Source organism: Convolutriloba macropyga, chromosome 3 (genome assembly GCF_964194025.1).
Source record: "Convolutriloba macropyga chromosome 3, txConMacr16.3, whole genome shotgun sequence".
Lineage (NCBI taxonomy): Eukaryota > Metazoa > Xenacoelomorpha > Acoela > Convolutidae > Convolutriloba > Convolutriloba macropyga.
The window spans coordinates 36,791,371-36,863,459 of NC_134470.1; the positions used below are offsets into that span (position 1 = coordinate 36,791,371).

General features: G+C 34.9%; 1 protein-coding gene across 1 annotated transcript; it reads left to right on the top strand.

The window, feature by feature from the left end:
* Positions 1-12,993: 12,993 nt before the first annotated feature.
* On the top strand, positions 12,994-60,636 carry LOC142336625 (uncharacterized). The gene is made up of 5 exons (XM_075385535.1): positions 12,994-13,269; positions 13,582-13,894; positions 26,544-26,733; positions 27,779-27,945; positions 60,475-60,636. Exons 2-5 carry the CDS (start codon positions 13,610-13,612, stop codon positions 60,634-60,636), a joined length of 804 nt encoding a protein of 267 aa, XP_075241650.1. The 5' UTR covers positions 12,994-13,269; positions 13,582-13,609.
* Positions 60,637-72,089: the final 11,453 nt, after the last annotated feature.

Sequence of the window (72,089 nt, forward strand, 5' to 3'; positions counted from 1 at the left end):
TAAAATGTATTAGTTACTAGTTTTTGTTATACACTTTAGGCCGGGAAAGCTGTTGTTTATGTGAGAAAACCACGGTGTAATATATGCGCATACAAAATGCAATATACAGCAAAGAGCACTCTGAATTTTTTCATTTACAGAAGAAGTACCGGTGAATTCGACTACTTGTATTATCGAATTGGCAAAATTATTGCTGAAAAATAATAGTTGGGGGGACAAAAGTAGGGAAAACACTAAATGCTGTCTGGCCTGGTAATGATTTTGGACTGCTGTGTACCAACTGTACCAAACAGCCTTCAAAACTGAGTTCTGTGTTCGGCACTTTATTTTGAATTTATCCTTCCTGTTCTTCTATGATGTGTTCAATGCTGCATAACCAGCGCAAAAATAATTCTATTTGAGTTTGTAATAAAAATAGGACAGTTTTAACTAGATAAAAACAAATATAAATAGATAACAGCAAACAAAATGCCGTAGGGTTTTTGTTAAGAGGTTATTTTGTTGATTAAAAGAAGCTTCAAAGCCTTGAATGAAAACAGTGCTTCCACTATCAAAGAGTTTTTCCAAGTGTTCTAAAATGATAGAAGCCAATGCAACTTTACTTCAACGTGTACATTTACGTCAGCCAATTCAAAATTTCAATATATGTAATCCAGAATTAGCCCAAAAATTAACCAACCAACCGTGTAGTAAAGTTGAAAATATAGTGGGATTGAATACTGAATAAGGATTGAATATTTTTATGGCATTACTAATCAGACTCACATTCTGATTTATTTACCATTCTCTAAAGCAATAAACAACCAGATTTTATTTGCTTGCCCAAAATAGAAGAATACCTCAATTAAAATGATGCGATTGCTTGGATAAAAAGAGTCCAAGAATTTAAAAGACAAGAGAATACCTTGTTGAGAAAATGCGATGAAATCGACGGAAGAAGCGTCGTTTTCTGTCGATTTTAGTCGATTTTGTCGGATTTTTTTTGTAGGAACTGTCGATTAACGTCGTTTTGTCGGTATTGTCGGTATATGATGTAAGAAGTGTCAATTATCGTCATTTTTGTCGGTATCGTCAGTCTCAATTTGATTTTTGTTTACAAAAAAGAAGTGCAGGCAAACTAATTGAGAGGTGGAGCAGTGGGGTAGAAGATGGCTATTAATATTAGGACTGTAGGTTCGAATCCTGACAAGGACTCTCCTTTTGTAAGATTGTTAGAACGGTAAAAACCGACAGTTTTTTACCTTTAAATACCAACGAAAGCCGATCAAGACAACGAAAAAAACGAAAGAGCTTTGACCGATCGGTTTTGGCGAAGTAAAACTGCTGAAAAACCGACAATTCTTATGTTTGAATCGGACTAAATTGTCTATACGGAATGGAAGAGAAAAAAAAAGAAAAATAGGCATGACAAAACTTTTGATAAGACATATTCAAGATTGTATCACGGAAAAATCGAGTATCCTTAAATAGAGTCATCTCTTGGTGCTTTTTAGATATTTCAACAGTTTCAAATTTGCTACAATCACTGATAGTAGAAACTGTTCTATAACAATTTAAGCAAAACAACTAAACATACTATTTTCTCTAAGAGCGCATTTCAATCGTAACAAGAATATTTTACCAAGCAATTTTTAGCAATTGTCGCCAAAACAACTGTGTAATAACAAGGCGAATTTTGTCACGATCCTTATTCAAAATCTAATAAACAATCTTTGCTAATTTTAACCGTATTGTTCTGGATAAAAAACTAATCGGGCAAATCATTCAATGCTTTTCATTTTCTACTGATGAAAAACAGGGCACTTAGTCAAACAGATTTAAAAGTATAGTACGTTTGGTTTCACCGTAATGAGAATAAACAAGTATTATTTTCCAATAAGCACTTTTTTAAGAAAGCTGAATCACTTATCTGGTTTTAGCATTTTTTCTTTTTTTCTGCTCTGCTGTTTTTTTCCTTTAATATAAACAAACAATCAAAATGGCTATATTATTGTCTTATATTTCGTTAGTTTTAAGATCACCTGAACTGGATAGTAATAATTTAACATTTATTTAAATGTGCTGCTTGAGAGCCGAATAATTAGCATGTTTATTAAAAAAGTTTTCTGTTCTCTATTTCAAAGTTTTCGCTTATTCTGATGTTGTATAGTTGGACCACAAAAAATCTTTTCATTGTATAGTAAACATTTCTTGTCGCTCATCTCTACGTATTTAATTAGAAGATTTTGTATTTGCATTTCATGAGCATCACCAAGTTATTCGCAAATTTAATTTGTAAATGCCCATGAGTGTAATCAAACAGAAACAATTTGTTTTCTTTTGTAGAGATATTTTTTTCTTACAAAATGATTGAAATCTTATTGATTTGTTAAAAAATGCCAGCCTGTGAAATGTGATTAAAATTAAATTAAAGCAGGTTCTATTATTTTGAGTTTCTAATATTCCGTTGCTAACGGAAATGAAAGATTGCATTGCCAAATCTAGTGATGATAAAGATAGTTTTGCATTTAATCTTCTAGACATAGTTTACATTGCAGTTGTTACGACGATCTTGACAAAATGACACATACAATTGTGAAAATTGCACAATTATACGAGCTATGCAATTTTTTTTGAAAAACTGAATATTTAAAAGAATTTTTTGGAAAAAGAGAGGTGAAACAAATTTTGTCGGTTCAAATTTTAAATTTTAGGAGCTTTTTATAAAACCAACTGCCTTCACAATTTGGTTCTAAATTTTTGTACTTAAAACAAAGGGCACCTTTCTGTTTAATTGAAACCGGAATTCGCGATAAAAGAGCATTTAAAAAAGCCATCAAAAACATTCAAATTACTGTAAATGCAAAAACATCAGTTTATGCACTAACAGCTTTTCGTATTAATAAAGTTATTGAAGATATTTTTGCGAAACATGCGCGCTTTGATAAATAAAATTTCACTAACGGCTCATTATGAAATCAAATTTTTTAGAATTTTTCTTGCAGAGACGTTTCTATTAGAGATTTCCTCTGCTTACACTCAAATTAAATTCTCTCAAATAACAGCTGAATTTGGGGCTTTTGGAGGGTTCTATAGATAAGAGTTTGTATGTTACATCTGATTACTTTAAGTAAAAATCCAAACTCCACCATTCTCTCTCTCTCTCCATCTCTTACGTTCGAGCTTACGTTCGAATATCAATAAGCCAAGGAGGTGTCATATTTCCAACCTTTGATCAAAACTATTTTAACTATTTTACAATATCCAAAAATGTTATATTTTTAAATAGTGTGAAAAGTATATTTATATTTTCCCGAATATTATCTGCGTTTAAACAAATTTCTTTAACTCTATATCTCATAGAAATGATGACTTTTTGATAATCTCCAGAAAAAATCTGGCGTCATAGCCAAAAAATCATTTTTAAAGTCATTACGTTATCTTTGTTTATCAAGGAGAAACATATGATTTTATGATTCTGACAAATTCCAAATTTCATACTTCAATTTTTTAAAACTCATTAGTTTGCAATTTTACACTTTTGCACAGGTTAACTTCTGTCTACTTCAAAAAATTAGGTGTTTTTATGAAATTGACGCTGATATCTCATGATGATGCAAAAACATTCAAGCTTGTCCTACAAGCAGCAATTGTAAAATCGCTGACAAAAATGAATACATCGCGTAAATCGTTATTTTTTGACAAATTAGAAAAATTATGTGGCACAAATCGGCCGATTGATAAGTTTACAATTGATGAAAATGTATGGGTGACAATATATCAGTTCAAGCAGGACCATCATTTTGAGATGGTTAAGTACATTACACAATTAAGCTGAAATTATTTTCAAGATTTCCATCAGAAATTAAATATTATGCTTGCCCGAAAAGATTGTTCGAAATGGTTTTTTATGCACATTCAGAGTATTGACTGCGTATTATTTGCATTTTCACTGGCAGGTGCTGTATTTACATATAATAGTTTGGAGCATGAGGGCACGCTTTTTGTAACTGGGGATGCATAACAAGTCGGCGCCAGTAACGGAAAGATACTTTTCTTAAAAATAATTTACCCCTTCCCCTTATTTTTAGGTTTTCACTAAGTGAGAATTTTGTGATTCAAGAGGCCATTTTGAGATTTGATGTAACAGTCAATTTTTAAATAATTGAAATTAAGTGCCAAATTGATATATATCTATGTTCATAAGTTTGTTCTACTGCAGTCCCGCCTTCATCGATCGAACAACAAAACAGAAACTTCTCAATTCAAAACAGAGCAGACATTCTCTAAAACAATTGTTACTGAAAACACAAACAACAAATTGTTCTAAATCAGTCAATGATCACTGGCGGTCTTCTAAACTTTAATCTGCTATACAATATTTAGGTTTTTACTAACTTCTAGGTTTATCTTAAGTTCTTATTAAACCCGAACAAGGAGCTTGAGTATATTACATTTGAACTCCTCAACTACTTTAAATTACCTTTTTTGTTGTTCATCTCCCCATACACTTTCTGTCATAATAATGTAATGTTGGTTACATTTTTCTGGTACTTTTACCTGTATGATAGTAATTCAAGTGTCTTTTCTCTCTCTCTCTCTCTCTCTCATAAAATGGATAGTCTAAACAAGTGTATTCAAAATATGTACATCGTATTTTTACGTCATCCAACAGGTCTTTTTAACTTTGAGTTAATAAAATTGATGGAATAAAAAGAATAAAAGCCGGTGTTAATTGGAGTCGAAATATTTTATCAAGAATTAAAGAGAAAGTTTGTTCTGTCTATCGCGAATAACTTATCCTCAAGGACAGTTATAACTACAGTTTTCTACTGGGGCAAACAGAGCTTTACAAATATTTTGTCTACGTCAATTCATCTTAATCATGTTAAATAATCAGCGAGCCTTAGCTGCAGCTTACGATGTTTGCCGCAGCCCGACTTGTTTGCTCATCGTTTTAGAATATTTAATTAAAGAATCTCCAAATTATGAGATAAGAATCACCAAGGTTCACGTCATCCCATATTTTGTCAAGGTATATTTTTGTACTTGCAACTGTACTGGCATGACACACAGAAAATGGTTGATTTCAATAGATGGAGAATTTGTCCAAGTAGAAGCAAAAACTCAGTTTTCAACATGTCGGTATCCAAATCAATTTAACAATGTTTGTATGCACAGTTTAACTGCTTCTAATTCTTGAATTTTGCGTTTACCACTCTGCCTAGGGAAAGCTTACACTGGTTGAGGTCCCAAATCGAAGCTACCAATGAGCAGCAAACACCTGCGCAGCGAGCTATCCAATTACATACTCTGGAAAAGTCTTCGAGCGTACAAAAGTCTTGCCAGAGGTCAGGAAGTTGTCTGATTAGACGTCATTTCGGGCTGCGACATCAACCTTGTTAGAGATACTCTATTGGCCAAAAAATTTCCTATTTGGATCTGCATTTTAAAAAACTCGGTTTTTTCGATAGGAATCATGCGATTGGTTTGTTGAATTTTCCAGAAAAACTTTCAAAAGTATTCATCTCAAATTCTGCTGTAATTTCAGGAGAAAAAAATCTGAGGGCCAGCCTTAAGTGTTTTTAAGATGAAATTATCTTTATAATTGAAAAAATGGAAAATAGTTCTTCAGTAATTGAGTGGTTTGCTAAAAAGTGTTTTTTAGTTCTCAAAAATTCCAGTCTCTCTACCAAAATGGTGGGAAGAGTAAGATTCTTGACAGTCAATTGAGGTCTTCAGTTTTTTTCAACTCGTTTGTACAATTTTGACGTCTGATTTTAAGGCAGAATACAATTATTGAGGCAAAGTATGATGTTGCAATACGCAAACCAATATTTTTGGTTCTCGCAAAATTTAAGAAGAGAAAAACGGCACATTACAAAAGCATGCGATAGAAAAGTAATATTTCCATAACTTTGTCAAACGTACAATTTAATCGAGTAAACTTACTCGAAAATGTAAGCCTTAGTTGCAAAAATGTTTTAAGATTACGTTTATAAGCGTCTGTAGTCAAGAGTGACAGTGGGAAAAACTAGCTCAAATTCGCTCAAAATTGAAAAAATCGGTCACATTTATCCACGTTTCTGAAATTTTGGAAACTGTGAGTAAATTTGACGGAATTTTATCACTATTATCCAATCTGTGTATATCTTTTGTGACTGCATAGTTACAAATCATACCCATATGGATGGACAGTGTTTGAGGGAAATCAAATTCAAGCCCCGTTAGGGACTTACTGAGCTTGGTGAAAACAAGTTTAGTGAAATTATTATTATTATTATTATTATTATTATTATTATTATTATTATTATTATTATTATTATTATTATTATTATTATTATTATTATTTTTATTATTATTATTATTATTATTATTATTATTATTATTATTATTTTTATTATTATTATTATTATTATTATTATTATCATTATTATTATTATTATTATTATTATTATTATTATTATTATTATTATTATTATTATTATTATTATTATTATTATTATTATTATTGTCTACAATTTTACTTTCACATTTATTCACAATTCAAGTTTTGAAAATGTCAATGAAAATGACATTGGAACGTCACATATGTCCATAACAGGCCAAAATTTCTAAAAATGTACGTTTGGCGGCGTAATGTCCTCCTATGAAAGATTTCTGAAAAGAAAAATAAAAAAAAATATTCGAAACATCAGAAAAAATGAACAAATTATTCAACTAAGCATATAGGTAGAGAATTCAGTCGGAGTATGATAGGGAAATTTGGTATAATAGGGATAATAGAGAGTTACGAAGAATCCTATTGCGTTTTAAATGTCAACGGAAAATCTTTGTTCATTTATAAAACTGGTTAATCCGCTAAAGCAATAAAAGTTTCGTCAAATTGGCAATCCGGGACCACGCTTTGTCAACAGCTTGCGTTGTGTCCATCATATTTAGGAGCTCACTTTTATCGCTAATTTTAATTATTTTGACGCGCTCTCTAATGCTCTTAACACTTCTTCACTAAACAACTTTTAAATGCTTGAATGATCTAATTTGTACATAAACCAAAAATTCATATTTTCTTTTGAAAACTTCGAATCTATTATGCTTTTTGCATGGACTGTGAAATGAATCAGAACTGATTGTGTAAGCTAAATTCAGGAACGAAAACAGTTGTCAGAGCTAATTGTACGTGTTTGAGCAGCACTACTGATATAGCTTCTTTATTAATGAAATATTATGACTCGGTACTGGTTTACTATGACACTAGAGTCAGGGTAGGCAATCACAACAGCAACAGTCGAAGTGACCGTGTTTGATGTCCAGTTCAACTTTTATTTTAGCTTATTTTGGTGCTGGCACCTCGACCCGGGACACTCTAGTTTCTGGAGACAGCCCTGACCGAGTTTTCACCCTGAATACACCCCTAATTGGCGGTGATTAGGGTGTAATGCTTATTCCACTCCTATTTATTGGGGAAAATAGGGTGATTTTTATAAATTACACTGTATATACACTCTTTTTTCACTCTTTGGAGAGTGTTATTTAAGGTGGACTGAAAAAACACACAATTATCATTATGATCAAATTGAAACGTAAAGTGCTAGTTTCAGTTGGCGCGAGGGTTAATGCACAAAGTGAGAGTAAACGGTTCGCCAGAGGGATGATGGGAAGATCAATCCTCACTACCTGCTTCCATTTTTATTTTTAAAATTACACTCTTCCACCATTAATTAAGCGGAGAAATAGTGGTGTAATTTTTTTTGTTTTTACTCTGTTTACACTCTTTTCCACGTTATTTTTGAGGAAAATCCTCGGCCCGGGAGATTGTAACAATAGGGGGGCGTAAATAGTACTATTTGCGGTTACGAATATCGACACGGCATGTGATACAAGACTGATGGAAACTTTGCGTGCAAATTCGCGTTACCGATCCTTTCTCATTAGAATAAATGAAAAACAAAATTTGGTAGCACCAAAACATCCCCCGCACCAAACTTAAAACCTACCAAATGATTAATAGATAAAAAAAGGAGGAGACAAATGTATCCGGTCAAAAACTGCGAACTTCTGTGGCAGTTGTTGTCATTGAGGCAAAATAACAACTCACAACAACAACAACATCATCACAGACTAATATATAATTTGGGGAATGCTTAGACAAAATAATCGCATTATGCTAACTTAATAGGGGTTGCCTATTGAATTTATGCGCATCGAGAGTAAACAAAACGAAGGATTATTTGTGTTTATTTTTTTAAAAGAGGGAGAGATAAGTTAGATATATATAAAGGAAATATATATTTTAGCAATCGCGTTCAATTTAGCGACACAGTTAGTATAGCTAAGGCGTGTTGGGGGAAGTTCGGAATTTATAAAGGCTATAAAACTCTACCAGATGGCATAAGAGACCCTCAAAAGCCACCAAAAATTCGTTAATTTATCTGGCTTAAGCGACGGCAAAATTTTACAGTTCATCTAAAGAGAGCCGCATTACCACATAATTCATGCGCAAGTTGTGTTAGTAGCACATGCGTTTTGAACTAGCGTGACCGCAAATTTGATCAGGAATGAAAAATAACCTTTATTGACAAATTTCAATTGCTCTCCAAAAATTCTTTTCCCTTTTAATCTTTGTAAAACATTTCAAAAAAGAATTGATTAATGGTTCGAGGACGAGCTGCTCCCTATTAAAAGACATAAGCGCAAAATTTTGCCTGCAATGTATTAAAAGCAAAAATACGTGTGTAAAACTACAGAGCCGCATTAACATTTTCCTTAAAATGTTAAGGTAATACCTATGGATAGCATTTGGGTGACATTTCGACATGTAACTATTCGATAGAGGTACCAGGACCTATCGCTCAGTGAAAATCAGTTCTGAACCTTGAAAAATCATTCTGGATTTTTAAGCTGGGCATGATTCTGATCATGTCACTTTTAAAAATTTACACAGAAAGGAGCAGACTAAGACCCGCGTTTAGAAAATGTGATGAAACCGACGAGAAAAGCGTCGCTGTTGGACGGGTTTTTTGGTTTAATCGGTTCTGCCAGAAAGAAGGGTCGGGTCAGTTAATATTGTTTTAGTGTCATTCAATGGGTATTTAATATAAGGGTCAAATATTATGAGATCTCGTGTTACCAATTTCGTCGGTCTTGTTTTAGGGAACGTCAATTATCAATGGTTTTTGTCGAAATCGTCGATCCTGTTAAAAATCCGCCGTTTACCGTGACATAGTTAAAACTTGAACTTCAAATCATAAAGATCTAACAACATGTTGACTTAAACGACCGGTAATCGTAACCCAAAAGGTTCCCCTTTTAAGTGAAGGTCCTATTAATATCTTCGTAACATATACACAAAAATGTGCCACAAAAAATAAGCAGTCTAATCTTTGTATCTGTGAGTGATTTAATACAAGAAGAAAGAATTAAACATCCCGGGGTCTAAACAGGTGAAAACAGTGTTAAAATGGACTCGTATGGATTCGAACCAGCATCTGTGAAAGATTTTTTATGCTAACCATTACACCAACTTGTTTTTTGCTCTCGAAATTGGATATCTCCAATAACCCTTCTCTTGTTCCTCGTTTTCATCCCTTTATCCAAGTATACGTTGAAGAAGCAGAGCTCCTTGTCAAGCTATGTCCACTTTATCTTATGCACGATCTTCAAAAGATTGTTCTCTCACATGCTTCTAACTTTAGTGGTCGATATATGAACGCCAAATTAAGATGACCATTAACTTGCCGGAAAAACTAAAAGTTCTTTACTGAAAACTGTTTGAAAATTCAAGAATAAAAAATTCTGCAGATCGCACTTCTCGAAAAGTTTTATTAAATTTCAATTGATTATTTAACAGTTCCTCGTCTGAAGATATTTTCAATATTTTCAGATTTGTAAGGCAAACTCAACTCTTCAAACAATGAAAACCAAGGAATGTTTACGCTGTAATCGTACAGTGGGACTGCAGGACAGTTAAGTTGTATAAACTTATAAGTTGAACGTCAAACTTGCACAATCTTGCCAGTTGAAAAGTGTATTTTTAAAAATATAAGAGTTTTCAGGACAAACGATTTATCAAATAAGGACTAGCAACTGGAGGGCTTGTTTGTAAAGTTCCTGTAAGTTTGTTCCAATCGGGCTTGCTTGGTTATTTTCAGGTGCACTTTCGTTGTTGAATGCAAAATGTTCACAAGTGAAGAAATTGTTGCGTTTTTAAAGTAATCTTTCAGGAAAAAACTGCCGATCTGAAGAAACCTTCTTTGTTTTCGTCAGCTAACTAAACACTTAATGTTAAGTAAGTTTTTTCCCCGTTAACTTTGATTAAACTTGTCCAAAGATGTTCAAGTGTTTCCTACAGAGTTAAATGATTTATTTCACTAGTTTTTTGAAACCATCTGGTTGAATCGTGCTGTACTTAAAAATATTTTGTGCTTTTTTGTTAATTCTTCAGCATTTTAGGTATAACGTCTTTTAGGTATAACGTATAGCATCTTTTCAAAAATTGAAGCGTTAACAAAAAAATTCGACAAAACATATTTTTCGAGATGATGGGATGGTTTGAATAAGTTATTTGATGGTTTTCCAATAATAATTTAAGAGTGTAATAAAAAAACATTAAAAATTTGCTCTCAAAGAGTTTTGAATGATTAATTGCTCTCAAATAACATTTGTAGCGACTATAATAGTCTGGTCTTTTTTGTTTTTCGGTTCTGAAAATTTTTCCAATTTTTTGTCCGATCGTTCTTGTCGTCTGGCCATTTGACATTTAGTTGTCAAAAACGGGATAAAGGGTAGAAGACCGGAGGACATTGAATTATCTTAGGGCTTTGCGGCTGACTAGTTTTTTTACATAGGTGATTCATATCTATGCCGACGTATAAGTGTGCCAATAATAAGCGTGCCAAAGATTTATTCAATTTCTCATCCGATGAAATTCTAAACTAATCACTTTAACTGAAATAACAAGAAAAATTGTGAAGTAATGAAAATGAAGTGATGAGATTTTGAATTTTTTTAAATCATCGGTACAGGTTGAATTGAGTGAGATAACTTTTCAGCCATCAATGATATATCCAGTTCATGGTCATGCATTTGTGGCCTGCGGGATTGGATATGAATCTATCAAAACTGAATTAGTGATCATGTGCCTTGGTCGCTTTGATAATCAAAGAGTTTCTGCACTCTTAAGCGTGGCGCTAGTATTACCTGGGCATAATTGTAGGTAATCCTAACAGTTAAGATAGTATCATTAGACCGAAACAAAATAAAAATTAACTGGTGAATAATTTCAGGAATGTTCTTAGCGATAATAATTATCGAGAGAGAAGACAATTTAAATTGTCGGTTTTCCAATTACCCATATAATCGGTCACACAAACAATTAATTTATTCAATTTGGTCAGTTAATTGAATTTCGATACCTAATTAATGCCAATAACTGATCGTTCAACTTTGCTGAAAAACAAAATATTTCGCTTGATTTATTCAAATAACTCAAATATATATAACAAAGACCAATTAATCGAAAAATTAAAGGCTTTAAAAAATCTCTCAAAACATAGGATCTATTTGAATAAAAACTCTCATTCCTAGGAACATTAAGTAGGCCCACAGTCTGGTGTACATATAAAAAAGCCAAAAATGTGTTTATGTGGCTACCTTTTTATTTTATACCCAATCTCAATATATCGGCCAAATCAGAAGCGCACGAGAATTTCAAAAGAAGCCTTCAGAATTGGACCACTTTAAAATCAAATCTGAGCTAAAATCAACAATTTATATATACTATACCTCAATATCAAAAATTTGAGATTTTCATAGTCAATTTTTTTTCAATCAGTCAAAGTTAATGTGAGCTGTACAAACACAAATTTGATCTACAGGAATAAGCCACAACACAAACCAATAAACTGTTCAAAGATTCTGCTGCAATACGCACTGTATGCCAAAAAAAATTAACGAGTTTCAACTGCTGATTTTTATGAGCTATCAAATTCCTTTTATGCTGCTAGTGGGTTTACATATCAAAATTGCCTTTTTGATTAGCAGTAGATAAGAATGTAGACTTAATGTGAACAGTTTGCCTCTTTGTCGATTTTTCAGTGTCATAGGAAGTTTACCATATGGTAGTTTTGTCAAATAATCTGTATCAATTTGAGTTTCATTCGCAAAACAATCATAAAGAATCTTATGCAATTATGTAATGATGTATTCAAGTCGTTTTTACTTCGCAGTACCGTTTTGCTGATTGTGAAGGTAGTTCAAGTTTGAATTCTGTTTTGACTTCATGTATGTTAATCACCTACTAAAATTAGTTACTGAATATTTACTTTGACAAAAGTGAACAAATCATTTTGGCTTCGATAGAGTGTAGCAACCTTAAAAATTAACCGATTAAAAATTGTGCAACCTTAAGATTGGTAGTCTGTTATTGGAGAATTAAAAGTGTTAAGTTGAATGCTCTCCAAAACGTATTCGACTGAAGGCAGTCATCGGTTGGCAAGTAAATTTGGCTTTAAATTGATAGGACAGTCTATTTCAGAAAATTTCTTAAGCTTGAAAACTGAACATACCGAAGAATTTGGCTCAAAACTGAACATGCCAAAACCTTCTAACAAAAATCTCAATATTTTCGCACGAATCAAACCGAAAAATAAAAATTTCTTACAATTTCTTTGTGTTTTTGTTTGTCGGCTTTTCTTCGTCTCTGCTTTTCTCAAAAAAAAATCTTTTTCCCGATTATTTAATGAAACGCGGACACCTGCATAAATTTCAGTGAAAGATTGATTGGCGGATGCTTTTACTTGCAGTATCCGACTCGGCTTACTGGATTTCAAAGTTAGGTATATGTACACAATTTAAATTCATCCAAAATTTTTCAGCCAATCGCTCAAATAAATAATTGAATGGTATAAACTTTGTTGGATGCTCGTTCTGCAATTTGAAATCATCTTGTCCCAAAGAAACGAGGCCGGCGCTTCGCCGGATGCCCCGTTCAAATCAGTTTCCGGATGCAATAAACTTCGCTGACATTTATCGTTCAAGTGAAAAACTTTGTGCTTTTTTTGTTGAAACTATCTGCCAAAAATAAGAGGCTACCATATTACAAAAATACATATCAGTCGGTTACAAATTAGGATAGCAAAACAACAGTAGTTATTTTTCAGCCTCAAATTAAATTTTAGTAATTCTTAGTTTTCATTCTGATTAATTATTATTAATTTTCCCCACTCTTTGTCGGTTTATGACATTTTATCATAATTAGAACTGCTCGGCTAACTACACTCGTTGACAAACGTAAACGCAGTAAATGCATATAATGTAATTATACATTGTAAACAGCCTGTTTCTGAAGTCTATTTTAGTTAATATAACTTTGTTCGGTTCTTATGACTCTATTTATATCAATTGACGCATAATCATCAGACGTTTAAAAATCCAATTGTGGATGAATTGACAAGCTTACATACAGAGAAAATCCAGCTAGAAGTTGGCCAGTTTTCCGAACAAAGTGATAATTGACTAAATGTGGCTTCAAAAAAAGGCAGTTTACCATGTACAATTTAATTTTATGCGTTTACTTTTGTCAACGAGTATGTATATTTCAAGAATCATTGAAATTAAAAAGGCCAATGATATGGAAAGATTTGTTCACGGAATAATATTGACAGAGCTCAGGACAAAACGAGGTCAAGAAAAGTTTCCACTAAGTTATTCTCCAGTTCACGTTTTTCTTGTCTTCACTGTTGCCCTTCATTTAACAAATTGCTCTTCATTCCAAATTGAGTGGTCGAGGCATTACCACGAGTGTCCCTGTTTGAGGAACGTGGATATGGCAATGAAGACCTTTGATGCTAAGACCCTGGACAGCTGTTTCACTGGCTGTATGGCAACTGACGGATGCCACGCATTCTCCTACTGCGTAAGCCAACATAGAATTGACAATGGTAATAAATCCAATATCCCATGATCAGTGTTCAAGCTCAGGTGTCCAAGATAATTCAGCGTTTAATTTTGCGGTAAGGGCGCTGAAGAGCAAGAATTCAGCGTTGATTCAGCGCATTTTGCCGTAATCTTTTTACAGCTGTTTTCAACGCTTCCCAAATTTTTTTTAACGCAATGTCAGCCATCTTGTAACGGCTGCTCTCCTATCAAAGCCAAGGAAAACTTTACACCGCTCAGTTCGTTTCAGCGGTTTCAAATCTGTCCGGATATTGTGTTTTTGCAGTTAAATTTTGTGAACTGTATTATCCGCTATACTGTTTATCAGCTTACCGTTGCATTACTTGTTGCTCAATTACTCTTGATAACTAATTGCTCAGCTTTGCTGAATAACAAACTTGTTTCTCTCAGAATTACAAAATAATTCAAATGAAACAATCAGTTTTGTCAATAACTCAAAATGCAAATCGAAATTTCAAATTATCTCGAAGTACAGTCCTTAGTAATAGACTTATTAACTATTTGAAACAATAATTAACTTGATTAATCAAGTGAGAAAAACGCACAAACGCAAACAAAATTGTTAACTGATTTTCCAATTATTCGTTTTAACAACTTATTTCTAGTCTTCAATTGGCCTCAATAACACCATTATTGAAACCATGCTAGGCTTTGATATCGCCAGTAAAAGCAACTGACTTTGCACTTAGTTTCTCTTACTTAAGAACTTTGTTCCTCAGAAAGAAAGTTTTGAGAATATCAAAGTTATTTCTCTTTTCAACAAGTCAAAGTTAAGTTATACTGTACAATCACTTATATGATCTACAGAAACAAGACACGATAACAAGTAAATTATCGCTCAAGAAAATGTGCTTCAATACGCACTGTATGTCAGTTTAGTGAGACTAAATTAACGAGTTTCAACTGGTTTTTGGTAGTTTTTCAAACTCAGCTCGATTTATACTGCCGTCCGTACATTTCAAAATTGCATCTCTGATTACTATGTCGTAAGATTCTCTGAATTCACTGAAGCTGGGGTTCGGTATACCGTATACGGTGCGCCGCACTCTCTGAATTGGTAGGAAAACCGCAAAATTCATCGATTCTGGCTTACCAAATTGGGTATCTCTTACTCCGTCCGAGCTAAATTTGCGTGATAGTGAACACTTGAATACATGGCAATAATAGTGTAGTTAGAATTAGAGGTTCAGTTTTACATCATGTGTGAAGATTACGTACTAATGATAGTTACGGAATATAAATATTGAACAAAATGAACAAATCCGTTTGACTTCAGTAGAATGTAGCATTAAATTTCGTTTGTCATGCTATTCTAAATTGGACTGCTTGAAATGACCTTGAAGCGCTATTCAATTTGGTTACTGTGTTAGTAAGCTCAGCCGCCACACCGCCGGCCCTGTTTTCCATAGCGAGATTCACTACTGGTCTCTTGTACACTCGGTTGTTCGTTCGAACTATCGCTGATCAGACGGTCTCCGTTACTCAACCTTGATTGTAATATCCACGCTTATCGCTCTCTTCGATCAACCAAACGAGATCGCCTTCTTTAAGGGTTTCGTTCGACGTAGATCGCCATTTTTGTCGATTATTCAGAGTTGGCAGATATTCTTTACGGAATCTGTCCCATCTGAGAATTGCATATTCTTGAGTTTGTGGAAAGAGCTTTCGATGATCAAAAAATTTCTCTGCGCATGGTAGGTTAGGTAAGCAAACGTTCCTGTTGCCAAGCAAGAAGTGATTTGGGGGTCAATGCTTCTAAGTCATTAACGTCTGAACTGACTGGAGTCAACGGTCTTGCATTCAATGTCTGCTCAACAATACACATCGTTGTTGAAAGAACGTCCTCTGTTACCCAACACTGCATACATTGTTTTCTTGCAACTTCTTGCCAACCGTTCCCATACTCCACCAAAGTGAGGTGCTGCGGGTGGGTTGAACTTCCATCTGATTCCTCGTTGAACTAGATGTTCTTCGATCCTTTCTTTGTTCCACGCCGCAACGTATTCTGCAAACTCTTTTTCAGCTCCAACAAAGTTTGTCCCGTTGTCGCTGATGACCGTACTTGGTCTGCCTTTTCGCGCAATAAATCTCATAATTGAATTGAGACAGCTATTTATGTCCAACTTGGATACCACTTCTATATGCACCGCTCTCATAGTTAGACATGTGAACAGACAACACCATCGGTTTTCGTTTCTTCGGCCAATCTTCACAATTAAAGGGCCAAAGTAGTCAAATCCAACATTTTTCAAGGCTGTTGAGGCATCGAACCGCTCTTCGGGTAGATCGGCCATTACTGGTGCTATCGTTTGTGCTCTGCTTTTTCTGCAGGTAACGCACTTGTTCTTGATCAATCTTAAGGCATTGCCTAGGAACCACATCTTCTGCTGAAGATGTTCCTTACCTGCTCACTGCCCCCGTGTCGATCGTCCTTGTGCTCGTTTCTCAAGAATAATTCAACCACATAATGATTCTAACGTAGCAATATTGGATGCTTTGCATTGAAATCCAATTGATTTTTGCCTATTCTGCCTTTGGCTCGAATAAGTCCTTCTTCATCTAGGAAGGGTGAGAACTGGAGGATTTTGCTGTTCTTGCTGGAGTAACATAAAGATGCTGACTACGAGTGTGGCTGGTTTGTATTTGCTCAAAGCTCGCTGTACATATGCCACTGTATTTACTAGTCTGTTAAAATTGCTGAATGATTCCTACTGAATGACAGCTTTCTTTTCTTCAGCTTGTATCGTGAAGACTGATGAGGGTATATTCTCTTCATTTGATGCAAAGATCAGGTTAACTTGCTCAGGCCACTCACTTTCTGGTCGCTTCAACCAGGCCGGCCCAGTGAGCCACCCATTTCTCTTGAGTTCCTCAATATTGATTGCTCTGGTGCCAATATCCGCTGGGTTGTTGATACTGCTGTCATGTTTCCACTGTGAAACATCAGTTGTACCTAGTATCTCAGCCACTCGATTGGCCACAAACAATTGTTGCTTGCGATGGGAACTGTGTATCCTCTGAAATTCCGTAGTTGAGTCCAACCAAAAACTGCAATTATTTATCTTCATTTCGTGTTCCTTGACTATCTGTTCCTTCAACCTCACTGCCATGACTGCCGCTTGCAATTCCAATTGTGGTACTGAAAGATGCGTCATCGATGCGTCTCTACATTTTCCAATGACAAATGCTAAGCCAGCTAAGTATCATTTCGATTGTGAACGCAGACAGGCGACTGCACACATCGTGTCTTCAGATGCGTCAGCAAACGCATGAAGTTCGGTTTTATCCCTCTCTCTGTTGAAGTATATTCTGTCGATGCTTGTTTCAGCTGCTATTGGAAGTTGTTCTTTCCATCTCATGAATTCTCCTTCTTCGCCAGGCTCCACTTCGTTGTCTCAATGTTGCTCATTCTTAGTCCACATGCCTTTCAGAATTTCTCTTATGTGAACAATGAACGGAGCAAACAATCCGATCGGGTCGAATACTGAACAGACTTGTGGCAGAACTTTCCTCTGGGTTATAGGTGTTTCAACTTCCTTCTTCGTACCTCTGCACACTTGGAGACTATAATCAGTAACAATTTATTGTAGTCCTAGCACTAAGGATCCCTCCGTATTGGGTTCCACTTCGACTTGCTTCGTGTTGCTGATTGATTTCAAGTTCTCCGGGATTGCTTTTGTAACTGCATCGTTGTTGCTTATCCACTTCTTCAGTTCCAATCCATGTTGTGAGAGAAGAGGTTGTAGTTGATTGAAGACCTCAAGTGCTTCTTCAGGGGTATCTACTGATTTAATTGGATAGTCTTTTTCGTTGTCGAGTCCCACTCGCTTTAGAGCATAACCTGCACAAGTTGGAGAACTCTTAGCTCCAAATACATGACGCTGATATTCGTACATCTGAACAGGTTCGTGGATCCTCTTTTTCGTTGTCGAGTCCCACTCGCTTGAGAGCATAGTCTGCACAAGTTGGACAACTTTTAGCTCCAAATACATGACGCTGATATTCGTACATCTGAACAGGTTCGTTAGTTCTTGGACGCCATAGAAACCTCAAGCAACTTTTATCCTGTTCCGGAACTTGCACTTGTAAAATCATCGATTCGATGTCAGCTGTCAGGGCTATTGGTTCTTCACGGAATCTGAATATTGTTCAAATCAAACCGAGTAGCAGATCAGGTTCGGCTAGTAGCTTGTCATTTAGGCATACTTCTTTGTATTTTGATGCAGCATTGCAAACAAGTCTTTTTTGCCAGACTTGTTCGGGTTTAGCACTGGATGGTGTGGCAAAAACCATTCTTTCCCGAAAATGCCTTTCATTTTGGACTCGTCCAATATCTTTACGAATCCCTTTTTTTACATCTGTATACATTGACTGTTGATACGAATTTTTCAGGGTTGGGTCCATTTGGAATCTTCGCACCATTGAGTAAAGCTGACCCAGGCCTAAGCTGTAGTTGTTCGGTAGTTTTGGCTCTAGTTCACTCCACAGCATTCCCATTTCGTAACGCTCGCCTGTGAACTTTGTTGTACTCTCTAGCATCTTTTGTGCCTGCAGTTCCTTCTTTGACTAACTGACGATGTTGATTTTGGAAGCATAGGTTTCTATGTCTCATCAAGTTTGGATATTCTCAGCCAGTTTCATAACTTCTGTGAAGGCGAAATGACAAACCTTTTGGTTTCTTTTGCCCATCATGGGTCCACTGACTACCCATCCTAGCTCTGTTAGAACGGCTGAAAATTCTCTTCGTGTTCCAATTTGGTAGTCCAATAGGCGTTGTAGCTCATAAGCATCTTGATCAAGGATGATGCCAACTTCCATCAAGTTGAAGCCTTTGTTGGTTAGAACACTCAAGTGATTGAGGCTTTGCTTCAGCTTGTTGTAGTTGTAGTTTGTGTTTCTCAAGGAGATTAACGGGTGTGCAAACGGAATGCACCCTTGAATGTAGTCCATTTATCTTGAGAGGAACCTTTTCTGTCTTCAGATCCTTTGTTACTTGTATGCCAGAAAAGTGCTATGTTGAGCGTCACATCGGTGCCTTGGGCTCTTAACTTCTCTTGCACACTTTTATCGATGAAAGAATCCGTTGATCCACTATCGAGGAAAGCATATGTGTTCAGCTTGTTAACACCGCTCTGTATTGAGACAGGAACTATCTGAAGAAAGCTTGTAACTTACTTTGGTTGATTGTTGCTGCGCTTAAGTTGACTGCATGACTGCCCTAGTCCACTTGGTTTTCTGAGTGTAGCAATTAGTTGTGCTTCTTGATGTATCTATTAATGCCGCATGCATTGACTTTACAATCTTTGATTGCATGTCCTTTGCCTAGACATCCGTAACGTAAGCGTTGCTTCCTCACTGCTGCGTACCGATCTTTCACACTCATGTTCCTGGATAGTGGACAATTCCAAATTTTATGAGCATGAGTGCCATCAACTAGCGGGCAATGATCGCTTGGCATTTGCTTGGTTTCTTTCACGTTCAAACTAGCACTGAAATTCGATGTTTTCGAGAACCGTTTGCCTCCATTTGTGCCTCTTCGGTCTTCTTCTTTTTGCTCTCTTTTGGAAGATGAAAACTTTTCATGCACGAAAGCTATCCTAGATAGCCATTTTTCAAACATAATCAGATCAGGGCAATCTTCATCTTTATCATCAACCTAGAGCCACCACTCCTCTTTGAGAACTTCAGGTAGTTTACCTACTGCCATATAGAGTGTCGAGCTTGATTGCAGATCACCAATCTGCTTGTATGCTTTAAGTACGTTCACAAAGTTCGAAACACAAACTGAGAAGCTGATCAGACCTTTCGAGTCGTGAGGTTTCACCTGACTAGCCTTGCGAAGACCCTCCAGTTGTGCATCAATTGTTACATGAGGCCGTCCAAACTTCCTCTCCAGAATGCTCCATGCAGCACCATAGAACTGTCCAGAATAGCCCATTCCAGAGATTGCTAATCTTGCCTTGCCTGTCAGTAGAGTCTTCAGGTGGTTCATTTTCTCTGAGTCCGGTACTGGGCGTTGATCCAAAGTAGCAATGAACATACTAGACCACTCTGGCCATTCGAGGGGGTTTCCATCGAAGTTGTTCAACTTCTGCTTTGATAGGTCACTGCTACCTGCATACCCACTGTAGTAGACCAGCTCTAGGGGAAACGTCCCGGTCTTCAAGACTTGGATCGGTCACGTGAACTGCGATATCGTGAGAAGCGACCAGACCTGTTCACTTCAGGTGTTACTTCGAAGCGAGCTGTTGATCGAGCTGGTGTTAGAAAGTTGACGATTCTACTGGCCCAGTCTGCGACATCTCTCTTCTTTGGGGGTCCAAATGAAGGGTGACTTGTCTCATCTGCATTTACAGCTCTAGCGTTCTTCGTTTGAATGTTGCCTGTTCCGGTCGCATCTTGGTTTCGAACTCGATATCGAATTTCTTCATCCTTTCCTTGCGCTTTTGCTTTGCTGAAGATGATTCCGAAACATTTTCCGTCTCCTGGCCGCTTTAATCCATTTTGTACTGTTTGAGCAACTGGGTTGTCCGTTGAGTAGTTGTTGTTGCCCTTTCTGTCGTTCACTGCTTGAGTTGTGTTGCTTTTCTCTGCATTCATTGATGTTTGTGTGCCTTTGCTTATATATGCAAGCCAATGATAGTCCAGACTTGCCTTGCACTTCCTTGCCTTTTTCAGATGTTCTTCAACGAAATTTGCTTGTTAGGGAACAAGCTTGTTTTGACGCTGCAGTTGCTTGGGTATTTCTTCTTCTAGAAGGTGAACAGTCTGTTGGTAGAGGAAGTTTAGTTTTTCGGGTCGATCCGAATCTTCAATTATTTTGTAGCCAATCCCTGTTTTAGTGTTATTTTTATCCACTAAATCCTGGAATTCTTGTCCTACAATTGAGATGTTGATTGAAGCTCCTCTCTGCGGGTTGTGATTGAATTACCTTGTTGCTGTTTGCTTTTGTTTTGTTTACTCCGTTTAAGCGAGGTTAGCTCTTCAACGCCATTTGTGAACTGCACTCGCACCTTTCTCTCTTCCTCACTGGAGTTCCGCTGTTGATTTGTTTGATTCTCTTTGGGGGGTGCCTTTGGCACTCTCTTAACCGGACTGGAAAGCAGTTTGCCTTCCACTACCTGGGTTGACGGACCAAATGTAATGGCTGCTCTCCTACCAAAGTCAAGGAAAACTTAACACCGCCCCGTTCGTTTCAGCGGTTTCAAATTTGTCGGGGTATTGTGTTTTTGCAGTTATTATTTGTGAACTGTATTATCCGCTATACTGTTTATCAACTTACCGTTGCATTGCTTGGTACTCTATTACTCTTGATAACTAATTGCTCAGCTTTACAGAATAACCAACTTTTTTGTATAACAAAATAATTCTCAGAATAACAAAATAATATAAATGAAACAATTAAATTTTTTGCTTGAGTTTGGTTAATAACACAAAATGTAAATCAAAATTTCAAATTATCTTAAAATACAGTCTTTAGTAATAGACCTATTAACTATTCGAAACAATAATTAACTTGATTAGTCAAGTAAGAAAAAAAAGCAAACGCAAACATAATTAATAACTGAGTTTGCAATTATTCGTTTTAATAACTTGTTTCTAGTCTTCAATTGGCCTCAATAACACCAATATTGAACCTATGCTAGGCTTTGATATCGCCAGTAAAAGCAACTGACTATGTGCTTTGCACAAAGTTTTTCTTTCTTATTAGGAACTTTTTTCCTCAGAAAGAAAGTTTTGAGAATGTCAAAGATATTCTCTTTTCAACAAGTCAACATTAAGTCATACTGTGCAATCACTAATATGATCTACAGAAACAAGACACGATAACAAATAACTTACCACTCAAGAAAATGTGCTTCAATACGCACTGTATTTCAGTTTAATAAGACCAAATTAACGATTTTCAACTGATTTTTGGTAGTTTTTCAAGCTCGATTTATACTGCCGTGCATGTCAAAATTGCATCTCTGATTGGTTGTAGATTACTATGTCGTAAGATTCTCTGCACTGAGGTTAGGGTTCGGGATACCGTATACGGTGCCCCTCACTCTCTGAATTGGTAGGGAAATTGCAAAATTCATCGAATCTGGCTTACCAAGTTTGGTATCTCTTACTCCGTTTCAGCTAAATTTGTGTGACACTTCAATACGTGGCAATAATAGTAGAGTTCGATTTTGCGTTTCAGTTTCACTTCATGTTTGATGACTACGTACTAATAATAGTTACTTAATGTTGAACAAAGTGAACATATCCTTATGACTTCAGTAGAATGTAGCATTAAATTTCGCTTGTCATGCTATTCTAAATTGGACTGCTAGAAATTACCTTGAGGCGCTATTCAATTTGGTTAGTGAGTTAGTAAGCTCAGCCGACACACACCTACCGACATTTTTCAGGGTTTTTTTTACTGTTTTCAGCGCTATTTTGCTGGTGTTCACCTCAAACACAGCGCTCTTCTCAGTTCTTTTTAAATCTGCATACTACACTCGTGAACAACACTAAACAATTAAATGGAAATATTACACAGAAAGAAAATTGCCTCTTGTTGAGGTCAAAACTGTTTCTTTTACATAGCTATTTCCGTTTTCCGTTAATTTTATAAGATTCTAGTGCAAATCGATCGAAATTTAAATGTTCTAATTTCTAGAAAAATTACAAAAGTTTTTACGGAGAAAATCCTGATCGAATTAGCTCTTTTCTGTGAGAGATAGTGAGTTCAATACCACGTAAAATCTGTTCAACTCTAAAACAAAAATAATAAATTCGCAAAAGCAAAAAAAAACTGCTTCAAACAATGTGAGCAGGATGAAGTTCAACAGATTTACATCAAACTTAACTAACTGCTTTTTAAAGAAAACTGGCAAACGGCTATCCAGCTTCTCTCCGTGAGTGCAATTGATTCAATTAAAACTCAAGGAACACAAAAATTGAATACTGTTGAAAACAGGCCATATACAATGTTATTTCGCTGTTTGAACGTTTAATTTTGTCAATGTGTGTATGATCTCCATAATGTAATCTTCTCAACTAGTTGCCAACATGATGATTTCTAAGCAACAAAAGAAAAGCAACACTTCTCTTATGTATTATAAAACGTGCATAAACTAATTATATTTCACATCTGGCAATTGTTTGTGTTCTTCGTGCTATAAAATTCCTCAACTCGACTATCTGAAACTTTGATCGTCGTGCTCATTAAAAGATGCAGAGCATCAGCAATGCTGGTGCCAGTGACAATAACAGACAATGAAAGAGTCTTAAGGAATACAAAAATATGAATATTATTGAACAGAGGCCTTTTATATTGTAGTTTTGCTTTTGAACGGTTAGCTTTTTCAATTTGTTTATGATCTCTTTTATGTATTCTTCTGAACTAGTTGCCAACATGATAACTTCTGAGCAACAAAAAGAAAAATAAGCTTTCTCGTATGTATTATAAAACGTACACAAACTAAAAAAACTTCAATTTTGGAAATCGTTTGTGTTTTTCGTGCTATACAAATTTCTAAAGTCAACTACAGAAAACTTTTATATATGAAATTTTGATCTTCCTGCACATTAAAAAACACAAAGCTTCGGCAATGCTGGTGCTAGTGACAATGGCAGACGCATCAAAATACAGAAGTTCTATATTGCTGATCAACCAGAATGAGAAATTTTGAATACTTTTTTTATGTTTGGATCATGAACAAAAATCACATCAAAATCGCATGTTTAAGAATACCAAATTAAAATAGACATATATGCTCAGAGATCGCGTTACGACAGAAGAGAAACTATATGTTTTTCGTGAAAAATTATCTGATTTTTGGTTGTCGTAGTTTAATAACAACTGCCACGGGTCGCTAAGTCAGGGCAAAATGTGCTTGTTCCCTATACTTAACATTCAACTGTGTGAAATTTTTGTTGTTTTTGTGCAACAAAATTTCAACTCAGAACCTCTCGGCCTATCAAATGCGTTGAAATTTCTAATGTCGGTACGTGTTTTTGTCCAGACGTCACTATAGGTACCCTTCAATTTGAATTTTTCTGAAAGGTGCTGAAGAGTAAGAAATCAGTGCTGAGTTCAGCGCTAATTCAGTGCTTTCTGCTGCATCTTTCAAGCTGTTTTCAGCGATTCCTAAAATTTTTGGCGCAATATCGGTCAGATACTCTACATTTCTTAGAGCTAAATTGCACCTCTCATCGCTTTTTTGCCTGAAATTTTCAGCTGAAGTTCAGAGCTTATCTCAGTTCTTTCCAAACCTGTATGCAACAATTGTGATCGACATCAAAGTTTTAATTTGAAAAACTACACCAAAAAATTGCCTTATTTTGATGCACAAAACATTTCTATAACATTATAATTTCCCTTTTCCGTTAAATCTAGATGAGTCAGCTACAAATCGATATCGATAGAAAATTAATTGTTCTAATTTTTAGAGAAACGATAAAATTATTGAAGTAGAAAATCCAGATAGTAGTGTAGCTTTAAAAGTGAAAACACTGCTTCGAAAATGTGCGCGTGGTCAAATTGAACAGATATACATTAAATTGAACTGCCTCTTCTAGAAAACTAGAAAATTGCTATCGAAATTTGCGCCATGAAAGCAGTTGATTCATAAAGGTCATAAGGAACACAAAAAGCGGAAAATTTATGAACACACGCCATTTACAAGGTAATTTTGCTTTCAAACAGTTGATTTGTCAATTTGTGCAATTTGTCTCCGTTTTGTAATCTTCTGAACTAGTTGCCGACATGAAAACTTCTAAGCAACAAAAAGAAATTAATCTTGCTCGCATGTTTTATAAAACGTGCCAAAACTGATTAAATGTTACATCTGGCGATTGTTTGTGTTTTTCGTGCTATTAAAAAATTTATGAAGTCGACTACAGATAATTTCTATATCTGAAATTTTGATCGTCCTGCTCATTAAAAGATCCAAAGCATCAGCAATGCTGGTACTACTGACAGTGGCAGCAGTATCAAAATACAGAAGTTCTAATTTGACAATTAAACAGAATTGAGAAAATTTAAATCCTTTTTTATGGTTTGATCATGAACAAAATTTCCATGTTCTAGAATACTAATTTAAAATAGATATATATGCTCAGAGATTTCGTTACGACGGAAGAGAAACTATATGTTTTTTGTGGAAACTTATCTGATTTTTCGTGGTGGTAGTTTAATATCAACTGCCATGGGCCGCTGAATCATGGCAAATTGTGGTGGCTCTCTATACTTAGCATTAAACGGTGCAAATTTTTTGTTAATTTTGTGCAGTGGAACCACAGCTCAAAAATTTTCGGCCGATCAGACTAGTAGAAAATTTTACCTTTCGGTACGTCTATCTGTAGAGACATCACTATTAGTACGATTCAATTTGAAGAGTAATAATGCAATACAGAGCATGTTATACAGAACAAAACGAAAACGGTTTGAACTCAGATAGACAAAGATTCAGTCAAGATGCAAAAAAAAATTTAATGGAGCAATATGATTGGCTAGATTTTGCATTCAACTCATATATAAGAAATTTCTTGACCAATGAAAGAAAAACGAAAAACATACGCTATAAATAGCAATAAAAAGCTATTTACTAATTTTTAAACAAGAACTTGTTTTTATTGATCATGTCTCGCGGCCCATTGAATTACTGGGCTCGTGGGACTTGATGTGATTTCATCACAAGCAAACAAATTAATGCGGCCAACTGATTTACATTAAGAAGTTTTGTTACTTCCTAGAGTCTACAATATCGATAACTTGATACACTTAACTTGTTCGGCTATCTGCACCTTCTGCTATCTGACATACCACCAAAACAACATGCATACCAAGACAACAGCGGTCAAAATAATTTAAAGCATCAAATGTCAGGCCTTTTTCACCTTAAGAGCAATTTGAAAACGGATTTCAAATTTTGCGAGAAAAAAACATTTGAGTTGCGCCAAAGAAAACGGAGCAGTGTTTTCAATCTACCGACCATAAAAACAGTATTTGATTGCAATCTTGCACTCAGCAGATAATTTTTTTCTATACTCGATAATAATTCTTCCTCAAAACGGGAGCTTAAAAAATGACAAGAGCACAAAATTGCCGAGTTAGCAAGCAAAAAATGTTCCTGAAATGCACGTGTTCAAAAAAGTCCCAAACCTTCAAATTTAATTATGCAAAAAAATTCTTAAAAAATATATATCTTTTGTTGATCCGCTGATTTAATATTATTTATAGTTCATTCTAATCCTTTGAACATCTTATATTCCAAATACTGCAATTATTCATATTGGATTGTTCTCGGTCTCATAATGATTTCAATGATGACCTAAACCTGAAGATTTTGTATATGGGTGTTTAATTGCTCTCAAACGAAGTTTGTAGCAATACATTAGGCCTTTGGTCTTTTTATGCAAATTTTCGCCCGACCAATTTTTTGTCTGACCCTTTTAACTATTCGTCCTGAAAAACGGGATGAGCAGGTAAAGTACGGAGGTCATTAAGTGACTAAGCAGCTCTCATAGTACCCTCTAAGTATGCGACATGTTATGGTGTGACGGGAGATTTGCGGTTCTTAATCTTAAAAGTGCGATCCCCTCTCAGCCAGTGATCTACTCAATCGTTTTAGGACATCTCATTTGAGTGCAAAGTGTACAATCATGTGGCTGTGAGCTTCACGTACGGGTCAATTGTAAACCAGTCCTGTTCCCAGTACCCCTCAGAGTCTGTCACATCTAATCGCAAGTGGTACTGGAGGCATGAAGTCAAAGATGGACCCACTACTTCATGTCAGACTATCAAAGACGCAGAACCAACGAGTAGGGCTTCAATTTTTTATGTAATTTCATCTAGAATCACATGAAAATGGTTTTAGGTTTAGCTCAAACGAATGATGGATTTCTTCGATCAGAGAAAAAAGTGGTGATGCCAGTCTAAACTTGGCAAAGAGCCTCCAACAAGCCTAAGTGTGGCAGATTATGCTTAGTTAAAATTTACTTGTTTTTAATAGCAGCCCTTCATGTCTTCATTCCATGTTTTTACGAAGTAACTTTGGTGCTCATCACGCTGATACAAAAAGTATCTAGAATTTAATAAAATAGAAACTTTATGCCCCAATAAGACAGCGAAATGACTCATAAGATAGTAAAATTGCAGACTGTAAATTAAAAAGTGAGACATTTTCAGAGAACTGGCCCTGGTAAAAAAAAACATGACGAATTCTGTCATGATTCAGCGCTGAACGACACTGGCACCATATTCCGGGTTGCTATTTTTTTCTCAAAATTTATGAAATTTCTTTGGTCTGTTTGGCTCTGAATGTTCCATTGGGCTGCTGGCCAGATTAAAGACTTTTAATGTTTCCCATACAATTCCTTGAATTATATCATAAGATTCGTCAAGGTAAGTTTTTGTGCATGGCAAACAAAAATTTGTTTTGCTTTACCTCAATTCCACAGCTTGTTAGCAGCTGTTCATTCCTCAAAGTGCTTTTAAACAGCAGTTGCTCGGCAGAGCAATAAAAATTGAACATAGACAATATCGCTCAACAACTAAAGTTAAGCGGCAAAACTTGGATCGACCTAATGTCGAGCAGCAATCTTGGGTAAATCTGAAGTCGGGATGAACACACAAGTTAAGCTTAATTGTTTTTATAGACTATTTGAATATAGCATCTTTTTTTGACACTATTGGTCGAGCATGGTCTGTTCATTAGTAGAGTCCTAAATCTGGTCACTAGATCTCATACTTTTTCACCCAGGTTAATTTACCCCTCTAGCATTTTAGCTCGGGTATAAGAATTAGGCGTAAAAAGAGTAAACACCGTTTTTATCAATGGAAGGTTGGTTGTAATAACTATTGCAGGTCAAGATGGCTACTATGAAGTGCAAGTGAGAGGAGTGAAGATGAATGTGTACTGTGTTATGGGACCAGGAGAGACTTACATAGACCTGGATGCATACAGCAACCACGGAGGAAATGGAAATGGGAACGATTCTCCCGTTTCGGAAGCAAGGAAAACATTTTCCAAAGTTAGCTTTTCAAAAATGGTTGACTTGCTTGCCTGTCGCTGTTGTCATTCTAGCATCCCCCTCATATATATGTTTCTTATCATGGCTATCAAGTTTCGTTTCACTGGGATGTTATATCTGCTGTGCTGTTAAATTGTAGTAACCATTTTACGCACTATTACACTTGTAATATACTTATAATAAATTAGCCTTAGAAAAACTCACCTTCTGAATAGAATTCGCCTTTACCTTAACTGCTGTCATCGACATAGTTATGGCATAGCTGCTTCAGTATGGTACAGAAACTCAATAATTCATGACCTATTGACTTTAAGTTTAAGATAAAAAATCAGTTAAAATCCTTGAACGCTGAAGAAAGTTTTTGAAAAAAAATTAACTCGAAAATTGTTAGGCCTTGAATCAAATTGTATCAATATGACTAATTGAGCTACCTGTCTTTGAAGTATAGGTTACGTGACTCTGATGAAGTCACTGAGAAAGTCTGGCATTAATTGAGAACCGCGAAGCGGTTCAAGATTTTGCCAGAGTTGAGAAGTAACTTTAGCAGAGTCATGAAGTCTTTTTGAAACACGCGTTGTGCAAGTTCACTCAAAAACTATTTACTTGCAGAAGTGATTACAATTTTTCATAGCGAAAATAATAAAATTTTGAGGTTCTACATCGCCCTTCCAATTAGTACCTATAGACACACCCACACACTGTAATTGTACACTCATGCCACCGAGCTAAACTCCATAGTAGCAAGTAAATACTGTTTACAGAGAGGGGCGATATCCTACAATACTTAAACCTGGTACAATAAGGGCTTATCCTAAACGGAAAGGGGATAACTTTCTTTCTATTCTGATGTGCTTATGCGAGAATATTTTCATGACCAAGGCGGCAAACTTGTTTTCGGTCAAAAAGAGGTGCAAGAAACTTTGTTCTTGATTCAATTTCGCTCCAATAAGAGCTGCAAGTGGACAATTTATTGAAACGTATTTTGGCACTCATGAACAAAAAAATTACACTATTAGGATTTCAAAAGGCGCAGTTTAGGCAGTTAGATACAAGTTTATTGTCTGCGCGCAACTTTGAATGCTGGTTCTCCTTCATAATCGCTACCATTTTCACGGCACTCATTCGCTTCATAATTAAGGAATGGGTCTGGGGAGGAGGAGCTGGATCTGGTGGTAGCATCAAAATCTTCAATATCATCGCCATCAATATCTTCCTCAGTAGTAATACTTGTCATTGCAAATCCCGGTTCAGGTGTTTCCCATTCTTCACTTGGATCAAGCTTTCACTTTTTGTTGTATCCGCCACAACAAAATCACTATTATGGTCCCAATTGGGAACCGAATCTAGGAGAAAGTGAGCATGTTCCTCATTTTCGTAGTCCCACTCTACTTCTTCGCTATATCAAGAAAAAATTTCGACTCGGCAGTGATCGATTTTATAGTGGCCGCATTGTATTTTAGTTCCCTCATTCTTAATGTGGCGTTTGTTATCAAAAGCAGAGACATATTTTATTCCTTGAAACCGTTTGTAGAACATGCTTTTCCGAAACAATCCTTGCAGTTTTAGCGCGCAGTATAATACCAGTCACAAGTGTATAAGTGTAGTCTGCATGTCAGAGCAAATTTTCTTTGGTTTTTCTTTTGGCGGACATCTTTTGGTTACCTATGAAAAAAATGCAATCAAATCATGACAATCATACAAGATTAGATGGTACTTTGTTTGTTTTTTCTGAATCTTTAAACACAAAATACTCACTAGCGGAAGTAATGCTGTACAGCTTTGGCTGCAGTCATATGAATTCTTGTATATAATCTTAAGACAACGCGCTTATTTTCTATGCTGTACATTTGGTGATCTTCTAGGTAATTTGAGAAGTCAAATTGATCAAGAACATTGCTCTCTTTCAGTTCATGGTAAAGATCATCAAAATTTATCCGGTATAGCAAGCTATCGGTATCAACATAGAGTAATCGACAGTCAAATGAAGATCGAATTGTAATATAGTGAAACTGATACATTTAGTATTTTGCCTGATCAAGAATTGAAGCCCCTACTATAGACGGTGTGAACCAAAAGATCTTTCTTGGGCGTGAGAAGATAGCTGCCATGTTCTCGCCAATATTTTGAATTTGTCAAACTCAAACTTGCTTACTATGGTTAGGGTTTGTCTTGCCTCTCTCGTAAGCCAGAGTTTTATCCGTTGACGTTTTGATTCGCAGTTTTTTCAATAAACGGCGTTGTTCATTATTTAATAGAAACTTCTCAAATTTATTCGAAACCACTAGTCTTTTCTCACTTTTCAGGCATATATAGGGTGTTAACCAATTGTTTCAAGTAAATTGTAAGACACGATGCATTTTCCTAACCACTACTCCCAAGTTAAACATACACTTTTAACAACTTGTAAGGAAGCATTGTGCAACATAGTGTTTATTGTTGAAGAATGTCTTCAACAGTTTTGGAACTTTTGAGGGAGGTAAATTATGGCTCTCTCGCAATATTATTTGATAGTCTCTGAGCCAGTCATCTCAACAATAGTTTTCGATGTTGCGAGGAGGAAGTCCTGATATTAGTCTAATCTAGCAAGTCTAATGATGGTGTAGACTTGTCGGATAGTGGAAGTTGACTTCCACGAAGTAACCCACAGTGTTATTATCAGGGCAGTTCAGTATCTCAGCCAGTGTAATATTAGCATTTAGCATAAAATTTGACTGAGGGATATTGTCGTTCTGCATTACGACACCGTGTTGGATATTGGCGTCCACGCGGAAGCCAAATGCTGAGGGTTCTGAGGAGTCTTTTTCTGGTAATTATTTATTATTTGCCGTAAACTTGCTCATCTCATAAATTGAAAATAATTCCCCACGTACTGCTGCTTCCATCATATCGAGGTGCTCGCTTTCTGTGAGCAATTCGACCTCCAGCATGCATATTCTCAAGAATGCTTCCTTAGCCATATTTGGTAGCGCGTAAACGTGCACGCAATGAAATTTGTAGGTGGAGAAAGTGAGCTCCCTGTGGAGCTCACAAACGCATGCGAGAAGAGCGCAATCGGTTTTCAGGTAAGCATCGTGGTAGTCTTGAAGAGTTCGATAAATCAGAGTGTTCCACATCGTCTTTGCGTGGTCCAAATTTTCTTGAGTAATTGCTACCGCCTTTTCTTCTAGAGTGTTACGTCATTCTTTAAGAGGCTTTAAGGCATTTTCCTTGAACTTTTCTCGACCAATAACATATGAATAGGGAAAATATTTCTTTTGCTTGAGAAGCGCAATTTTGTTGACGATAGGTTAAGAAACGCAGAAGCAAGTATTCCAAATAAACCTCATGGCAAAATTTTCACCATTTTTCCGAGAGACGAATTCGTCATTTTGAATGAATCAGTAAACTTGAGATTTTCATGATTTTTGATCTTAGGGCTATGATCTCCACGAGTACTTCAAAAATTATGGAAATGTATTTTTCATTAGTGTACAGAATAACAGTTACAGTGGTTGTAGGTTCACAAGATTACAGGGCTGAATAAATGTGATGTAGATCATAATTTTATATATTATGACCCAGCACAGAGGTAAAACTGACGTTCTATCATGCTCAAATGCAATTTTTTGAGCCCAGCCACGAATGGTTTGCTGTAGTGGCAGTGATCCAGATCAGTTGACGACTGTTCATCATTATCGTCAAAAGGCTCGTTACATATCCAATTTTCGTGGGCTGAACTTTTTTGTATAATGGCTACGATCACCTCTGAAGAAGGGAAATGCTCGTTTGCGCTTGTATAAATACTTGGCTAGTGTGTAACATGTGTAGAAATTTTGAAACGAAATATTCAGAGCTGTCCGCGTGGAAGAACATTGGTTTTGTTGAGTGACGATCATTTCGCGCAAGTGAAAACCCACAGGGTTCGGTTTTTCTTAAACTCTGCTTCTAAACCTTTTTCATAAACCTGCTTCTGGATACAAGAAGGATTCGAAATCAAAGTGAATGAATAATGGATCATACCAAATAGCGCCCAGGTTTTTGAATTTATATAATTTTTTTCGGACCCGTTCATCAAACAACAGCATTTTCACAGCAGGTCTCCATATGTTTGCTAATATGTGCAAGGTCTTCTTCACACAACAGACAACTTTAGCCAAGTTGGTAATCAGTTCATAATGGTAAAAGTCAGCTTCGTATAAAAGCAATAGAATTGTAAACCATTGTGATGTTTGATAGGTAATAAGTATCTACCATCATAGGTAACAAGTATCTACCATAGAACCATTGTAAAGTTTGATAGGTAAAAAATATCTACCATCATGACCAAAAACTTTGATTCGAACTTCATTGAGATTTTCGAACTGATTGATTTCTTCTAGCTCCATGGGCTTGACTTGCTTGTTAGTTTCGTGTGAAGTTTTGTCTGTGTTGTAGTTCCTTCCTGGTCGATCTAAGCTAATATTGTAATGCATATGATATTGAGCACTAGAGCAGTAAAGAAAGCAAGCAACTTGCGTTCTCGTGGTTACGCATTTTAAGTAAACAGCGCCAATTTTGTAATTTTGAATTGTAATGCAATGTAATACGAGCCAGTTATAGGTCAGTATTGGCCAAAACCTTCATTTATTTTGATAATTTTCTCAAGCACCCATCCACTAGCACTAGAGGCAAATACCGTTAGCACTATCAACATTTTCTCGCCTATAGACCAGAAGGTCTCGCTGCTAAATCAATGATTAAAAACGGGTGTCATGAGTGAAATTGCATCAACTTTATTAAGCTCACTTTCGTGATCTTTATATTGACTCGGCTTTTTGAGTTGACGATCGGCACTAAATTGAAGTTTTTGTGATCCTTGTGGGAGTTTATGTTCTATAAGCGAATCAATTGTTGGTTTATGTTGGAGCATGAAATTAGCAAAGTCTGTGTTTGCCTGGTTTTTTGATGGCGGCAGATGGTAGCTCTGAGAGGTACCATCAAGGCAGTTTCAGCCCCCACTTGAGTTAGTTGGATTTGGTCATTAAAGACAAGTAAAGAACGCAAAGAGCTTAAACGCAGAGCAAAAATTCTAGTGTCCCTAATCCCATATAGCAAGACCGACAACAATTTGTAAATTTTTGATGACAAGTTCTCATGTGCTGTTCGAGATTGGAAAGTTCTCTACAAGTGAATGTACAAATACAACAGTTAGAGTCTGGTAAACCTAATTTGTCGAGGTAGTAGCGAAGCTCATGGCGAGAATGATTTTCTCTGTTAGCAAAAATTGCTGAAAAATATTTGCAATTGAAAACCATAGTTGAAAATTTCAAGATTCAAAAGCTAGCAGAAATAAAAACAATTTTCGTTAGCATGTAAATTAGCTTCAAACGACGTTTTTTTATTCCACTCGAGGCTCTCATAAGACGCACGCAATTCAAACTCTCATTGTTTTGGTTTTGATTGGATTTTAAGAGCGCCCGTTCACTATTTTATCCCGCTTTAGTCAACTATGAACAATTCAAGTTGCGTTGAACTAAAAATCGCATTTGATTTTGTGTTTACCATTGAATTACACTGACATGATGAAACTTTCTTGATATTTTCAAAATCTTAGTACAATGTACAAAGAAAATATTTCTGTTTAACGGCTAGTTCCTTTTAGTCTTTAGCTGTATGCGATGTGACAAAGCATATCAATTGAAGTTTTTTTGGTTTATTTAAGAACTTTTAGGGGTCAAGTCAAGGTAATCTTTTATGAATTTTTGATGACCTTTTAATCAATTATTTTAGTCTTTTCTCTTCATTTTGACAGCTAATATGTTCTAATTTTATACATTTCAGTAGCCTGCCTTAAAAAAATTTTGATTTCATTTCCTTAGAACTATAAAAAAATATTCCAACATCAACGCTTTTTTGTCCACTCTGTTGAATTTCAAGTACAACGGATGTTTGCGTGATTATGATGCACAGTATTTTTGTTCCGGTGTTTGAACAACTCAAATTTTTTTAAAAGCAGATTAATTTGTCAATTTTTTTTCGCTAAATGTAGCAGAAAAAGGTGAGTTTTGCAACTTTTTCACTGTAGATGCCGATTATTGCGTCTGATGATGTTGAGCCTCATAATCAAAAAAGCTCCCCGGACACTAAAACGTAGGACCCGACAAAAAAATATCAAGACCCCTCATCTTCATCTGGAAAAAAGCTAAATTTTCTGTCAATCATGATCAGTCAATGTCATCACATGACAACTAATGACAAGCACTCGGTTGCAAGCATTTTTCGATGACAGCTGTTATGAGATGATTTTTGTCTCCAGGCCCCAAAATATCAATTTTTTAGAACAAAGCCTGATGTTTCATTATAATCTCGGGTGCTTCAATTGCTAATTAATGCCAGATGTTCATGAGACGTTAATATCCACATGTTTTGAAAATCAGTGAAGGAGCCGGTTTTCGGCCCTGACCCTTATGACCAAAAGTGACCCGCATGTATATATTGATGACAAACCCGTCCAATAAAATAGGAAAGTTTTTTGTATTAAATACTTATTCGACAAATGAGGCGCTAATTAGCTGTTAATAAGTGGGTATTTATCTCATGAAAGATTTTGTTTAAGTTGACGAGCGTTTTGAGCTTTTTCGTAGTGCAGTGTCTTATAATATCAACCCAATAATCAATTTCATCCCAACTATCTGTTGGAGCCGACTTTTTTGGGTTCAAAGGTCACCACCAAAAACCAAAAAAAAAGTTTCTTTTTCAAATTTATTAGACAAAATGTGGTTAATTTGTTATTAAAACCTATAGACCACAAAAAGCACAGGTAATTCCGTCCAGGTTTTGAGTTTTTGTTCTTACAAAACAATATTATAAGGCAATGAAACAAAACAACATCCTTTTTTGAAAAATGCCATTCTTTTTTCACCTTCTTGCTGAAAAAATGATGTTTTACTAATGTACCTCAGAGCTGAAGGTTATCCCAACAGGAGTATAATACCAGCATAACGAAAAAAAAAATTTCAGTGAGGTTTAGTTTTATATGATTTTATTGTAATAATTTTTGTTGGAAGCTTTTGCCCAAGCCTGTTATTACATTTTAATAGCTTAATTATTTAGATAGCAAAATTATTTCTCTCAACGAATTGGAAGATTGGTTGCTTCCTGTTATATATCACCTTCTCAACAAGTTTGATTATGTCCATTTTGGAAAATTTTGTTTACGTGACGCAAGTGAATTTTGTTGAGTTTGTCCATTTTCGTAAAATTCCGGTTCAGAAGTTGGCTATCTATGTAAAAAGATTAAAAAAAGACTGTCAATTAGCGAGCTATGCACAAAAGTTAGTCACATAACACACCAAAATGCGAAGGAATTATAATTCAATAATAGAGTTATTGAATTGCTATAGGTCAAAAAAGTCCATTAGAGAGTTTACTTGTCTTCGTTTCGTGGCGCTGCACTCACTACTGCAGTTTTCACTTAATTGGGTGTCTTGAAATTGGTTAAAATTTTATGTTGTTGTGGTGTCTCAAAATTTGAACAAGATAAAATACTAATATCAAACTGACTTGTAATTGAAAATCTGTCAGAGATCTTGATCTTCTTCTAGAAATCCTCAAAGAGTGATTGGCTTGGGATTGCAGTAACAGTTGGGTTTGAATCCACAGCAAGAGTTGTTGGAACACTGACCGGAATACTCGTTGGTTGACTGTCTGGTGAGCATGGTGATAATTTCACACCCCAAATTTTGAGGATTTATATGTGCCGAGTTGATTTTCGAATAAAGGCCCACACTCGCAGTCGCATCTGTGAAAAGATACGTCTAACTTCTTCGTAAGAGTTTTCTTCAATTGAAAGCCTTTGCGGTATAGTTTTTGGAGGTAAGTGTCCTCCAGAAGTAATGATACTGCATTCAACCGGCTCCATTTTTTCCGGTAGGAAAGCAAAAGCGTTGATATATAGCTTCGGTATCAAACAATGCTGGCAAGTGTACCACAAATCGTTTTTCGTCTTTGTTGTTTCAGACCGACAAATATTCAAACACTGTTTGGTAAAAAAGTATTCTCTCAAAAGAAATCGCTGACTCCGACAGAATTTTCACGGACATTGTTTTTCTCAAGATCGTTTCAAAAGTTAACTGTTAAGTAAGCGCAAAAGAAGGGAATGATCGCAAATACAAATTTCTTTGGCAACATTTGCTTTAATGAAGACAAGATTTGCTTTATCTAAATGCAGTCATTTGGTTGGAGCATAGACCTTAGTCACACCTAATTGCATAATATCTCTATCTCTGTCTAAACTTTGTATACAGCATGTGGTTTTTATAAGTCGTACTGAGGTTCTTTTTGAGAAGAATGTGGGGTCAAATCTGCTTTTTATAACTTTAAAGATTTGTATGTAAGGTGTTTTGGTCTCTGCACTTTACTCTCAAGTGGTCACATGGGTCCCTCCACTATCAATGTTTATTTTTCTCCTAGACAGAAATGTGGAGTTGCGTGGATAAATTCATTCGTTTGTATATAAAACACATGTACTTCTTATTTTCTTTCTCAAGCAGGTTCACTCAACGAATGGTTTGTAGAGGTATCGTTTTAATTAAGAATTAATTAAGGTCACATTCGTAAAAAAGTCAATTTTGATCAGTCTCAAGTACGCCGCGGGGCGCACGTGAGATTGTATTTATCAATCACTTAGATTTAATTAAAAATATGACGACACTGGTTTGATCCCAACTTGCCGCGCCTCCTAAGTTGGTAGTTATTTACTTTAAGTCGACTGAATATGAACATTATATTGACTAAAGCAAGTTGGCTACCATGCTTTTTACGTCTTCAAGAGACACACAGTTTGAAGATTGCCTTTTCGACTATTCTCAAACTGAAAAGCATTTGATCAATGTTTAACTTAAAAATGTACAAAAGAACCGAAACATTTGTGTTTCTGTTATTCAAGAAAGCGGCAGAGGATTACGAGTTTGAAACGAGAATTTCTCTGACTCTAGAAGAGTTTGGAGGTTTAGTTTAAAAAAACAGAAAAAAATGCAAAGCTACAACGCAAGATTCTCAGCAGAACAACCCCAAGCAACCAAACAGAAATTTGATCACTGTAATAAAAATGCAGGAAGCAATGTTTGAACGCTCTCCCAACTACCTCAAACAACTTCAAAAGCAATTCAAGTTTGTAATTGTTGACGAGAAGCCAACCGTTACATCTTTGGATAACTCTGCTGTGTGTCCTCACTCTGAATCTGATTTTTGTCAATAACAAAATAACTTTTTTCACGCTCTGATTGAGAGTGCAATCGAAGTTGAGACCATGAAGCAAATCAAAACCTTCAAAGTTCACTTCAACTTCTTCGGGCATTTATTTTTGACACCGTCAAACCTGCAAGTTAAGGGAGATGTATTTCCAAAATTACAGCTTGCCGTTGGCTTTAATAACAAATCTGGGGAGAAAATAGATACCGCAAAATAGATACCGCAAACGAATTTCTTTACGTGGAATAGTAAATCCGTCTTTTTCGCCAGCAAAATTTCAAAATTTCCAGTTTTCGTGATCTCTCTTAAACTTGTAAGGTCATCTTCGTCCATCAGTTTGTTAGAATATGATTTTTTGACACTTGTCGCGCAGTATCAACAAAAGTTGTACTAGCTTTTTCTCCAATAAGAAAAATTTCAGTGTCGATCGGTAAAGCAGCTCAAAACTTCAGATCGATAGATATGGACCAGATTGTTCGTTCCGGATGTATAAAGCTATGGGAAGCTTGTTGGGTGCTAGTCAGATCAAATACCATTATAAAATGGTGGGGATAGTCTGATAGACTTATTCCGTGCCCATTGTCAACATTGTCTGATATTGTAATATTGGACTATCAGTCTTTCTTCATTCGTTGCGATAAACATGTGTCTGTTCCAAGTCAAGTTTTTGAAAATGAACTGGATTTTGCATGTTGTTACCCAGAAAGGCTTTGTTTGTATTGATACAAATTGAAAATCTTCGGATTGGCTCTCGTGCGAAAATATCCTCTTGCTTCCAACTATGCAGACCAGTCAAAGCCAATAAAAATGTTTTTGTCAAAATTTCAAAGTAGGGACAGGCAGCAGGGCTAGTAAGCAAGGTTTTTTCAATGGCAGACACGACCTCATCATTCAGTGTCATCTTGCGAATGCAAAAATTAGCTTCAACAATTTTCGTTTTGTAGTCTTTTGCAGCATCGTCCGAAAAGATAACAAAATCATCAATAGATCTTCTGGATGCAATAGGAACTGTTAAACCACTGGGCAGATGTTTGTCACTACCATGCAAAGTGCATTCAGCTGTTTTTATGGCCGAGTTTTTTGCATTTCAGATGCTTTTTTGCTTCTTCGTAGGAATAGCCTTGCAAGCTAACCAAGTCTTCTTTGCATCTTTGTTATGTGACAACTCAGTTTCTATGAAACTCTTGTGTGCATAAATACCTTTTGCGTTTTAGATTTTCAATCCGTTATCTGACACAGTACAGTCAGAGAAAAGTGAATGCAACACATTTTTGCAAAAGTAAGGAGTGTCAGTTCTAGTAATGTCAGCAGCAGCTGCCCCGTCAAATTTTAGATCAGCTCCCGAGGACTGAAAATTTCACAATTGATTTCCAAAAAAATTAAATCGATAAATTTGTTATGTTCACCAGTTACCTCGAACTCTAAAATGAGCCCATCAGGACTATACACAAGTCCTAATTTTTGACAAAAACTGCCATCAAAAGTCACCAATACGGCAGGTTGTTCAAAACAAAAAGATGGTTTTTGTTGCTTTTTGTGTTTATGAGCGCTTGATTGGGTGATTTTTCGCTGGTGACAAGGTCTTAGAACTCTTGGAACACTTTGCCTTCAAGTTCTTTTCCCATACATTTTATGTAGGAAGAATGAAACGTCGAACTAAGGTAAAGCGACCCACCCACATCGCACAGCTAATGCTTCAAAACCGCTGCCTCTTTGCCTGTGATTGCCAGAAAAATGTGGTAAGGATGCCGATTGGTTAGAGTAATAAAAATCCATGCTAATTTGTTTTTATTTGAATTGATGGATTAAAATGACTTTATCGGTTCCCGAACAAGGAATCAAATCCACCTTTTCTGTGCAAAACTCGATAATGATTAGATAGTGTCTAATCTAATTCGATGAGTTGGTTGCACACACTACCGTTTTTCAGACGTTGTTTTGAATCAATGACTCGAAGCAAAGGGGTTTTTGTATCACCAGCGTACCGGTAGTCAATGATATTCAAGTGCTTTCTGGACCAAAGATAGACGGCAATTTCTCCGTAGTATGCTGTATTTTCATCACTCTTCATTAGTTTGTTTGATGTTTCGCTTTTCACTTTGTATCCTATGTGTTACCATCTGGAATGCCCGAAAAATCAAGGATGCTCGGAATTTCTGTACGTGGAATAGTAACTCCGTCATTTTCCCCAGCAATATTTCATTTTTTTTTCCATTTTTCTTGATCTCTCTGAAAGAAAAGTTTGGTAGTCCAAGAGCTCTTTTGATGGTAGTTAGCATACATTCACTGAGATATAAGTTCCTGTCATGATAGACAGTTTTTCCTGTTAAATGGACGAGAGATCTCAACAATTTTCACTCATTTTTCTGAACACGGACCAACTGTAACTGTGGTTGATAAAATTTACCTTCAATTTTTTACCGCGTGCATCAATAAAAGATTTCGTTGATGGGTTGAAGTTTGGTAAGTTTTCTACTACAAAAATTTCGTTGGTGAAAGATTGTTTATATCATTTCCCGAAGGCTTCGTCCTTTCTGACAACTCTAACAAAATCTGCAAAGTAAAATTTGGCTCCCTGAGACTTGTTTGTTTGAGCGCTCAAGATGAAAAGTCCTGGAACATCATTTTTAGTGATTTTATTTGGAGCAAGTTTGGTTTTTTGGTTAACCCGCGAATTTATAGTCTTTTAAAAATTGATCCAGTTTTTCTATGTATTAGTATGCCCACTTTTCTTCAAGATACTTGTAGATAATGTTTTTTAGTGATCAAATGTTTCGCTCGGCGAATGCGACTTTTTTTCGCTGAAAGTGCTGTAGAAATGGTTGGATGAGGCAGTTTTCGTTGCATACTTTGTTTTTAAGGGCTACACGAAGGTATCTGGAAAGATAGTCGACCGCAACCAATAAAAATTTAAAACTCTGTTGTATTTTGCTATTTTGTCCACATATAAGCCAACTCAACGGTTCAAATTTTATTTATGTGTTTTACTCTTGCTTTAAGTCGAGTAACTCGTAAAAAAATTGAGCGATTTTTTGAAAAAGATGGCATGGTTTCCAAATACGACTCAACTTTACCAAATGACAAATTGCTTTGGGGTTGTAATCGCGCTGGGTTTCCAAACGCTGCAGGTCCCTTCAAACACAGTTGGTCAAACGTATTTTTCTCAGAGAAAGTAAGACTATTGCTTACTCGTCTGGTCTCGTCTTCTGCCGTCTCTTTTCTTGTGCCTTTTTCTGTCTTTTCTGTTTGGTCGGTAACTTGATAACCGTTTCCTGATTGACTTCCGTGGGCTTGCAAAATTAAAGTCTTCGTTTTCAGATGCTTCTACGATCAGTTTGGTGTCATAAGTATTTGAAACTAGATGAAGTGGAAGTTCGAGAGCTAATAATGATCTAGAACTTTTTTGAAAATCATTTTTTTTGTTGACTGCTGTGTATTATACAAAAAAAGTTGACGCTTATCAACCAAGTGATTGGTTATCAATACAAATGATGCCACCTGGATCTTCATTGGATACAGTCGACGATACTAGTATCTTCTTGAAAATGATCTTTGCTCTTTCGATTTTTTTCTCACCAACACTATCAAATCTCTCATTATTGACTGCAAAGTTGTAGTTGTGCTTTTTTTTAATGAAGTTTCAATTTCACTGTCATCACTCATGGGCTCCTTTTTTCCCTCATGATCTGTTTCAAAATTTTTGCTGGGTTCTGTCTGGTCTCCTCCATCCATCCTCGTTGTGACTTTTTTCCGATTTCTGTTTGTTTGAACGAGAGACAATTGAGTGGCTTTCTGTTTATAGACAGCGATATGATTAATTTCATTTTTTGATCGTTGTATTGACATGAACATTTCTTTGGAATTTAAATTGTTCAGTATGCATTATCACTTTTTTAGATGAAGATAACACGAGATAGCATTACCTTCAAACCGAGACGTGTTTTTAGCAAAAATCTGTCTCTCATTTATGAAACTTGTTTGTTTAGATAAAAGTTCTTATAAATGATTTTTCAAGGCGTTGTATCAATGTTTTTTGGCGTGAACGTTACCGTTGACATCATTCAGCAAATCGTCATAAATTTTGTTTTGTCGTTTTGCGCTACATTCTGAAAATAAGCTCTGTTTTTCTACAACACGACGGACCGCAAACGGCTATAAACATCGGTCAGTTATTGCAATGATTTTTTTCATAACTTTGGGTTGGAATGAGGGTATCCAACTGTACAAGAAAAAAGAGAAACCAAAGTGTAGACTCTTCACATTGAAGCTGGTGAAACAGTTAGGAGAAAAAATATTATGAAAACTATTGAAAAAATACAACTTGTGAATGAGGTGTACTTGAAATACAAAACCTCCAAGATCGTCTTCCCTGGTTATTCTCATCAAAAACTAAGTTAGTTATCGCACCGGCTGTACCTAACTGATCCTCTGATTTGCTCATTTCAATTATACTTTAAAAATTGAGTTGAATTTTGATATTTCATTATATAAATTTCCTAAATTACAAACTCTGAGTTTTGGTTATCACTGATCAAAGTAGTTGTGTAGTTCGCATTTACTCTGTCAGTTTTGTCTCTGAAAACAATTGACTCTGCGTTGTTCTTGTCAATTCGTTGTATTAATTGAGCTGGAAGGCTCTTTTTTGTCAGTGACATCAATACTGGTATGGTACTGCACGCTTCGTAATAGGTAGAGAATTTAGTTTTAAATTGTGCATTTTCTCTTTCAAAGACATGATACAATTGAAATTACTACAAAAGGGGAAAGGTACTTCTTGATAGCCTCTATTTCAGCTCCGGTTTAGACATTTCGTTTTTTCCTCATAACAGTTTGACTAAGACTATCAACTGTTTACTCTCGGACAAATGCAACTGTCAACTGATTTTCATTCGTTATACAACTGTTAACCGCTATGTTTAGATACAAGTTCACTTGAAAAAGAGAAGGTGCTGCCTTCTCGGACTGTCGATTCATTCATCAGCCACATGTAAAAAAAGTGTAGTTTTTTTCTGGCACAGTGTTTATTTCTCTGTCGGCTACGGCTGCTTAAACCTTGAAAATAACAGACTGGTCTTTCGCGGAACATTGTCGAGTTTTTAATTTTCGGACATAAAAAATCTCTAGATTGAAAACGTCTCTTTCGAAAAAATTCTGAAAGGTTTCTGTTTTTTCTGTTCCTTTCGCATAAAAAGCTGCCAAAGGGAATCGAAGTGCTATGCCATCAAAAATTTGTTGCATATATTATTATGTGTAAAATGATCGTCTCTCACTCAAAGAGACTATGTTGAATGAAGTTGTGGGTAAAAATGATACAGTATCGCAACATTTTTCCGTCGAAACAGCTAGTTCTTTGATAATCGAACCAAATTTTCTATTTTGAAAGCCTTCGAAATCAAGAACAACTGGTCGTGATTTCAACATTCTACCAAAATGAATAAATTGCTTTTAAAAATTTTTACATAACAACCTCAAAATTAAAATACTTGTCTAGACTTGAAATAATTGTCCAGATGTCCAGAAAAAATTTATTAAGACTAATCAGTCCACCATAGGGTCTCATTTTCATCGCAATGTCCAAATCAAGATCAAGATCTAAGTACTGACTTGGTTGCCAAGAACTAAAGAAACCTTTCACTGTATTGAGAAAAATCCTTTTCCAATTCATTTTAAATTTCAAGAATAGCTTTCAAATCAACCGTCGCTTGTGTTGTCATGACGCAAAAAAAAGTTTAAAAACGATACAATATTCATCTAATCCCTTTAATAAATATGCGTCTAGGATAACTCCCTATTATCCCATGTTTAAGTATCGGAGGATAGCTATTGAGACAGTATTTATTTACTACTCACCATATTGGAAGTTAGGTTATATGTGACTTGAGGGAAGAGAATAGATGCTAATTCTGCAGACAAAACAGGAAACTGACTTTTGCAGAAAATGAGTCTTTCTATTCCTGATGAAACTCTCTATGAAAATCTTTCTTTTCATGACAAAAGTGAAAAAAGTTTTAGATCCAGAATTCTATGGAATTTTGATCGACGGTTCTTCTATGCTATGCATCCCCCCAAAAAAAAGCACGTGCCATTACATAGTAAATCATCGTTAAAATAAGGCATGTGGGTCGTGGTTGCAAATAATATGCATTCGCCAAGTTAAGGGGGTTGGGTGGGTAGTAAAATTGGAAGAGATCCCGATTGACACGTGCTCATTTAGTTAGGATCTCTTCAACAACTGCACATATTTTTTCAAATAGAAACACGTTTTCATTTGTTTGAGTAATTTAAAATCTGGCACTGTATGAGGGAAGTTCTGGCATTCCAAAGTCTGGCACAGTTAATATCTGGCATTCTAAAATTTGCACGTACGTGTTTCAATACCAAATCATCCAATAAATCTCAAAGATACCCAAAAAATAATCCTCCTTGAATGGATCTACGAATAAAACTACAAGAATATTCCCATCATCAGAGCATGTTATCTTAGGAAGTTAACTGTGTGTTAAGAAACAATGATATCCACATCGGAAAACCCAAATCAGAAAAATTGTGTCCTTTTGCGAATGACAGTTAAGCTCCTTTATTAGAAACAAACAAAGGTTCGAGGTACTACCAGTTGGTTTATGTTTTGGTATACAAAGTTATATCATTTTCAAATGGAGTGAAAGCGAATTTAATTAAGCTGGAAAATGAATGTACAAGAATATGAGAATAACAAATTGAGTTTTACATTAAAGATTTACAGCAGAGATCTGATTAATAGATCAAGATTGGGATTTGGATGTGTGAGATGGAAACGGCTCTCAAATCAGCTGTACTGTTTATAGCCAATTTTAGATGAATAATAGTCAAGATGTTAGAATCATGATTTATTTTGGGTTTCTAAAGGTTTTCCAAAAATGATTTGTTTTTTAAAATTTCCTAGAAATTTTTTGCAAGGGATAACAAAAATAGTATGCAATGGCGCTTTTCAATGGATTATTTCACACTTCAGAAGTATTGATATTCTTTCAATACATACTGAGAGTATTTTACATCAAACAGTCTCACGCAAATAGTATATATCTTGATTAAACAGTTCGATTCGAGTATTGATTCTACACACTATTTCATGAACATTCATTTATATCAATCTACTTAACTAAATCAATTATTCCTTGTTTGATTAAACTGGCAACCTATCCTTCTGATATTTCTAACTTTGTTCAGAGTTTTAGTCTGAACCAAAGGATCAAAGCTTCACTTGCACTTGAGCTGATTCCGTAGAGTTTGTTCCCATCAAGGCACGTCTGAAAACATTCCTTTTTTGATACGGATAAAAATTGCTTGAGGATGTCTTCTGCCATTCCCTCAGCAGGAACGTAATTAATGAAAATTTCCCATCGTCTGCCTTGTCACGAAGGAAGAGAAATTTTGCATCAAGACGGGTTTTTGACAAAGCCTGATGCTACTCTGGTTATCCTCGCCAATTGCTATTGGATGATCTTTCAATGACAAAATCTTCCAGAATTTGTTTTAGGTACACTGTTTTCTAAACTGTGGCTGAAATGCGCCAATTATCTGCTTTCGATAAAAAAAACTCTCTTGCCTGACTCATGGCATATCAGCTGAGTGTTGTGCCACATCTGCTGAGCGTGAATTAGTAGCCCCTTGTTAATTTCCTTCCATTTACCTCCCTTGATTAGTGTACGTCAACTCATTTATAACTAGCAGTTTTGCAATGATTTAATTCATTTGTCTTGAATGTTGCGGATATCGTAATAACCACTTTACATAACGGCATTGTTTTTCTGTGTGTGCATACTTGTGTCTGGACAAATTTTTTAATGTGAAATTGATATCTGGCCTTTCATGTTTTGCCAAGAAGTAAGGAAGTGATCCAATCAGATTTCTGAGGATTCCATGATACCATACTTTGACGCACTACTGACTGAACTCTTAAGTTCAAGTCAACTGAAATTCTAGACCGTTTGCAATCATTTATTTGAAAACGCTCAAGCATTTTTCATAGGCAACGTCGTTGGTGGATTGTGAATTTGCCTTCTTGTCATCTGAATATAAGGCACAGAAACCAGTGTTTTCTCTCCCTTTCTTCTATGTTAACAGTTGCATCTAGGGCTTGCTTACCATTTGTCATCACTGCTTTTCTACTGATTACTGCCATGATGTCGTCAAATCAGACCATAATGAAAGTGTGACCAATTTGTCCGTGCTCATTCAATCAAACCTTAAATTGATTCACTTTAACCTTAAATTGATTCAAATCTTAAATTGATTCCTTTTCAGTCGATATATCAACCTTTTTTCAACCAAATTTTGCAAATTTTTGTGTTTCTTCCAGATAACCTCTTCCTCTATTCTGACAAGCCGTTTTGACAACAAACTGCTGAATCACTTGGCCGTGCTTTGCTGATTGGTGAAATAGAATCTTGAATGTCTGTACCTTAACGATAGTCTTAAAAGTTTCATATTATTCGAGTTTTGTTTGAAATTTTTTATCGCATTACGTGCTTTGTGTCTTTTTTCCTGGATCACTGAGTACCAATACTTTGTATGCTCATGTTACGGTTATTACGTCTCTCTCTCTCTCTCTCTCTCTCTCTCTCTCTCTCTCATTCTTTCTTTCTCTCTCTCTCTCTCTCTCTCTCTCTCTTTGGGTGGCCTGACTATATCCCAAGGCTTGTTGTCTTGGAGTGCGTCCATTGCCCGGTGTTACTGGTCCCAATCCTCACCTTGCTTGGTTTCACAGACTCTGGGTTTCCACAGTGTAACCGTCAGTCAAAGCAAGATTTTACTCATCCTTTATGGCAGTGGATGATCCCTGTCTCTCTCCTTCCTCTCTCTCTCTCTCTCTCTCTCTTTCTCCTTCTCTCTCTCTCTCTCTCTCTCTCTCTCTCTCTTGTCTTTGCCTGGATGAACATCATCTGGCTGCCAGTTTACCTTTTCAATTGACCCCCTTCTAGTAGATCTCTGTGTTGTCAGATTTTGTGCCCACATCAGATTCCTTGATGATCACATCTTGAATTTCTCTCACCTTGATTGATTTAGGTATGTACACGATTTATCCGATGTCATTCTCAGTATAACCCAGAATATTCCTACCTCTGCCTTGGGCTCAATTTTGCTGACTTCTTTCTCTTTTCCTTGTTACGAATGTGCAACGATAAATAAACAATTTTTTAATCAAAAGCTTGGCCCTCTTTTTGTAGCTTGCAATAGCCCTGCAGGTGGTTTTCTTCTCCTGATACAAAATTATCAGCTAATCTTTTCCGCTGTGTTTTTTTTTGGTATGACCTCTCAGGTCTTAGGTCTCACAACAATGAGAAGAAACTTTGCCCTAAGCAAATTCATATGCACAAACATCGTGCACTGATTTGTGAAGAAAACACAAAATCGGAACCCTGAAACCGATATCCTACCCTGAAAAATGTCCCACATCTGTAAAAATCTCTCCAGTTTCTCCTCTGTTTGGGTTTCTGCCACTCCTGCAGCTGGATTTCTTGTGATATTAGCCAATTTTTACGCTTTTCTTATATCGTAGAGATCGTCCACTTGTCTCTTGTGAACTCTAGACCACATCGGCTCAATTTAGACAAACAATCGTCTGTGCTATCAGGAACCCATCTTGAACTCTTGAATGCAGTGGGTTAAGTAAAATAAACTAATTTTTCGAGTTACTTTTACGTGGTCTCCTTTCAGGGTTTCACGCAGGAGTTTTTTTAAACTGAAACTATGTCTTTTGAGGCCGATAGGAGCTTTTAAGAATAGTAAACTTTTTATGAATTTACCAATTTTATAAAAAAAAACTATATTAATATTTTTAGGGTATTTTAAGGCCGATAGGATTTTTTTAAGAATGGTACACATTATATGAATTTATCAATTTTATTTAAAAAATATATATTAATATTTGAATTAGATTACAAAAACTGTACACAATAAAAAAGAGGGCACACACATAATATCCTTGAGTTCTGATTGGAATTCCTCTTAATTAAACGTATGCTGATCCTCACACAGCCTCTGCCCACCACTCTTGAAGCCTCAGTAATGGGATTTCTGACCACTAAGCATGGGCATAAAGTCCAAGAAAGCATTGATGTTTGTCGATATGTGGTCTGTGCAACCAGTGTCCACTAGAATGCCGGATGTCTTCCAATCGTTATGAGCTGTCCAGTATACCTTTTTTGGTGCAATCAATGTCGAACCCATCGGCGCTGACTCATGTTTACTTCCATATCTATGTCTCCTGCATTCTCTTCAAAATCTTTTAAGCAGTGAATAAAAAGACGCCGGCTTTTGGGTTCGTCTTTTATTTGTAATAATAATAGGATCATTGAAAATCAAACCAAATTTGAGTTAACGGCAAGCTCTTCAGAACTCAAGCAAGAGCGTAGTTAATTTGAGGTGAAAAAATAAAGCTTCCAATAAGAAATAAGCTTGCAAAAAAGAGAAGTGATCAGAAAATTATATATATTTGTATTGAGGAAAGATCGTCAAGTTCTAACGAAACGGGAGCGTGCCATATAGACAGAAACAAACGCTACAAAGAATCAATAGAACGTAAAACCTGGAAAACAAACTTTGGCTCAGTGAAAATTTAAGGCGTTTTCAGTTTCCAAAATGTTAGACGGATTCAGCAATAGACCTCCAGTTTCTAACGCAGGGAGTGAAGCCGGGATTATACCAATGATGAAAGCAAAGCTTCCGAAATCAAAAATTCGCATTTAATTATCTTTAAAGCCGAATGACAAAAAGATGAAGTGTACGTGAAAGATCATTTCGAGCTGGGGTTATAACATTTAATCAATCTATTAGAGCCAAAAACAGAATAGTTAAACCATGTTCTTTTTATGACAAAACTAAATCGGCAGAAAACAATTGGCAAATTGATACAATCGAAACAGCCTCATTTTCAAATGCAGTCATTAAATCTGTTAGAATACTATCTGTAAAAAAGAAGAAATATCAGTCAATATTAGGGCAAATTCAATCAATCATGCAAATTTTTGCCGTGTTGAAAACTGGCTTCAATCTTACATCTCAGTAACTCCATACTTACGATTAACCAGGCACATTGAGGCAACCAAACGGATGAAACGTCCGTTATCACAGTTTTACTATTTTATTTTTTTTGCTGGTCTCAGTAAAAAAAGAAGATTGAATTAGCCCATGAAAATAATGATTATGATTAAATCTGAGAGGAGTGTATTATAAAAGACAAATAAGAAATCATTATAGTGTACTCAAACAATTTAGCACCTTCATTTGAGTTGAGGAAATTGATGTGAAAGTTTACCGTACGATACTATACGAGGATTTTTAATACAAAACCAGAGAAAAAATGTAGCTTTCTATTTACAGATGAAGTATTTTCATCTCTTCAGAACCTTTTTTGTTGAAGGAATGTAGATAATTGTGAACGCTGCAAGCTCTGTGAAATAGCATGTCTTGAAAAAACGTGATGCAATTTTAGTTTTGAAGAAAAACTTATGCGATAGAGGAATTTTTGCTAAATATCTTTGTCCAGATTGTCAGTTGACGATACAAATGATGTATCATCCGCGTATTGTGCAAACGTAACAATAATTGAGAAGATAATTGATTTCTCATTATAAAAGGGCCGTCCAAAAATGGCCCTTGCAATAAGCCGAGATCAACATGAATCCGAACGAATACCAACATTCCTTTGAATTCTGCTCATGAGGTCGTTTTTTAAAGGTTTGATAGCCTTATCGCCAAATCTTAATTTATATCAATTTGTTGATCAAAACCTGAAGAATAAATTTGAAAGCATTCGAAGTTCACGCAAAGATGTTGCATAATATTTGTTGTCTGCTTTACTTCTTATCTCCTCGGCACAAAAAACAAGCGCATCTTTTTTCGATATTTTGCATTGAAATCCAAATCGAGTTTCCGAATGGAATTTTTTGTTGTGTAAATAAACGTCTAACTTACAACAAAGGACGCCATCAAAGACGTTTGCTAAAACACACGTTACAGATTTCGGCCAATAAGAGACTTCCTTGTCATTCTTGTTAGAAAGTTGACTGACATGGCATCTTTTCAGATCCTCTGGGAACAATTAATTTGCAATAAAGAAAACCGTCATTATACGTCCAATTTGTTAAGAGGGACAGGACAGCTCATGGTTCATTTCAATTAAGATTCTTTTATCATTTGAAAGGGACATAACGAAACGTCATTTCTTCTTCTCGCCAATTGTATCTATTAAACACTTGAGTTTCAATGAGCCGTAGAAATTACCAAGCCCCGAGGTAGCTGAGGAAATTCGGTTGAAATATCGTCAAAAATCAGTTCGATTAACCTTTCAAGCATACAAAACGAGCGAACCTTTCCGTTTGTGCCCCTCAGTATACTATGAACACCCCAATTATAGACCACAACTCTTTACTTAATAAATCATTATATAAAAATATTGCACGTGTGGGCGTTGCAAATAGTATGCACCCACTTATCTGGGGGGGGGGGGGGGCAAATGGAAAAGATCCAAAAGGAGTTTGGTCTTCGTTCAAAGTTTGTGTTCTATATTTGGTGTTCCATAAATAATTAAAGTGCATAGTGTCATGATGCAATTAAGTGGAACAATTTTCGCTATGTCTACTCACGAATCGTTGATGAATTTGTTCATGTCTAGAACAATTACACTTTTTTGCGTTCATCCAAAAATTCATCAATTGTTGGTTGAATAATTCCGATGTTTGTTTTGGATTTTATTATGCCGCATGTCCTTCAAAGGTCTTATCGTAACAAAAACTTATAAATCGGGTACAAAATTTTGCCTGCAATTATTGACTACCGTTTAAAAATTATCAAAAAAAATCATCAACCGTTTGTTCAAAAAACAGTTCTAATGTTCTTAAACTACAATTGCGCTAATATTGCGCTTTTTGTTATTTTCAATATTTTTCATTCCTCCAACGTTGTTGATCCCCTATGGGAGTGGACTGTACATTCTTAGTTTATCAATACAGTATTCAACTAATTTTTAAGACCGCCCTGTTGGCGTTGTACCTTTGAACTTTTGTCTGTCAGATTCGTTTCATTAACACCCTTCCTCGATTGACAAATGGTGCCATTAAACCCTGGCACTTGCGACACAGTTAACAAAACCGATCTTCGCGTCCAATTCATTTTCTGCAGGAATTATTGGTCCTTTCGAACAGTTAACAGATCATCGCTTGCTACCCACTCAAGTCCCAAGACTTTAGGTTAGTCTTCGATTTCTATGTGTAATTACACTGTTTCAACATATTTTTTTCGAAATTAGAAAACCATATCGTGAGGTTGAAGCCTCCTGTTGCTAGCAATGATTTCAGTTCATGCATTACTTCAGACGCTTGTTCAGTTGTGTGAACCAAGAGAAGCATATCATCCACATGAAAATTATCCGTCACTACTTGCGATGCAATAGGTTTTTCTATTCTAAACAGTTTTGCTGCAGGTCATAGTTTGCAAAAGTTGACTCAGCTCCAAAAAAATGCCGGTTGTACTGGTACGGCACCAGTTTACCGTCTTTATCTGTCCGCAGAAACCTGAGGTAGCGTCTTTTTTCAGGCACTTGAATTTGCAAAAAATTTCTTCAAAATCTGCAGTTAGCGCAGCACGGTTTTCTCGAAATCTGAACAAGATTCCAATCAGATTTTGCAAACGATCTTTCATGAAAATGTCGCTCAGGGGGTATTCTTGAAACCATTTCGCAGCATTGCAAACTACTCTTACTTTCTCTGGTTTTATGTGGTTTACAACTTGAGGACGAGGCAGATACCAAACATTATGACGTGCAAGCTCACCCTTCTGAAACAAATAGTTGTAACCTATTGCTTAAATCCTTTTCTATTGAATCACTGTACTTCAATTTTAAAGACTCTTTTTTCGCTAATTTTTTTTCGAGCGATCGTAATTGTACGAGGGCTGAAGAAATATTAATCAAATTTCTGTTCTCTTCCCGTAAAAAGCATTTGAACTTTGAAACGCGCTATTAACTTTAACGTTGTTTTCTCTTGTATTTCAAGAGACTTTTTATCTTCACGTGTTCTGCCGTGTACTTGAAATGATGTGCCGTAGGATTCAATTTCCACCACCTTCTCAAAATTTCTGTAAGCTCTTAATTCTCTTGGCTATCGTTGCTCAGGAAACTGCTCTCTGTCTTTTCACTATTTGGCAGTGGACAACTTAGCGTACAGCCAGGTGGAACTTTTACTGCCCATGCAGAATTATTTCCACAATATTTTGTACTCTAAAGGTCTTATTAGGAACTAAGCATCTTGACCAAGACTCACTTTTTTTATCTTTCAAGTGGATTCTTCTCAGTCTTATGCACGATAAATGAAGACAGCGTTCACTTAGCTCAATAACATTGTAAACCGATGTTCCCACTACACGATATTTATAACTACTGGTTATTTTTTTTTATCGTGTCGCTAATTTGATTGCCGGCCCAATTTTGACCAGTACCTTCAAACAGTCGATTGATTTCGTTCCGTAAATTCCAGTCACTGATATCGACGTATTTCGTCCTTCAATGTATAGAGATTGTATCAATTCTTCGTCTATCCAAGTTTAAGAGAAAGCGGTCTCGCAAACAGCTTTAGTTTCGACAAAACTCCAGTCTTCAGCTTTGAAAAAGACCTTTGACTGACCAAGTTGTCTCATTTGCAATGTTGGTTTCACTTGTTTGATCTGGTGACTGGATTACCTCGTATGTCACAGTCGGTCTGTTGTGTAACATGCGGTTGTGATTTCCTTCACATCCGTCTATTCCGCGTTTGAGCTTAGATTTGCAATCTCTGGCGCGATGCTTTCCCGTCAGGCACTTGAAACAGAGGTTAGCTTGTTTCACTGCTTCTGACCCATTCGTGATAGAGAGTTTTTTTGAATTTTCACACTTTCAAAGTGGATGATCTCCGTCATCGAGAGGGCGTCACTGAAATCTTGTCTCTCTATCGTTAGTAAAAGTGGAGTTTTATGGTTGATCTCTACTTGATCTGACGCTATTTTGTTTTCCTCTATACGAACTCTCTGGAAACTGCTTTGTTGCTGCAGTTTTCATTCGCTCTTGAACTTAAGTTTTTTTTCTAGCCATTTGTTCAATTCAATCAGATTTGGCAGCTTCGACCTATGCGACGCGGTTTCAATGTGTGCCGGTATTGTGCCGTTTTGTATCTGCTGGTAGTTTATTAACTATCATATCTAGATTACTTGATGAAAATGAATCGCTGCTGAAACTGAATTGTTGCAGAACGTTTGCAAAGTTTCCGACTGTGTCAACACAAAAAAAAACAAAACTCGCACTATCTTTTTGCCGTAATTGTGGGTGATTTTGAAATTTACACAATTGCGATCCTATTATTAAGTGCGATTGACCGAAATTGCGCTCAAGCGTTTTCCAAGGCGTGTCGTACATAACGCCCGAATAACCCATACCATTCAGTGCCTTTTTCGTCAGCCAAGTTAACAGCTTTTGTAAATGCGTCATTTTTTGTCGTCTCATATAGTACTACGATCGACTGACGACAGAAACATGCCACTCCCTTCTGGCAAATCGAGGGGATCTCCTTATATCCTTTTAGATTAAAATTTGGTAAAATGCAATTAACTGCGGAATCTACAGTGTACATATCAGTCTCATTAAAGCCGTGTTTTGGACCTGATTGCGAAGTATCGGAAATCCAAAATTTACTATACTGGCCTCGGTTTGAGCTCACCGTTACCGGAAAGTGTCTGACTGGAGCACTGCCAAAAACACCGGCTCTCCAAGACTTGCCTTGTGACATCAGTGACCTAAATCAGCTGTTACTGTATTTCCGCTGAGGTGAGCCTGCAATATCTTTTGCAATTTCTTGATTGTATGCTTGATTATGCTTTCTGCTTTTTAATAAGTTTTCTGCTTTCGCCCAAATAGTCTTCATCGTCACTGACGCTGATATTGCCCAGGAAGTCTCCACAATCTGGCGGCAAGCAAGTTTTTCCGAATTTTCAGGATAAATGTCGTCCTCTTCGTCGATGTCAATGTCGAGTTTCAACCTTTCGATTGTTTTCTGCTCCTCGAGTTGTCTCAATTGCTCGTCAGTCTCTCGAGTTCATTTTTCCTGTTCAATTTTCAATTTCTGCATCTGATATTCAAGCATCAGTTGCACTTGCTTTTTTTTCAGCTCGCGTTTGTTTTTTGTGTTTCAAAGCTTCTTCCGTTGAAACATGGTCCAAAAAATCTTTCGACTTTGGCTGATTGGTTTGTATCTCAGTTGAGCTGGTGTTCTGAATTGTCTCAGTATTTTGTTCTGTTTCCTCCTGGGCTCCATTTACTGATGAAACGAATGAAGCTGTTGCTTTTTTGTCAAAGCTCACTGATTTTGCCGTCTCCGTTGACTTCTTCTGGTCCCACAATGCCAGAAGTTCTTTTCTTTTTAGTCACAAATGTCTTTGTTTCTCCTGCAGATCTGCCTTGTGCTTTGATGAGACGTCTTTGCTGTAATATTTCATCTCTTCAACTATTCTCTCGTCGAGGGCAAGATATTTGTCAAGATTGGTTTTGATGCTCGCTGCTCTACTTTGTTTAGAGGCAAGTTGTCCTCTGAGTTCTTCTCTTCTTATTTGAAGATCACTAAGTTTTTTCTCTACTTCCTCGCCAATCTGATAATGATATTCCACATCTTCCTCCATTTTGAAATCAGTTGACTGATGAGATATACCACCACTACGGACTCCAGAGGGACTTTGTTGCTTTCTTCGAAACATTTTCGAGGTTGTCCGGGCCGGCGGATCGAGTGTTTGAGCCTATCTTAAGTTATCAATATAATATTCAACTAAGTTTTAAGGCCGTCTGTTCGCGTTGTCAATTTCTCTCTCAAAGTAGAAAAGATAGAAAGGACTGTATTATGAGACGGTTAAATTGTTGTCTAATTGTCCAAAACTATTTTTAAATGCATAAAATACAAAGTTAAACAAAGCGTGCGTAATTTTTAAAGGGATATATGTTAACTAAATATCAATGAAAGTGAAAACAAATCATATTTATAAATGTTAAATAGACTTCAGAGCTTTTTTTGTAAGGTTCAATAGAGTCTTCTTTTAAGTTAACTGCATTTTCGTTTTTCTTAATCAAATACAAGCTTTCGTACAGGAAACACTATTACTTGAATAAATTTAAAACTAGCAATTATGTGAGGAAAGTTTGCGTAAAATGACCAAATATTATTGAAACAGATCAAATAGCACTTTACTATCATAAAATTGAGTACACAATTAATATACAAGTACAATAAAGTAATATGAAACAATTAGAAAATCTTCACTTTTTCAGCTATGTCCAAATTGGGGCTAAAATATACGGTTTTTTGACAATAATTCAGAAACTAAAAAAGATATCAAAACCAAATTTTAGGAGTCGATAGATATTTGTGAGATAAACATTGTGAGTGGAAAAGAGGGTTCTATCTCAAAGAAGTGAAGTAGGGCTACCTTTTAAATTCTATAAGCAATCGTGATACAGGGGGAAAATTTTCAAATGAATATAGCTCTCACACTGATGATTCAAATTTGATCAAACTTGGCAGTGACTAGCACTATTCTGCAATATAGCATATGAAAAAAGAATGAACTAAATCGTAAATATATTTTTTGAGATTCAAATGTCCGACCGCAACACTGTGCAACCAGTTCGGAATTGTGTTGTGCGTCTCAAATTTACCAAAGATACCGCTTCAATTATTGTTCATCAAATTTTATATTTAAAAGAATCTTCTTTTTCATTTTAAACACCGTATAAATTCATTCCGACATTCATGAAAGCAGATTCAGTTAACAGCTCTTAATTGTTAAAGTTTCTATTGTAATATTTCAATGTTTATTTCAACGTGCATCTACCTCTACTGCGAATAGATCGTTCGTGGGTATGATAAATTCCACTCAGATAATTTGGTGTCAGCCTATGATAAATTGGAATGTTTTTTACACAGTATTCAACTCGGCATCTGAAGCTGCCGTGCATTTTACAAATTAATTGTCTTCATGTCTAGAACAGAATGAAAAAAAATTCAGCCAACTGCAGAAATTTTTCGTTGAGTGCCAACGACTTGTAGCTTCAACAAAATAACAAAGCACCTGCTCTTTTTTTCGTTGACTGATGTATAATTGAGAGGACGTTTCAAGATACAAAGACAATGATTAGTGTTGTAGTGAGCACTTTTAATCTGTCTTCATTATAAGTAAGTTTTTTTGTATACCAGAACAGTCAGATCCTAATATTTTTAGACTAAATTCAGTTCTAAAATAATAGAAGAGTAAAATTGGGAGCTAAGTTTATTTCTTAGGATATTAATCCAAAGTCCCCAAAATCACAACCGCCTTACATCTTTCAAGTCATTATGTTTGTTATTCCCGGTTCAAAAAAATTTAGTTTTCAAAAACATCGAAAACAAATAAATAGTTCATACTCTCTATTTGTGGCAGCATGCAAGTTAAGAGCGACCATATTAGTTCATCGGATCTTAAGCAACTTTTTGCTTTACTAACTTTTAGTCCGACCCCTTTGACTTTTTGGCCTCAAAACGGGGTAACCAGGTAACGCCCGAATGTCTCTTAGAGCCCTACTGCTTACTAGTTTCTAAGTATCTAATTCATCGAAACTGTTTTGGAGACATTTTTTATAATGCGAGGGAAAGTTATCAGCTCTTTCCGAACCTAACCCACAATTTCAACCCCTGCTTTCCACATTCCCCACCCTGTGAACATCATCCCCCCTCCGTCATCCTAACGGTTTCTATTGTATAACAAATCAGTTGAAATTACATAAAAAGAAATCAACTTAGCCATTTGATCGTAAAAACAATTTCTTTTATGTTGAGAGAAACTGAAAACACGGAAGATGTCACAGCAACTTCATTCAAACACATTTCGATCCATTTCAGGCTTCTCCAGCTAACTCATGGTCCCAAAAATTTCATCTCAAAACAGTTGATGGTTTTTTGTTCGGTCAATAATTTCAACGTAGAGAATTGTTATTTGTATAAATGGGAAGCCCTTCAAGAGTACAGTTTTAAAATTAAAAGATTTTAATTGAATTGCGTTTGATTTGCATTTTATGTAGTTTGAACTTTTGTGAACATTGATGTAAATTGGGCTGATTTTGTTAAATGGTAGCGCTACTTTTGTCCAATTTAAGAATTTTTTTTGCAAATTTGTTATTTCAGATTACGCATTATGATAAGATTTGAAAACAAAATCCTTGCGTTTAACAGACGCGCATCAATAGAAAATTAGTTTTCGTCTCTCCGCGTATTTTTTTTTACTTCGCCGCTGTTTTTTAAACATTTTCTAGTTGGTTTTCTAATCAGGAAAACCTTAACCTATCTAATGTTGAGCTGATGCCTATTGGCTGTTTTAGTTTTTAAATTTTTTTCAATATGTTTAAAATAGCTCTGTATTTTTCTGATTTCTGTAAATTTGTGGCTTGGTATTTTAAATTATGACCCAAAACCAGCAGAGTTCCATAACCATATGGAAAAGGCCATGGAGGGAAAACCTCCTCGGGTTTTATGTAGACGAACCGAGCTCGTGCTTTTCTCAATCCAAAAATTTGAAAACAAAAGATGAGACCAAAATACTAAGTACTGAAAACAGCAAAAACACAAAATGTACCTCGAGAAAATGCATACCAAATATCTTGTCAGTTCTTTTTAAATGCAATTTAGGAAATAGCTACTTGTTATCGATGTTGTTCTTTTTGGATCAAATATCTGCTTTGTCACTAAAGTATACTTTTCATCGAATCGGAAAAGATACAGCAGGCCATAATGTGAAATGATTCTATTCATTAAGACGTTTGTTTTTATCGTTAGCACGCTGATAAAAAAATCCTACTCAGATAAATCCTACTCAGAAAGAACAGTGTTAGAGCAGAGGGAAAAAGCAGCGCTCAATTAACCGAATAGTAGCGACTCACAAGAGCCAGTAGTGAGTGTTTTTCATGCTGGTGGCAAGGATGCTTGCTATAAAATAAACGTCTGAATGAATAGAACCATTTCACACTGTCGCTTGCTGTAGCTTCTCCGCTTTAAAAAAGGTATACTTTAGTCACAAATCAGATAATTGATCCAAAAAAAACAACCTTGACAACAAATAACTTTTTCCTACCATGCAATTAAAATGAACTGACAGGATATCTGGTATTCTTTTTTCGATATACTCCATGGGTTTGTCTGCTTTAAAAACTTGCTATTTTTGTCTCATAAACATCTTTTTTGTTGACAAAAACTGAAAGCAAGGAAGATGTCAAAGTACGTTCATTCAAACATATTTCGATCCATTTCAGGCTTCTTCAGCTAATTCATGATCCCAAAAAATCATCTCAAAAAAGTTGATGGTTTTTTGCTCGGTGAATAATTTCAACGTAGACAGTTTTGAGTTGTATAAATGGGCAGCCCTTCAAGAAAACAGTTGTAAAATTCAAATATTTTTAATTGAATTGCGTTTGTTTTGCACTTATTGTAGTTTGAACTTTTGTGAACATTGATGTAATTTGACCTGATTTCGTTAAACGGTAGCGTTACTTTTTTTCCCAATTTAGATTTTTCTGCGCCAATTTGTTATTTTAGATTAAACCTTAGGGTAGGATTTGAAAAAAATCCTTGGGTTTGACAGACGCGCATCGATTGAAAAGCTAATTTTACCTCTTCGCGTATTTTTACTACTTGGCCATTATTTTTTAAAGAATGTTTTCAAATTTTTGTTTTTAGTTCATATCAAATTCAGGCGAGTCAATTTTCATATCAATGCTCTTTTAATGACAGATCTTATGTACGTTCAAACGAAACCCATTGAAAATATAATTTGTTTTCAAGGAAACACTCATTTATGGAAATTGCATAAAAAATTTTTGCATTTTTTGGCACTTTTAGTAGTACTTGACTTAATCTCATTAAACAATCTCATTGGTTTTCTAATCAGGACTATCTGAACCTACCCAATGCTTTGAGTTGATGCCTAATGGCCTTTATATCTTTGTATTCTTTCAATTTTTTTAAACACTCCTTTTTCTAATCTGATTTCTATCAATTTGTGACCCAGAACTCTGAATTCTGAATTTATCCCTTTTTCTTCTAGGAGAACAGAAAGTGATGTGTTGAATAGTTTACAGTTTTGAATATTCGTTTTATGACTTTAAAAAAGTTTTTTAAAAAGAAAACATCAGATTATATATATTCGTTTGTATATGTCGCTCTTTTTTTGAGGAAAGACCGCATTATTAGAAGAATTATGAGCCCACTTTTTTGCTCGAAAACTTACTAAATATGTCTAAAATTTTGGATAAAGAGCGTATGGATCTAATAGTTTTCTCGCAGTTTTTTTAAACGTTGTAGTTGCCAACAATTTTTCTCCTGTTGTAGCTGCATGACTTGTTCTGATCAATGCCTGGTCTCATTGGTCTTTTTTGGCATAATAATGACTGTAATTGAGGTTTTGATTTCAATGCTATCTATTTTTAATACTTTGGTTAAAAACACTTGTAAAAAAAATTTGGTTAAATTTGGTAATTTTTCTTGAAGTCTTGTCAAGTTATTAGAAATATATCCGACTTAAGTTCTTAAGTGGGTGGAATTGCTCTCAAACAACCAGCGGTTGGTTGGTTTCGGTAGAAGCTAACTGGCGATTAGGGACGCCAGCATTGGTGAGTGGTCAACGATGAGGGTGCGGGAAGGGTTGGGAGGGCTGGATGAATGAGTTTCAATTGGGCTGCTGGTTGAGGATGGACCGGAAGTGTTGAGGCAGGGGTTTAGTGTGTGTGTGTGTGTGTGTTTGTGTGTGTGTGTGTGTGTGTGTGTGTGTGTGGGTGTGTGTGTGTGTGTGTGTGTGGGTGTGTGTGTGTGCGTGTGTGTGTGTGTGTGTGTGTGGAGAGAGGTCTTTGAGACTAAGGGAAGTGGGTCAATTTTTAAAGCTAAAGAACCGCTCTTGACACCATGAATTTAAATTCAAAAACACTTTTAGTTGATCGCATACTTAGATAATGGTAACGCGTAAGGCTCTAAGAAAGCTGTTCAGCTACCTAATGCCCCACGAGCGATAGCTGTCTATCCTGTTTGTTAAAGGCTTAACGACAAATAGGTCAGAGGAAAATATGTCAAGCAAAAAACAAATGCATAAAGAGACCACAGGACTAATATAATTGCTACAAAATCTGTTTGAGAATAATTGAGAATGAAAGATCGAATTGGCTTTGAATCAATCAAACTTTAAAAGATTTTAGTGGATGGATAGCTTATGTTTTAGCTACTTCAATTTTTCTCTGTTAATTTGTTTAACTCATGGTTTTTGCCGGCATTTGTTGTTCATTTTGCAGTCGTAAGCTGTATTCTGATTATTTCATCTGATTAATTTGTAACTTAGTCTCATCAATGAAAGGTCCCCTTTTAATTCTTGTAAAGCAAAAATTAAGCTCTTTCATGTTTTAACTGATGATTTCTTACTTGAACCATTTCCTTTAATGGTACTCACCACGTTTTAGGGGAACATTTGTGAGTTTTCGATTTTGAAGCTTATTTGTGATTCGTTTTTGTCTTTTGACAGAGTGCCTTTATTTTCAGTTTTAATTGATGTCGAATTGAGACTCGTGTGGAAATATTTAGTCTGTTCAGTCAATAAGTAATGATCTTCATGGGTTCAGTAAATCGTGATATCCAAAGTTGATTATTTTTTTTGGTTTAGCCTCTACTTTATTTTAATTTCTTAGTCTTATGACGTAATCTCTTCAATAAGAGGTCTCAGTGGCTTTCTCTAGGTTAAAATCCAATGGTTATTCTGATTTTTCAATTATTTGTTTTTAAATTCAATGGATTTTTGAACTTTGCCCCGTTTTGCCAGTAAACCACAAGTAAGTTGTTGTGCAGCAGATTTTATCTGATGGTTTTTGACTTTAGTAATGACTCTTTATAAAGATACTTTTTTGCCGTAATTAATGTTTTTTTTGTTGTTCGTTTTAGTTCGTAGCCTTTTTAATGGTATATGTTTCATGCGGCAATGCATTGTTTAATTCATTTATTACTTTCAGTTTTTAGCATTTTTTAAAGTCAAACACCAATTATTTTCGAAAAGTAAGTGAATTATTAAAGGTTTGATATCTCCTGTTCTTTCGGTGGACAATTAAAACAGAAACATGGATGAGCAGGGTCGCAACATTATGTGCAAGCGCACATTACGGAGCCCCTTGCTCATATTTTTGCCAGCAATATTATTTGAGGTTAAAATTTCGATAAAAGATTAGCACTTATTGAGGAACAAGGTTAGAAAAGTATGTTTTTGTGACAGGGTCGACTTCTGTATGACAACTGTCTGCTGAATTTGGGAGTTGACAGCTTCCGATTCGCAACCCATAGTGGAGATGAGGTCTACCCCATTATTCCACAGTTCAACGGTAAAAAGCTTTTGCTTGAGCTCATAGAACACAGGGTATATATATGTAGTGGATAAAACAGGGATACCAACCACCAGTAAAATTTGACCCTTTCTCCTAACGCTAATCGCGCATGTCGAACCGGGCCAATTTTTACTGCTTGTTGCTATTCTTGTTTTATCCTCTACTACCTATTCACTGTAAGTCTAGCATTAAATTATGAAATGGCTCAATTCTAGAGAATAATAATAAGCTCGTTTGCAAATTCACTTATGTACATCACAAAATATTATTTCTTGTCTATACTACACTTTTATATTAAACCTTTCAGCATATTCCTTGAATCTATCTTTGGTATGTGTATATCTATATCTATTAAGATAGATGCACAATCTGCATCTTCCATTTCTAAACCTAAAGAAAGAAATATGTTTGTAAACTTTACACATATTACACGCCAGATATTGATCTGGATTATCATAATGGTCTCCCAAATGTTTAATATAATTTTTTACTTTAACTATATTTTTACATTTATAACAACAATTTTCTAATTCTTTGCAATCATTACAACATTCTTTCCAAGGCTTATTTCTACACCTATCACACTTCATTTTTTCACTTTCGAAAAATTATTTTTTCCAAAATTTTCCCTAATAAAATACACCATGTCTCACTCAACAAACAGTAATGTCACAAGTGTGAACTTTTGCGACAACTGTACTTTATCCTTTGAAACAAAGAAGGGTTTATACAGACACCAATCATACGATCCCAAATAAAAAGATCTATTGGTGAAAATGTTTGATCTGCGAAGCAGTTTCACTGATTCTGATTTGGATGAGGCTATAACTGAAGCCTCAACTAAAACTATAGAGAAAATGTATGATTCGGATGGAGACTTTATCTATGTCAAGGCTTCTATTAAAACTGAAACTAAAGATATTATTAAAACTAAAACTAAACCCGACGACAATATCTACACCAGAATTAAGTTTGAATATAAAGAATGTCATGAAGAATTTGGAAGTAAAGTAGCTCTAACTACTCATTCATATAGTTACAATCGCCTGTATCTAGAAAAAACAGAAGTCTTTGATATAAACTCAAGTGAGAACATGATAGAATTTTATATTACGGATAAAGGTGGGAGTTACATTGAAGATTCAACTAATTACTTGAAGCAACTAATTACTCATTAGAGGAAACTAAAAACTGTTATCAGTTTAGAAAAGTTAAGAATTTTAAATATAAGGTCACGGCCGAGTGTGAATACAAGAAGAAAACCAAAGAAGAAGTTCAAATTACAAAAATATTCTTCAACATCGACTATAATAATAATAAGCTATATATGATTACGTTTACTTCAAACAATGGCTAGATTTCGAAAAGGAAATAATTGAAGGTTAGGGCTACGACGTCGAATTTCTTGGATTGAGAAGTATTCAGTTAAACATTGAACGAACTCAGGCATCTATTGGTAGTTATACAGATTTACCCCCTGATCTCAAAAACTCTAAATTGATATTAAAAATACGTAGTCATAAATACAACTGCTTGCAACTAACTATTACTGCTTGGTTACATCCTGCCGTGGATCCACGAAGTGGCTTTGCCAATCACGCAACACGCGAGAGTACATATATAAATAATCTAATTTAAGCACGACAACGAGATGAAGATGATTTTGCTTAAATAATAAGAATACAGAAATTATACAATATTAATATTTGGATATACACACCTTGTGGTGGGGGCAAAGTAGAATTGCTTAAACCAGTGGATGATTTTGATAGAGATAGAAAAGTTGTCAGAATATTGGTTTGGGGAGATGGTACTACAGAACACTGTGCTCTAATTAAAAACATAGAAACCTGGTTATATCGACCAAATAGAATGAATCACAAATTCTATTACTGTGTTAGATGTACATATTGGTTTGATTCACAATTTAAATACGACAAACATGAATGTAACAACTCTTTCAAACCCAAGGTTTTGTGTCCTAAGAAGAAGAAAATTACTTTTATAAATGAACATGAGCGTCAGAATATTAAAAAAAATGTTATAACTGCTGATATAGAATGTTGCATTGTTTAAGTCGCAACTAATGACTGTAAATATGTAATAGCTGAACATATACCAATAAGCGTGGGTTACATTTGGTAGGGTAATTTCAAATACTACTTCGGTCTTGGTTGTATCAGAAGATTTGCTAGTGATCTATTAGAAAAAGAAACTGAGAATAACTTCAAGCTCAACAAACAAATGATATTCAATGAAGAAGATAAACTATATCATGAAACTAATAACACTTGTCATATCTGCAGTAAAACATGTATTAATAAATTAAGAGATCATGGTCATGAAACTGGTGTATATAGAGGACAAGCATGTAAAATATGTAATCTGAGGTATAAACAACAAAACATCATTCCTGTATTATTCCACAATGGCTCTGGCTATGACTTCAACCTACTATACAGTGAACTCTTTAAGCATAATAATGATAAAAGAAAAGTAGATAACATACCACTAGCCGCTGGTAAGTCTAAGATGCTTAGCATTGGCTGTCTCAAGTTCTTAGATAGTTATAACTTCTTAGCTATGCCTCTAGATCAAATGGCAAAGATATATGGGTGTAAAACTAAAACATTATATCCATATGAATACTTTGGTTTAGACACCTGGGAAACCACAACAAAGTCGTACCAAGAAGTTATAGGTAATCTAAACATAGAAAACTTCAAATCCTCTCTATCTAATAAATTACAGACACAAGAAGAAGTCGATAGCTTTAATAAAGACAACAGTCATAAAACTGGTAAAGATCTAACATTAGAGTGTTTACAAAATGATGTGGAAATATTAGACTACTGCATGAATGAATATGTCAAATTAAGTATGAAAGAATTTGAACTCAACCCACTACAATACGTTAGTCTCCCGGGTTATAGTTTTGATTGTTGGTTAATGTCAAGCGGTGTTTCATTTGATACATTACAAGATAAACAAATGATAGATGATTTTGTTGAAGCAATGATAGATGGCTTATGCGGTATAATGGGTGATAGGATAGTCAACAAGAGTAATGGAAGTAAAATGGCGAAGCATCGGCGAAGCGTTTCACGGATGACCAGAGGTCAATCGGGGAACCTGCTTCGCAGATGGCAGAGCTTGACCAGAGGTCTATCTGCTAAATAGACGCGAATAACCTATACGGCTATGCAATGATGCAAAAGCTACCTTATAAGGATTTCAAGTTTACTACTACATCTCTAGATTATCTATTAAATACTCCAGATGATAGTGATCACGGTTACTATATAATTTGTGATATTGATTATACTAATAGTTGTAAAGATAGAACAGAGCAACTAGCACTAATGCCCAATAAGAGAAAGATGAATGATAATGAGTTGGGATACCGAGAAAGAGAGAAAAGTAAAACAAAAACAGAGACATTAATCTTAGACCAAAATAACAAAACAGAATACATTGTTCATTATAGGATGTTAAAGTTCTATGTTAAGATGGGAGTAAAAGTATCAAAAATACATAGAGTAATTAAATTTAAACAAGATTATATATGTGGAGATTATATACAAAACAATACAAATAAAAGAGCAACAGCTAAAACTGAAGCAGATAAGGATGTAAGGAAATTAATGAACAACGCCCTATATAGAAGAAGAATGTGCATGAATTCCCTACACTTCCTTCAAAGTAAGTTCTTACATGATGAAGAAAAGATAATGAAAAGTATAAGTAAACCATCATTTAAGAATATAATTAGATATAAGGATTATAGCCAAATTGAAAATATAAAGAAAAAACTAGAATATGATTCTCCAGTATTTGTAGGTGTTACTATCTTAGAAATATATAAATTACACATGTATGATGTATTCTATAATATTCTTCAACCATCTCCCAAAGAGCTACAACTCCACTATATGGATACTGATAGTTTTGTATTAAGTTATACTGAAGTTAAAATTAGTGACGAACACATGGATCTGTCCAATCTGGAGCCACCAATCAAAACTAATAATAAAGTTCCTGGCCAATTCAAACAAGAAATGGTAAGTAATATCATAGAAGAGTTTGTGGCTCTAACACCAAAGACAAATAGCTTCAAACACTACCCAAATAAAACTAACGAGAAAGGAATAAAGAATTGTAACAATGCTAAACATGAAGAGTATTATAATGCACTAATGTATAACACACAGAGAACAGTAAATGAATGTAGAATACAAAAAGTTGATGATAACATGACAACAACAAAAACAAGATTAGTCTAAACCCATTTGATGATAAAAGATTTTATTTAAATAACATTAAAAGCTATCCTCATGATGAGAATCTATATCTATTCAAAAGAGATCTAGTAAATAAAATCTGTGAAGCAGGTTCTCTGATTAATAATACTACTTTAGAGCTATTAATAAAATTAGGGTTAGATGTAAGTAAAGAATCGTTAGAATCATTAATAAATAATATTTTAGAACTAACTATTAATGATGATAGAATGTTAATTGAAGCCGCTATTAAACTATATAATGATCTGCAAATATGAAAAAAATAGTAGTTAGTATAATTATAGATCTAATTGATACATAGTACAATATTGTTTTTATATTATAGATCTAATTCATACATAGTATAATAATATTTTTCAACATATAAAAATGGGTAAGCTAGATAAACTTATAGAATTAAACAGTCTAGAAAAACAAAACAGGAGAAATAGATTCGAAGATAAACTAAGACAACAAGAATATTATGATGACATAGAAGATTTATTTGATCCTCTAACTAAACGTTTAAATACAAACGCTGAAACAGTGCAAGCTCTTCAAAACAAAACTTTAGCCGCGCTAGACAGTAATACTAATGCTTTAAAGAGTCCAGGACACCATCAACAAAGCAGTTTTCTTGATGAACGGACTGCTCTCTAAACACCCACGCCCGATCCACCCGCAACATTAAAAGATGATAGAGGCGAAACATTTGCTCTAGACAATGATATGATTGCTACTTTGTTAGAAATGGGTAAACAAACAAATAAACAATTCCAATTAATATCAGTTGATCCAAATTCAAACAAATTTAAAATAAATGGTTTAGATGTATCTCTAGCCCCTGATGGTATAAAAATGAAAGGTAAGGTCTATGATTTTTCTAAGGGCTTTGCTATATTTATTACTAATAAAGATGTAACCGAAAGAGATTTAAAAGGTGATGAAAACAAAATAAAACTATTTCTAAGGGATATTGGTTATAAACGAAGAGGAGATACTAATAGTAATAGATCAAAACTCATAAGAAGAATGTTTGCTAGTATCGGTGAACCCACTTCTCATGTTATATCAATACCAACCTCCAGTGAAGAATATTTATATAATCGTGATACTAGTGACTATGAACAAGGGGTAGAAGAAGAAGAAGAAGAAGAAGAAACTGATTATGAGACTGATAAACAAGTGGAAGCTAGTGGTCTTACTAAGACTGACCACAACAATCAGCGAAGTTGCCATTTAAATGGTTTAGTAGAAAGATTAGAATTATTAATACTAGAAACAAAAGCTGATCATGATGGATTATATAATGAAATGCTAGATATATCTAAGCAACTATTATCTATGAATATTATTAATCAAGAGCAACTAGATAGTTTTGTTATTAACTATGGTAAATAAATAATGATGGAAAAACAACAACAACTATTAGCTAAAGAAGTATTCAGTCCTCAAAAAACAAAGTTTAGAAGAGAAAGAATAATACCATTATATAAAGATGAAACATGGTCAGCTGATTTAATTGATGAGTCATCTCTAACTAAATACAATAATAATCATAAGTTTATATTAACTGTTATAGATATATTCACAAAATATGCATGGGCTATTCCATTAAAAAAAATCTAGTTTATATACAACTAATGGTTTTAAAACAATCCTATCAGAAGGTCCACACGGTGGCTCTGAAAGTCGAAAACCAGAAAAGTTATGGGTAGATAGAGTTAGTGAGTTTTAAAATAAAACGTTTAAATCTTTACTTAAAGAATATGAAACAAAACTATATTCTACTTATAGTGATTTAAAGGCTTTGTTTATAGAGAGATCTGATCGAACATTATTACACATAATTAATAAACCATTGTTCATCAATGGTGATGGTAATTGGGTAAATATACTAATTGATGCAGTCATAACATATAACAATAACATTCATACAACAATTAATATGACACCAGTTGATGCTTCTAATAATCCTAAAAAAGTTAGATATATCAGGTAACCTGCTTCGCAGATTATATCTACTTCTACTAAGATTGAACCAAAATTTAAAGTTGGTGATTATGTTAGAAATGCAGATAAACGTAATATCTCTTCTAAAGATTACAGTTCTAATTGGAATAGAGAACTTTTTAAAGTTAATGAAGTTTTGAACGCACAACCACTAACATATAAGATAGAAGACATGAATGGAGAGATAATAGAAGGTAAATATTACGAACAGGAATTATTAAAATCCGAGTTTGACTTTGAATCTAATAATAAAGTTATAGAATCATTAAATATATTTCTTAATATAAATAATGACAAGAAACAGATTCAATCAGGCTAAACACCAATGGCGAAGCATGACCGGAGGTCCATCGGGGAACCCGCTTCTCGGATCAACATCAACATCAACAAACAACTTAATACTAAGTAAGGCCAGTGGGTTATTCCTAGAAGATAATGATAATATTGATATGAAGGATACCTTTAAAGTTACAAATGTATATCCTCCGATAGATGAAAAAGATGTTGTTAATAAATAGTGTTGTGACAATAACTTATTATCTTCTAATAATAAAATAGATATTTTATGTAAAAACATAACTGAGCTAAGAAAAGGTGAATTTGATAAAGTCACAACTAAAACTTTTGCAACTAAATGAAACACAAGTTAATGAGGAACTAATTAATGAGTTTATTGTATCAGCAAATTAAGTCACATACTGTTGTTAAGGTTTGTAATAAAGTTGTTGCTGATACTATCTCTAAATATAATCAATTAAAACAAGAATTTGATAATAATAAGTTTAATCAAAATTTTACTAACATACACTTAGATGATATGTTTACTAACGGTCTAAGAGAAATGAAAGAATACAATAAATCTCTTAGAAAAGTTATAGTACAATATATAACTGCTACACTTTTACGAAGTACGTTAGTTGATAATAAAGAGCAAGCAAGACTTGAGATGCATTATGGTTTTAAACAAGAAGTTTTAATAAAAGAAATAGAAAGAATTTTTACTAATGAAAATAAGCAAAGCTATGACGGAGTCCATGATCAACCCAACAGCACCGAGTGAGAGATTACTAATTCTAGATCCTTCTTCAGTATCAGAGCGGCTGATCCCCGAAGCGGCTGAGAAAAAGATATACGAAAAGATTCAAGCTAATAACAAATTTAACGACAATATTAACATTGTAAAAGATATTAGAAATTATTATGAAACTGAAACTAATAACTATAATAAGAAATTAAGTAGATGTATAAATTATTTTAAAGTAGCTGTGATAACAGAAATACCGTTATCATCAATTGCAACAACGGCAACAACAACATCATTTGCATTAACAGGTATAGGATTACCTTATTCTATACCAACAGCTTTTGCTACAGCAACTGTTTGTGGTTCATTATCAAAAACAATTAATACTAAAATAAAAAATAAAATTATAGTGTATTCACAAATGTATGTTTTGAGTGAACAGTTTAGCGACAAGTTTAATAAACTATATGCTAAATCATTGAAAGATAATAAAATAGATAATGATGAATATATTGAATTAGTCAAGGTATATGAAGAATATAAGAAAAACCAGAAAAATAAGTTAAGTGTTTTGTTAGATTGAAGCTATCAGTGCTTAGTAACAACAATGTTTTTAGTAATAATAATACTAGTATTAATATTTATTGGTAAGATTAAAGCTATAATTGAAAATATAGTCTTAGTTTTAACCTTAGCCTTAGCCATAAATAAATTATCTTTTTTTTGTACTAAAGTATAAACATCTTCTTTTTTGTACTACCTTTATAACTTCACCGGTATTTCCAAATTCAATTAAATTAGGTGTGGCTGATAAAGCAGCTCTCGGGTTTCTAGATGCAGCTGCACTTCTTATTTTACTTGCTATTTCTAATGCTCTTACTGGATTATTAGCAACTTTCTTTCCAAAGTTAACCGTAGCTTTACCAACACTTTTAAAGAAATCTTTCAATCCCTCAGCGTCTATTGTTGCATCACTAACAGTCATTGACTTATTTTTCTTACACTTAACACAATTACCTTTTAACATCTTAGTACCTTTTGAAGTAATAAAACCTCTTATGTTATTAGTACCACTATAATGTCTACCACCAACACAATATGAGTTCGTTTTAAATTTCTATAAAATACTCATTTTTATATATAAAAAATAATGGAAGTTAAAAAGTATAATCCTTTTGTTGTAAAACCTGACCCTAAGACTACTGGTTCCACCCGCGACTGAAGCTCGAAGACTAAGCCTAAGACAAAGCTTGAAGCTAAGGGTCCATGGCGTAGCATGGACGGAGTCCTATCTCAAGAGAATAAAAAAAACAGATATTATTTATGCTATGGGTTTTGTTAAGACATGTAAGAAATAGTTTAGAGCTATGGGGCTTCGCCCGTCAGGGAACCTGCTTCGCCCATGTTTCACCATAACAATGTCTATCGGTGAAACCGCTTCATGGATGGGGCTTCACCCATATTTCACCATTATTATAACAATGACTATCAGGAACTGCTTCGCAGATAACAATGTCCATGACTATAACTAGGCCTAAGGTATAATAGACCTTCGGTCATTAGTCTCTACGAGACTATATCAACCATCTTATTACCATCACCATTAACACTAATAACTTTTCTAGTTAATACTAATATACTGCATGACATATAACATCGGCAACTGCAGCACTAAACTTAACATTAAGTTGTATTGGTTGTGTACCTATATGATCACTTTGATATCTAGTATCGAATACATATATTCTATAGTTACTTTTGAATGTTCAATGATTTATATATGGTTTTATATAATGTGGTAACCCATTATAATCTTTATTAAAGCTAACAATCTCTTTAAAAGCATCATTATAATTATTAGTACCATAATTAATATTCATTCTATCCTCGGGATAAAACTCACTACCAATTTTACAATAACATTCAATAACATTCATTATATCAGATGTACTTGCATCATGAGTTTGTTCATTAACATTCTTATTTTCAAAACCAACAATTATATATTGTGGCCTTTCCAAACCTTTTTCCATGCCTAGATCAAACAAGAAGTTAGTAGCATTGGGTGCATTCTATATAAATTGTTTTTCTTTCATAATAACTAAAGTCTACATTATTCTTTTTACTTAAACCTTTTTGCACAATAATTCTATTGTCATTACTAGGATCAATACTGGGCACACACCATGATATATCTCTAATATCTATATTACCATCATTACCAACTGCATCAGCACCAGCATTAACTCTAAATAGAGCTCTATCATTATTATTTCTTTTTAATATTAGTTTAAATCCTAAACCATATATAATCTTTTCTAAATCATTTACGAAACAAAATAGATCAATCATCTTAACCATCATATACATATGACCTCTCTCTGCAGCAGCATGATCACCTTTAATTTGACTATCTCTATAACCTTGATTTCTAACAAAACCACTCTCATATTCATCATCAGTACTAGTTAATAACCTATACATCAATACATTAGGATGACAATGATCTATATATTCAATAGTCCTACCACCACTAGTTTCAAGCTTAACTGAACTAAATAATGCAACCATACCATAATTAACTAATCTGATATTAGCATTATTAGCAAATACGCCACCAGCATCATCTAATACAACAAACTCTAGATACGAATCACGCAACTTTAAATGATTCTCTTCTCTTTTGAGAATGATATTAAAATTAGTATTAACCGTATTCAGTGTTGCTAGATTATTAGGTTTATATTTTTTAATCTTACTTTTGTGTGTATCATTATTATAACCATAAGTTGTATCCAAATTATAATCCATTTTTAGAAGTCAAAAATTCACGGATAACTTAATCTTATGGGAACTACAAAAGATGCATGATGCTTTAACTAAAACTAAAGAAGAACATACACTTACCTTTAGAACGATAAAGCCAACAGAAAAGTTTAACTTCAATGAACCTATACTTAATACAACAAAGTTAGGTTTAATTAGATTATCAGTTTATAACTCGGTGTTTAATGTGAATAGGAGAAATAATCAATTCTGGTATGCTAGTACTGTTATAGAACGCGAAGCAATCCGGGAACTGGCTTCGCCAATAGCAGAACCTCTTAGCTCTAACAATAACAATAACACTGACTCAAACATTACATCTGTCCTTAATTATAGTTATAAAGGAATCCAGTTGCTACATTCAACTATTACACCAGGAGCATATGAGTTAACTGACATAGCAGAAATAATAAAAGAAGAAACTAATGGTAATGTTATAGTAGAACCCGATAAAAATACGATGAAATGTTTAATGGAAATAAAACAAGGAGCACTCAGTTTGATGTAGAAAACTCAATAGCCCCATTACTGGGCTTTAGAAAAATAGTTTACAAAAAAGTAAAAATACATCTCAGAAAATTGTTTATATTATAGGTTTTAGTACTATTAACATTCATTGTAATGTGATATCTGGTGTTAAAGATAGTGGGAATAACCCAGACATACTATATAATTTTACTATAACAGAACCAACAGGTTACTTGATAAATATTATACCAACTAATATCTTGTATCAAAATGTAACTAAAGATAGAAAAGAATATATAGAGTTTCCTATTAAAGATGAGCATGGAAGACCTATAGACTTTAACGGTGATGTTTTAAGTTTTACTTTACATCTGACGTAATCAGCTCACCAAAGGTCCATCAGTGAAGCTGCTTCGCAGATCTGGTGTAACCAGCAACTTCGTTGATCTAGTCTAGATATAAACTTAAATTTAATTTCAGACTAAGCTACAAAACTCTCCGATCCCAATTAATTCTTAGTTTACCATTAACATTTTTATTTTTAGTTATATCAATGACAAAATAATTATAAGGCTCTTTCCATACCTTATTACATATATTAGCAAAATCATTATAACTAAGTTCAACATTATTAAAGAAATCTTGATATTTGATATGAGGACTTTACCTCTTTGTTCAAATAAAATAAATAGATTACAATTCTCTCTAACACTCTGTCTATCTATTGTGAATAGATTTTAATTAAGATAGACCATATTGCAATTATTATGTCTACCCCTACAAAAGTATTCATTAATGACCGGTTCTTTGTCTCTAACATCATCGAATATCATTAGTTGCTTTAGGTCTTTGCATAGTTGATCGGGAGAGGTAAATCTTTTAAATCTGTAAAAAC

What these genes read in the sequence shown, in the direction of transcription:
- LOC142336625 (XM_075385535.1), top strand. Translation starts at nt 13,610, where the DNA reads ATGGAAAGATTTGTTCACGGAATAATATTGACAGAGCTCAGGACAAAA. An exon ending in CAAAGACGCAGAACCAACGA is followed by an intron (nt 26,734 to 27,778) that starts GTAGGGCTTCAA and finishes TAACTATTGCAG; the next exon opens with GTCAAGATGGCTACTATGAA. An exon ending in CAAGGAAAACATTTTCCAAA is followed by an intron (nt 27,946 to 60,474) that starts GTTAGCTTTTCA and finishes TTTTTGTGACAG; the next exon opens with GGTCGACTTCTGTATGACAA.